The sequence below is a fragment of the Cibotium barometz genome, chromosome 1, assembly GCF_041138505.1.
Source record: "Cibotium barometz isolate CiBa-2024 chromosome 1, ASM4113850v1, whole genome shotgun sequence".
In the NCBI taxonomy this organism is placed as follows: Eukaryota; Viridiplantae; Streptophyta; class Polypodiopsida; order Cyatheales; family Cibotiaceae; genus Cibotium; species Cibotium barometz.
In genome coordinates this window covers 27245702-27317790 of record NC_141046.1, presented here as the reverse complement: position 1 = coordinate 27317790, position 72089 = coordinate 27245702, and the positions used below count along the sequence as shown (strand labels likewise).

The following is a 72089-nucleotide window of genomic DNA, read 5'->3' as shown; positions in this document are numbered from 1 at the left end:
TAAAGCCTTAATGTCACTTCTCCTCAAGGAGTCATAGGTTACTTCTCCTTCCACATGGTCGGAGCTTCTATGGAAGCTTGTAGAAAAGTTATTTGCTTTTAGAAGAGTTGATGCCACCCCTTAAAATAATTCTTTTAAAAGAGCTTCCACCTGCAAATGAAGCTATGAAAGCTTCAAAGAATAGAAGCTACGAAGGCTCCAAAGCTATGAAAGCTCTGATATCGTTGTTGGCTTAGAAGAACAAAGCTAAACATACACACATACAATGCTTAAAGAAAAGAACATGAGGGTGTAGAGTGTGAGGGATAATGACTGGCTCAAAGGGGAGAGAGATAAAGCTCTTTGCAGTACAAAGGAGAAATTACAAATGAGTAACAACCCTAAACAATGGATGTAGTTGCTTCCATGGGAATTCACAAGCCATATTTTATGGTCTCACGTGAGTGTAAGGGAGGGGGGGTTTTGGAAGGGGGGACTTGAGCTTATAAGTTAGGGGGTGAGGGGGATTTATGGTGGCGGGGGGGATAAGGGAGCAGGAGAGAATGAAAGTAGGGGTTTCGTTTCTTCTTGTAGTTTACAATATGTGATCTAGTGGTGTAGTTTGAAAACTTTATTAGTTTACTACTCTTTTAAGCTAATCACACATGGAACAATTTTTGGAGAGTACATGTAGGTCTTTTTGCTTCTAGCACTTAAACCCATGCTACTTACATGGGTTGCAACTTGTCACATGTATAACATCAATATTTGCTATTTGATTTTTAAACCTTAAATAGGCGTTACTTGAATTTCATGATTTTTTGGGACTCATATGTTTAGAAAGAGGTATAGTTTATTTTTTAGAGAAACTTAAATAGGGAGTTTTTATGAGTTTCATGCACGCAGGTGGTGTCCCCTTTATATGGAAAATGAATTCCTCGTCGAGGGTTGCGTATATACTAGCTAACCCTAAATGTCAGCACACTTAGATGGCCATGGGAGAAAACCGAGTGGGATAAAAGTGCCCATGGTATCAGTACATGGCTTCACTATAATACTACCATAAATATCTAACAGGGATCTAGGAAAATTTGATCAATGAGTGGTGTGGTCAAAGAAGAGGCTATGGGAGTTTCCAGGCAATGGGTCATATGATGGGCCAGGCTTATGCTCACCCACAACTGTCAGCCTTATGCCCACCACTAGATGTCTATGCAAAGCTCGTGTGTATACGTGTATGGTCATTGGGCCCATGTAGAAGCTCCTTCTGGTAAAAACTCCAACACATTTCTTTCTTCGACTTTATTTTTTTTCTTTCTTTGAATCTTTACCATGCATCCTATTTTTGTGCGGCACCCCTAGATGAAGAATCAGCATGTGACCACTATAGCGGGGCTGGGGACCTTGGTGTAGTAAAGGTCATTAAAATTCTTCATTCAAAACCATATCTCCATGGTGGTGAGTGGCATGGTTCTGTCAATATTTGGAAAGTTATAGACGTATGCTTTTCCTTACATGTGCAAAAACTTGCATCAGAACCACCTTCTTTTGATTAGCATGAACCTCACAATGCGGACTTCTTTGGATAAAACAATGCATTCTTGCCACATTTGGTGAGGTCGTTGAGGAGACTCTCATGTGACCTATGGCTGCATAATCCCTTGGATCAACAAAGTGCCAACCTCCTTTGGTGTGCCATGGTGTGCCATGGGTGGTTGATCTTCCACTAAGCAAACAAGCGATCCATGTGTTGATTGAAGAAAAAATTGAGCATATCAGAGGGCGTATCAAGAATACTAAGTAAACAAGTGATCTATTTGTCGATTTAGGCAAAAATCAACCATATCAAAGGTTGTATCAAGGCTATTAAGAAGTTGCCTTAGAATGTGAGATCTCACACATTGGGTGGGTATGTGAGGTGTTGTTTATGGATGGGTAAGGACATCCCTAGGTCCTTCCCATCATATTTACTGGCTTCTTCTTGGAAGTGGACCCTAATGGAATGATTCAATGATGGATGCAGTTGATGAGGTGGTTAAGTTGAGAGAGAAGCTCAAGAGACGAGGGGGTTGAAACTATGGATAAACTAGGTAATAAAGTGGAGGATGATGTACATGGATTAAAGAAGGATTATGGGTAGGGTATTGGTTTGGACTGGGCAGAGTAGTGGGTAGGATGGCTTCAAATTTGCTCATGGACAAGCTTTGTTTTTGCTCCTAGGGATTATATTTATTTCCCAAACTAAAAGAAGAGTGTGCATCATCATCTTGCGGATATCTTCTTCTGTAGAAGGATGAGTGCTACCTTCTAGAGTAGAATATTCAAGGTCATCTGCTGGCAAGCTTGTGGCTCTAGAAAAAGCAATAGGCCTCTTGTGCCTCATCAATGGAGATGTCTTGCAGGTAATACACATGGATGGTGTGAATGGTGGCATCTCTGGCGGTGAGGGCATGCTCGAGGTAAGTGTCTTCATGGCTACCACAGCTGAGTGAAGCAGATCATCATTAATGGAGTAGTTGAGGCTAGGTAGCTGGTGCCAAGAGTTTGAGGAAGTGGTCTTTGTTTGTAAAGAGTGTAGAATTAACAAACAAGTGGCACCACCTAGATGTTAGAACTTTCATCCCTAGTTTCTGCCCTTTATGGTGCCCATTTGGTCCCCTTTTGTATGGCCCTTGCTTGTGGGCTGGCCACCCCTTTTTTACTATTTTTCTAGGATTTTCCCCAGCCATTCTGGCATTTTTCCAGTCGGCAATGTCCAACAGCTCCAGTCGGCCTGTTTATGAGCTCCAGTCGGCCAGCACTTCCCCACTATAAATAGTGGGTACTGGCTCTCATTTCTTATTCAGTCTTGTACATATTTGCTCCCTCACTTATGAGACTAACACTATCTCTTGCTTGGGACTGTTTTGGTTCAGTATATTCAGCATAGTTTGCTCCATATCTCTCTCTCTCTTGCACTCTCTGTTCAGCACATTCTAGTGCCACTCTGCTTCCGCTCTGTGCACTCTTTCATGGTATCATCGCTCCCAGTTTAGCAACCTTTCTGCTGCCCCAGATTCAGCCTTGTTTTCAGCACCTCCTCTGCATTTTCTTCCAGATCCATAGCTTTTGCTATTGCGTTTTCTGGACAGCACTCTGCTGGTCGTTTTTTCTTTAGATTGGCTTCATCGATTCAGCCGTCTGGCTCTTGTTGATCAGCGTTTCATTGCCTACTTGGAGATTGGACTGCAGGCCTATTTTCTACAGGAGAGCACTTGTTCACTGCTGCGTTTTCCTCTCCAGTGGTCCTTTCCCTTTACAGAGGGGGCTTGTGGTGTTGCAGGCTTTGGTGGCACTCTTGGTACCTATGGAGGACACCTTTTCTTCAGAGTTTGTGCATTTCTTGAGATTGAGCCCAAGCCTTTGTGATGGCTGCTCCCACTTCTCTCTTCATATGTTTGCTGAGTCTGCCAAGTTGGATGGTTCCAACTACACCCTATGGAAGGTGAAGGTGAAATCAGCCTTGCGTGGCGTGGATCTCTGGGATTGGCTTGTTACACCAGCCAATGCCACCCCTCCCACCCTTGTGGTGTGACTCAGGCACAGATTGAATCGAATGATCGACGTGTTTTCTCCTTCCTGATGTTGAACTATCAGGATGCTGTTCTCTCTCATGTGCGTACAGCAGATGCTGCACATGAAGTTTGGAAGGCTTTTGCAGATCTCTATGAGATTAAGTCTCCGGGTCGGATTTTGACACATTGGAAAAGCAACTTATGAACTTATCAGTTTCTGCGTTTCCATCTTTATCTGCTTTCATCTCGAAGATGAAAGATCTCCAGGGATGAGCTTGCTGTTTGTGGCAAGGACATCTCCACAGAGGATATGGCTATTCGGCTGCTCTCCAAACTTCCAGAGAGGTTTGATGCATACTTTTAGTCTCTAGTTTCTTCTCCTCGTCCTGTTCCACTTACTTGGGAGGAAGTTCTCCCCTCCATTATGTAGATTGAGTCTTGCTTTGAGGATCGGACTGGCACCTCCGGCCGGTGGTCTTGATATGGAGCTTTGGCAGCACGAGATAAAGGGAAGACTCAACAAAAGAAAGGAAAAGGGGGTTCTGACAAGAACTCCAAGGATTCTGATAAGGATAAAGACAACAAATCTTTAAAGAATAAGGACATTGAATGTCATTATTGTGGCAAGAAGGGTCACAAGTCACCCCAATGTCACAATGAGGCCTTCGCTCTGACGACCCGGATGACTACCATTCGCACCGTTCTTGCACTTGCAGGACATCATAGATGGCCCATTTTCCAGATGGACGTCAAGTCGGCTTTCTTGAATGGAGAGCTTACACAGGAGGTTTATATTGATCAGCCGCCAAGATTTGTTGTTTCGGGCAAACAGGATCATGTGTACCGGCTGAAGAAGGCTTTATCTTGCACTATTTTCTTGGCTTTGAGATTTGGCAGACCTCGAAGGGCATTTTCTTCTCTCAGCAGAAGTACACTCAGGAGATTCTCAACAGATTTCAGATGATTGGGTGTAAACTAGTATCTTCTCCTATGGATATTGGTTAGAAGCTTTCTTCACTTGGTTCTCCAGGGACTGATCAGGGACAGTATCGGGTTCTCGTCGGTTGTTTAGTATGATTGACCTACTCTCGATTGGACATATGCTTCGCAATCAGTTTATTGAGTTCCTTCTCATCCAAACCCCGTCAGCAGCATTGGTGGTGTGCTCTCAGAGTTCTTCAGTACTTGCGTGGCACTCTAGATTTTGGCATCTTTTATGGCCAAGGACACAGGCTTGTTGGATGGTCTGACTCAGACTGGGCTGGAGATCCAGATACACGGCGTTCAACCACTGGTTATGTTTTTTCACTTGGGTCTAGAGCCATTTCTTGGAGCAGTAAAAAGCAGCCTACTGTGGCGCTTTCCTCTACCGAGGCGGAGTACCGTGTAATTTGTTATGCTGCATGTGAGGCGATATGGTTGTAGAGATTATTGGAGGAGCTCGACTGTCCTCCTACCGGATCTACTCTTCTTTGGTGTGACAATCAGAGTTGCATCGCCATCGCCAAGAACCCTGTGTTTCATGCTCGTACAAAACACATTGAGATTCAGTATCACTATGTTCGTGAACAGGTTCTTGCTGGAGATTTGCGTTTGGAGTATTGTCCTTCTGTGGAGAATGCTGCAGATTTGTTCACCAAGCCGGTTTCTCAGGCTTCCTTGGCTCCTCATCTTCGGATTCTCGGAGTTTGTTTAGCATCTGGTGCTGAGAGGGGGTGTTAGCACTTTCATCCCCAGTTTCTGCCCTTTATGGTGCCCATTTGGTCCCCTTTTGTATGGCCCTTGCTTGTGGGCTGGCCACCCCTTTTTTACTATTTTTCTAGGACTTTTCCCAACCATTCTGGCATTTTTCTAGTCGGTAATGCCCAACAGCTCGAGTCGGCCTGTTTGTGAGCTCCAGTCGGCCAGCACTTCCCCACTATAAATAGTGGGTGCTGGCCTCTCATTTCTTATTCAGCCTTGTACATATTTGCTCCCTCACTTATGAGACTAACACTGTCTCTTGCTTAGGACTGTTTTGGTTCAGTATATTCAGCATAGTTTGCTCCATATCTCTCTCTCTCTTGCACTCTCTGTTCAGCACATTCTAGTGCCACTCTACTTCCGCTCTGTGCACTCTTTCACTAGAGAGGTTGCAAAAAACAAGATGGGATTCAATGGATTACATAAATGTGGTGTGTCCAAGAAGGAGATAGCTTGGTGAAGAACAGTTTGGTTTCCAAGAAGAAGATAGCTTGGTTATAGAAGGAAAGAGTGCAGCAAGGGTTGGTTAAGCATCATGGTTCCAACAAGGAGATGGCTTGGTCGTAGAAGAAAAGAGGGTGGCAAGGGTTGGTTGATGCAGGGCTAAGCTCATGTGGAAGATGGGGATTGAGATTGGGTTGGATTAAAAGATATTATTGAATTGAAGTAAGTAAAGGGAAAGGGTATGGGTTGATGAGGGTAGGGTATCCACACAGGATAGACTATTTATTTTTGGTAAGGTGTTGAGGTCAATGGTGGCTCACGAGAAACATATCCAACTTCTTTTCATCATGCCCTTCCAAGGGGGTATGATCCAAGGCAATGGCTTCCAACTTATGGATTTTGGTGTGGTGCTTGGTTGATGAGGGTTTCTTAATGTTGGAGGAGCTCTTGTTGAATTTTGTGAGGGCTTTGGTTGCCTCTAGTCAGCAAACTAGTTAGCCACATGAACAGCGTGGGCCTCTTGGCTTACATTTCTTGACCTCATTAAGGAGTTGTTCGTTTGGGCTTCATGTTCCTGGATCGTCACAATCTTGGGCCTCTTGGCTTACATTTCTTGACCTCATTAAGGAGTTGTTCGTTTGGGCTTCATGTTCCTGGATTGTCACAATCTTGGCTACTTCCAGTTTTTGATATTGTGTGAGGGCTTTGATTGCCTCTGGTTAGCAAACTAGTAAGCCACATGAATAGCTTGGGCCTCTTGCCTTTATATTTCTTGACCACATTAAGCAGTTGGCCGTTTGGGCTTCATATGCATGGGCTGCCACAGTCTTGGCTGCTTCCAATTCTTGGTATTATAACCAAAGAGAATCCACATCTTGCTTGTGAGTTTTGTCTAGCTCCTCCTAGATGGCCTCGGAAGCAAAATGAGCTCGTTGTTCTACAAACTTCTATTTTTTCTTTCTTGAGCTCAGCTTCTAGCTTGGCATTCTTCTCATTTGCGACTTGAAGTAGTTATTTTTGGGAGTGGTTAAGCTTCCGATTCTCCTTAAGACTCATCCGCCACACTTAAGTTCATATTGTTGCTAGAGGATCTGCCTCTTGCATGTCCACCACATGGCAAATAAGCTTGATTCAGTGCGGTGAGTGTCAATTTTTGAAGTGATTGAAGGAGCTAGAAGAGTCATTAGTGGGCTACATCCTATGGGATGAGGTGGCCCCCCATGAGAGACCAATCTATGGCATCCTTGAGAGTTTTGTGGAGGTGGGCATGAGACGGTCTTGATGGTGGGAGGCTGACAAAAAAAGCGGATGTCATAGAGGTTGGGATGATGTGGGAGTGGATGATGGAATTGTGGAGGGAGAGGTTATAACCTACTCATGGCTTTCTTTTGGTGTTTCTTTGGTGGAAAACTTGGCATCATGGGCTCCAAGATCCTCTTTGTAATGTGGGTCCTATGTAAATATGTCATGAGGCTCCAAGCACCTCTTTGTAATGTGGGTCTTATATGTAAATATGTCATGAGGCTCAAAGTAGATAGGATCTTCCTCTTGAGTGGATTATGGAATGGGGATCCTCTTCAATGGATTAGGGGAATGGGGATTGTGGCTTCTGGAGGCAATTATTAGGCTTGGCACCCAAGGGTAGCTCTTCTTTGATTTGGATTGATGGGGTTACAAGATCACCACACATGGACCTGGTGAAACATCCATGGGCTCTTCAAACTTCTTGGTTTCTAGTGTCAGTACATAAGTTTAAGGTGGCCCATTGCCCTCTACTCCTACTACTTAAACTTTGGGGGTGGATTCAAAGGCATGGCTTTAGGTCTCCACACCAACTTGGATTTGATGTTTGAGGGTGTGTTTGTAGAGAGCTAGCTATTGGGGAATGTTTTTCTTTGACCATGGAACCCAAATGTAGGGGCTCCCTTCATAGAAGCCTTGAGCTTCTAGTAGCTTAACTTGGATTTTACATTTGAGGGTGTGCTTGTAGAGACCTGGGGCCTGGTTTTCTTTGCTTGTGGAACCCAAATATAGGGGTTCCCTTCATAGAAGCATTGAGCTTCCACTAGCTTTGTTGCCTACTTATTATTAGGTGTGGCATTGTTTGGGATTGTCGCTTGACTCTTTGGTTTGGGAGGTTGTGGTGCAAGCACAACGAGGTCTTTGGGATGCAAATAGAAGGGTTTCCCTCGTAAAATCCTTGAGCTTCTTATACTTTACCCAAGATCTAGTGGGGCTCAAATTGAGAGTACACCACCTTGCTTGAGGCTCTCCCACTTGGTAGATTTATGCCCATAGGTAGGCTTTGGATCAAATAGTGGTGGTGCTACCAGATCTTTGCTTTAGTGTTGTACCTACCTTGGCTATCCAAGGCACCCTTGGGTACCCACTCTTCTTAGTGACCTCCCCAAAGGTCTATTAAGGTTGACATTTGGGGGGTGGTCTTGATCTCTATCAGTGAGGCTTTTGGTCTCCTTTATGGGTTGAGGGGGGTAGGCGACACAATTTTCATTGTCAATCTCTTCTTTCTCTTTCTTTCCCTTTTGAATTTGATAGAGCATGTCCTCATTCAGTGAGAGGTCCACAGTAGCATTTTAGCTTGCTCCCATTGAATAAAGCATGCCCTCATTCGGTGAGAGCTCCACAATAGCGCATTTTAGCTTGCTACCGTTGAATAGCCTTCCATCTCAGCCTAATCTAGGGTCTCTATCTTTATTGCAACTTAAGGCGAGGTTTCTATGATTCAATAGGGGTCTTGGCTTCTATGATTCAATAGGGGTCTTCGCTTCTATACTTGAGTTTCTATTGGGGATCCCAAGCTCTACATAGACAACACTTGTGGTGATAATGGGAGGTGGATCTTCTCAAGTGCTAGCTAGAATCAACACAATTGCCTCTTCTCCAAGATGGTGGGTGAGCATCCAAGTTCCCCACCATGGCAAGAGAAAGGTAAGTTAGTTAGTCTTGTGCTAGTGAGTGTGGTGTATTTGGGCTTTCCATCGGCACCGTTATGCCAAGAAGCAAAGTTACTTTACCTTAGCATTTGATTAGACTCATGTAAAGCTAGTTTTTCTTATTACCGTTCGATGAAAGATCTGATGTTAAGATTTGCTTGTGTTGTTACATTTGGTGACAGATTTGATGCGGGGTTTGATTTACTTGAAAGGAGGATAAGAAAGGCTTTTTTGTTAAATTTGTCGTAGTTATTATGCTTTTTGCTTAATTATTGTTGGTACTAGTTAGTGTGTGTATTAGTTAATTTGTTATAGTTATTATGCTTTTTTCTTAATTATTATTAGTATTAGTTAGTGTGTGTATGATTTTACTTGAGATTTTGCATATTAATCGTGTGTGTGAGAGTGAGTAGGATTTTAATCATTAGTTTTTTAGTTTTGTCAATGTATTAGTGCATTAGGTTGTGCATTAGACTTAGGATATTCGCTATTAGGTAGTGCATTCAACCATTAAAAACACGAAGAAAAATGATAAAGGGAGGGAGGAAGAGAGAGAGTGTTAGGGATGTTGGTTTTTAACTAAGAAAGAGAAAGAGTAACCTGTGTGTCGAACTGAGGAGTATATAGGAAGGAGCATCAGGCATAAAAAGGCATCGTTTTCATTGCTTCTTGCAGGTATGTGTGAATTGAATTTTCATTAGAACATAAGCAGCAACATTAGTATAAATGTAGAGCAAAAAGGGTTATGTATTTGCGTAAGCTCACTCATGTGCTCTCTCTCTCTCTCTCTCTCTCTCTCTCTCTCTCTCTCTCTCTCTCTCTCTCTCTCTCTCTCTCTCTCTCTCTCTCATTAAGTTTGAAATCAAGTTTAACATGGCTTAATTAGTATTTAAGATGAGATGAAGGTTGCATTATGCGCTTCTCTATCTGTAAACTAGTCATAGAATACCTTTAATGCGAAAGTGGTGCTTCTCTGACAACAACGCCAGCTGCTTTAACATGCTCTAGCTACTACTATTGACACATGGAGTCTTATCTCCACCATACAACTCACCTCATAATCTCACAATTTGATCGCCTCATGACCCAATCTCATGACTCCACCTCACACCTCTAACCTCACGACCCGCCCTCACAGATAACCTCGTAATGTCACGACCTTATGATTCCACCTCATGCTTTCAACCTCACGACCTGACCTCACAAATTACCTCATGATCTCTAACCACCTCACAAATCGCCTCATGATCTGTGGCCACCTCAAAGATTGCCTCATGATCTCTAACCACCTCACAATATCTGATCACCTATGTTAACCCATTCCTAGGGTTAACAAGATCTACCACCATTATCTTCCATCAAGGGGTCATGATAGATACACCAAAGGATCATACATTCAAGATATGAAGCAACAGTGTCCAAAGCTACAACTTGGATGGGCACCCGTAATGGTGTGATGTATTCAGGGTGATTCCGGCTTTCAAGAGCATGTGGTAGCAAGTTAGGAAAGTCCTAAGTGATTTACTTCATGGATATATTATGAGAGTAGTCATTGTAATAGCATTAGGCCTCTTATGAGCCTAAAGCGCCCAGCTGGCCACAGTTTAAGTGCGTGTGAACACTTATAGCCATGTATATAAATTAATATCTCTCATAATACAACACACTCTCCCATTGTGCAATGGAGTCTTGCTCTTGCTAATCTCTCTCCCTAATGCATGCTAGCGAGTGTGTGTGAGTGAAGTGAGGTGAGAGGAGGGACAAGTACCCATAGTGCAACGCGGGCGGTGTGACAACGCTTGCGGGAGGCGCGGTGGAATTGCTTCTCAACCAGTTATAGAGATTGGAGACCTCAAGGGTTATGAGCTCGGCCATTGGAAAGATCCTCACACGACAGTTGCGTTTCAACATGTAATCTCTTATTGGATGTGTTTCAAGGAGGGTTAGGGTGAGCCATAACATTTTTGGCGCCGCTGTCGTCGGGGAGCCATCCCTTGGCTTTTTCCATCATTTTTCCTCTAATCTATGCATTACTCATTGACCATTATCTTGATTAATGGTTCCTATGAAAAAGATGTGGATTTGATGGTGATTTGTGTGTGATTTGGTGTAGAATAGCTCTCTTTTTTGTTTTTGTAAAGAATGCTTTTTGCTTAATTTTTAGCTTAATTTATTGTTGTTATTGTGGTTTTTCATGTTCTTAGGGCTTGCACATATGTTGTATTAGGCTTAGCTTACATCCATTGCATCAAACAATGCAATATAATGCAATTTTTAGTGAATGTTATGTCGCTTTAGTGTTAAACATAGAACTAAAATCATTAATTTTAGCTTAATTGTGTGTTTTTTGTTGGAATTGTTTGCTTTAGAGTGTTAGCAAGCATTAGGAGTAGCTTAATCTTTCAAAAAATTTCTTAAAACCATAAAAAAATCCTTGAATTTGACTAATTTCTCTTAATGGTCTGGTTTTTATCATTAACAGTGATTCATCTTATTCAAAGGACTTAAAAATTAGAAAATGTGTTAATTGGGGTCTAAATTGATTATGTGAGTAGTTGAAATTAGTGTTTTTGAATGCCACAAAAAAAATCAAAAAATAAAAATAAAAAAATACCGTGAACCATTTATGCACACGCCGTGAACCATTTATGCACTTTCATGGCCTAAATGGTTCACGCCGTGAACCATTTATGCACTTTCATGGCCTAAGATTTCAGGCCCTAGGAGTTCCCGTGCGCCACAAAAGAAAAATCGAAAAAAATAGTTCACGTCGTGAACCATTTCTGTACTTTTACGTCCTAAGGTTTCATGCCCTAGGAGTCCATGCGCGCAAAAAATAAAAAATAAAAATAAAAAAAAGGTTCAGGCCGTAAACCATTTTTGCACTTTCACGACCTAAGGTTTCACACCCTAGGAGTCCGGGCATGCCAAAAAAAAAACCGAATTTAGCTTTTTCCTGAAGTCCGCGGAGTTCACAGCGTGAAATACTTCGTTCACGCCTAGAAAAAAAATCGAATTTAATTTTTCCATGAAGTCCGGTTCTCACGGCGTGAAACCCTAAGGTTTCATGGCATGAAACACTTCGTTCACATGCACCAAAAAACTAGTAAATTAAAAATTTAATTTAATTTTTCTGTGAAGTCCATCCGGTTCATGGCGTGAAATGCTAAGGTTTCATGGCATGAAATCCTTTGTTCACGCACAAAAGAATAAATAAATCAAATCAAATTTAATTTTTTCGTGAAGTCCGATTCATGGCGTGAAACCCTTCGTTCACGCCCCGAAAAAAAATCAAAATTGATAAAATTCGTGAAGTCCGTCCGCTTCACGCCATGAACTGCACCCTGCTAGTTCACGATGTGGAAGAGGGTCCGTCAGCCAAAAAAAAAGTGAATTTAATTTTTCCGTGAAGTCCGTTTCATGGCATGAAACACTTCGTTCACGCGCACAAAAAAAAAATTGAATCTAATTTTTCCGTGAATTCCAGTTCACGGTGTGAAACCCTTCGTTCTCGCGCCAAAAAAATCAAATCGAATTTAATTTTTTCGTGAAGTCCAGTTCACGGCGTGAAACCCTAAGGTTTCATGGCGTTCATGGCATGAAACCCTTCGTTCACGCCTCGAAAAAAAATCAAAATTGATAAAATTCGTGAAGTCTGTGGACTTCACGCTATGAACTGCACCCTGCTAGTTCACAACGTGAGTCCCTCGGCCCTAAAAAAAGACTCTAGAAAATACCCCTGTTTGGAGACTCATATCTCCTAAACCGTGAATCCGATGAAGGCGCTCTAGGGCTCATCGGAAAGCTGACATCGAGCTCTTCAACTTTGGTCATCGTCCGAAGTCAAAATCGATCGTTTTGGCCTCCGACTAGCATCCTCAAAATTCAACCCAGAAATCAAGGCAACAAAGCCCGAAAAGCACAAAAATCGTTAAAAAACAGCGCGAAAACGACGTCGAACCATATTTTGGCTACTTTTTGAGGGTCTAAACGACAAAATCACAGATGACTCAAGGAAATAAAGTTATAGTACTCCAAAAATACTACAACTCTCTCATGCAGAGTTTTTCAAAATTCTTTTTGAAACACCCTCAAAAACGTGCTACGAAACAGGGAAAAAATTATTAGAAAATATTTCATCTTGAGACAATGATGGAAAATAGGTTTTAGGACCTCCTCTTCCATTTTGGAAGTTACTAGCATGCACTTTTTTTGAAAAAAAATATATCTGTTGTTCATGTGCGTATAGCACCTAAGCTAATTAGGGTAAACGGACACTCGTTTGACCCAACGAAGAGAACGCCAGGCCTCTTGAGATTATAACGGGCTGTGAGAAAATATAAAAAGTAAAAAAAAAGTGTGCTTGCTCATTAAGGAGCATTTAGGCAATCACACATGGCAACGACGATAGAGGGATTGCCATGGACAAGGACTGAACCCAATGGCTGACATCTTCGAGCCATTGAGATCTATGCCACAAATGTACCTCCCAATACCATTGGCCATGCCTATAACAACAGTGTCATCGGGTTTTAAACCCCCTGTCACTTCAATCCCACTGGTGGGCTTTGGTCCCTTACATAACATCTCCACAAATCCTATAGGTACTAACCCTTTCCTGGATGTCCACACCTTGGACATACTGACTGGTATAGGAAGGGGAGTAGCCTAAGGACTCCGTGAGTCTCTCCCAACAAGAGCACTCATATATGGCCTCAGTGGCTCATACAGAAATGCGACCGTACAAATTTTTAAAATTATGGGCAAATACGACGAAACAATAGACCCTGTTCAATTCATTCAAATGTTTGAACAGAGATGTGAAGCCTTTGGAAATCCTAACTACCCCACCAAGGTATATGCGTTGAACCTATGCTTAGAGGGCACGGCTAGTCGATGGTTCATCACATTAATGCTAGTGATCAAGACCAACTTCAGAACCTTGAAAATAACCTTTATCCACGGCTTTTTCAAACAAGGTGATCGATGGAGTGCAGCAAAAGAACTCTATTCAATTGAGTGTCAACCAAATGAATCCATTAGAGACTCTATCCTTCGGATAAAACTCTTGGACTCACAATGTGAGTCATGGCAAAAATTAAACGATTTTTAATTGAAGAGATGTTTCATGATGGACTTAAAGAAAAACAGCTTACACAACTTGATCATTATATCCAACCTGGAAACATTCGATCAATGTTGTAAACAAGCAGTACATTTAGATGACAACATGATACTAGAAGATGATCATGCTACTAATTGTTCCTCATCTAAACCAGGTGAAGCAATGGCAAAAGAAAGATTGATCTTGGAATTATCATTCCCTGAATTCTATGCAGCCTTGCTTAAAAGCTTTCAATCAACATCTCTGAGAGAAGATGAGCTCCTTCAAAACCAACCATCCTTAATGCCTCTACAAGTAAGGAACGAAATGCCTTGTGTTAAGTGCAATCACTACGACCATCCCAATCCCCATTGTGCGTACCTATTTTTCTATACTACATATATTGTAAAACCTTTGATCATGATACTAAAAAGTGTCCCACTTCATCCACAATTGACTCAAAACCTCCATCTCCCGTGCACCAAAATAGAAATAGTCCAAAGGGTAGAAACTGCTCAAGAAGCAGTTAATCGAACACTTCGGTGTTTCTATTGTCGTGGACCTCACGAGGTGGTAAACTACAGAGTTTGGAATACTTCCATGCTCATAATCACTGACACTTTACGACCCATGTGTGAACGATGTGGCATTGATCACATGTTCCAAGATTGCCCAAGATGAGTTGCTTCAATGTAACTTGCCTCACAAAATACAACTCTTAACATCTTAAGCGTATAAAACGGGCAATTGTTTCTGACTCTTCACTCAGTGCACCTCATAGACCAATCAAGAAACTAGAACCCACCCAACCACCCCAAATGGAAAATCATGTTCATATGACATATGCAAAACGCAAAAAGCAAGCTCAGGAGAGCATGCTTAGCTTGGTTGAGTGTCTTGTAAGATCACCGATTGTGATTAAGCCTCATAATGCCAATCCTAAAAAAGCAACAAAAATACAAAGCCCAGAGGAGTACCGCTTCCCCTTTCAAGAGGAAGATATACTCTCTACAGAAGAGTCATTTGAGACAGATTGCATGAATTATGCGGTTGAGAAAGCACGTAAAGAATTCCATAATTCCCTCACAAAATTAAAGCAGTCTCTCAAAACCTCATTTGGAGGAATTAACTTCTCTCATGATGGTGAAGCCAGCATAACATCAGCACTTGCACCTTTAAGGGCTCAACATGAATTATACCAAAATATAAAGAGCTCCATAGAACAGAACTGTGAGGATTCGCAAGTTTCCAAACAGACCTGATTTAGAATTGTCAAAGGACCAAGTGTGCCAATGTACACATTGGCTACTCTTGAAAAAGCTGAGAGCCAAAAAGATGATGAAAGTGAATGGGAATATAAAACCGAAATAGGATCTGAAGTTGAAACAAAAAGTGAAACATCCATGGTTCCTTTTGAATATTCTATCATGATATGGTTAAATTTCCCTAAAGGCAATGATGTTAAGCGCAAACACGCATTGATTAGTCCTCGAACTAGTCATAACATCATGACAATAGACACTTGGGTGTCATTGTAACAACCTAAACTTATCCCTACAGATAATGGTCTTGCAAGAGAAGCCTATGGACAAAGCATTGAAGTTCCAGGTTACTTTAGCTATGATAAACAATCGGTGGAGATGTGGAATTTACATTCCATGTTACCCTAGATTCCCTTGAGTATGATGTCATCCTTGGTGGAACTTGGATATGTGACTCGTATTCAATAGATGAATCCATGCAAACAGTCACCTTGAACACTCCTGCAGGCAGTGTACAATTGCTATTACTGGCGGGAGGAAGAGACCTCGGAGGAGCTGGAACTTCCAACATATCTTACTGAAAAGATCCTTAGGATTCTGGTTGGTTTGAAACTTTCCAATAAAATCACCACAGCTCAAGCACAGCTTTATCTAACACGAGATCACAATCTCATGACCCTTGAGTTATGGGATTTGTTAGGTCAACCAATACTCACAGCTTATCTTGAAAGAATTCCCTCTATACAAGACTTGAACATGCCATGTTTGGGGTACTTTGAACATACAATGTATATTGAAACTAACCCCCTTACTTGCAAGTTTTTTTGTGGTTGAGTACGTGTTGGATGTAGATTTGATCTTGGGGCATAAATGGACTATTGCTGCCCAAGCACCACTGTGCTTTGCTAGCGATAGAGTTATCGTGATGGTCAATGACAAAAAGTTGACAATACCATACTACAAGGAAGAGGATCCAACTTTAATGGATTTCTATGATGCTGAATGTAAAAGGTTACAAGCCTCTTCTATAGAAGCTCCTCTACACAATGACCTACCATCTGCGTCAACGACCGACTCCGATAAAGCATCTACTCCTTCAATCCCATCCTCACCAATGAAGTTAGATGCCAATACCTTACAATCAACAGCTATTCCTGAAGAAGTTCCCACAGTGCAAATATCTATCTCTAACAAGGAACTCAAAGGAAAAGCCCTGGAGCCTATGCCTCTTCATCGACAAACCCCACTAAAGGAGACAACCGCATGCTTGAAAGCCTCATCATTAACAGCCACTCCACAAGAGACTCTAGCCTCATCATCGCCATTCAATAATACCCATGAGTCTCAAACCTATAGCCTCAGTGCCAACCAAAGTCAAGGAGGGCCCCAAACCTTCCACATCAACCCAAAAGAAAACTCCACCTAGACAACCAAAATCGAGGTATCTTAATAGAATCAAGATGTGGGTGGAGCAGCAAAGACTTGTAGCTCAAGTCTACTATGAAGGTGCCAATCAAATTTGGGTTCCTCTACAGTCAAAGCCTCTTCCTCAATGCAACACTCAGAGGTCAAGGAAAAAGAGAAGTACTCCACAACATCGTCCACAAAAGCCTATGCAGGTTCCTCAAAGAACTCCACCAAGTCATCAAGTATGGACACCAAAAAGATTACTGCAAGCACAAGACTACTATCAAAGTACTAACGAAGCTTGGATTCCCCAACGCATCACAAAGTCCCCTAAGCCTGTTCAAAGAAACAAAGCTCAGCACCAAAGGCATCAGCCCCACCAAATATAATGTTCATCAAAGATGGGTGCCTATGTATGTGCTTCAACAACAAGGATACTATGATGGTAATCCCATCATATAGTTGCCAAAATCGAACAACGTGAAGAAAACCTCATCACTGACTTCAACCCCAATAGCTTCACCTAAAGTGTGACAAGAACAGAGGCCTAAGCAACACTAAGAAAGTCACTCAACCACTCTCGTACATTTAGCACCTACACAAGAGCTTGTGTGTTCAAGCAATCCAAATGGTAACCAACCAGCAGTCTTATCTATTGCCTCGACAACATTTGGGCCAAAAATTTAAGAATCAATTCCCATATCTGCAAACGGAGACTTATGAGCGCATCAAAGAGAAACTCACAATGCTATTTTCACCCCTCTGGATATGAAGCATAAGTGCACAAGAACCTGTTGCTCCCACGTCATTCCCTAGCTGACCCATAAAATCATTTCGAATCAAAAACCAACGGGGCCAAAACATGCAATCTCACAGGTCAAACCCTGCAATCTCACAGGGTCAAAACCTGCAACTTCACGGGGTCAAAACCTACACTTTCATGGGTTTAAACTGTTTCATGGGATTACCTTTCACGGGTTTAAACTGTTTCATGGGATTACCTTTCACGGGTTTAGGCCATTTCACGGAATAACCCTTCACAGCCTTAAAACCTGCACTTTCACGGGATTAACCTTCACGGGTTTAGGCCATTTCACAAAATAACCCTTTCACGGCCTAAAAACCTGCACTTTCACGAAAACACCATTTCACGGGATTAACTTTCACGGGTTTAGGCCATTTCACGGAATAACCCATTCACGGCCTAAAAACCTGCACTTTCATGAAAACACCATTTCATGGGATTAACTTTCATGGGTTTAGGCCATTTCACGGAATAACTCTTCATGGCCTAAAAACCTGCACTTTCATGAGTTTAGGCCATTTCAAGGAATAACCCTTCACGGCCTAAAAACTTGCACTTTCACGGAGACAGCATTTCACGGCCTTTCCCGGGTTTAGGCCATTTCACGAAATAACCCTTCACGGCGGCCAAAAAAAACCCAGCAATCTCACGAGTTCAAGTCTTTCATGGATTAATAGTCTCATGGTTTAAGAACCTGCACTTTCATGATTTAAGCTATATCACGGTTTAAGCCATCTCACACATTAACACTTTCCTAACGATCTTCAATAGCCATTATATAATTGTTAAGCTTATAGGTTACTATTCTTTTGGCTAAATTAATGTAACAACTACTCCATGAGTGCATATCTATACTCATGCACTAGATAACATTTGCACCAAAGCCTCACCACCCATCAATAACTTCCAGGTACATCTATGGGATGGGGGGGCCATGGTGGATGAAAGCGTGGTCAATGGTACAACCCATCGCCTGGAAATTTCCTTCAAATTCCAAACCTCTCCAAATAATGGTACCATCTTCACAAATCAATGATCTTCAATCCTTAGTGAAGATATCTATATTAAGCTTGCAAGTCGACGTAATTCTTTCAATCCTCACACCAACAAGTGGCTACTTCAACACAGAGCAGTTCAATAAGAGTTTATATGACTCAATTCTTGTACTTCATGTCTATATGCTTTTCATAAGAGAACTTAAATATACATAAAACATAAAAAGCACATGGACAGAAGAAAGCAAGAATAGGTCCTACTCAACAACATTTGACAAGAATCCTGCCACACAAAGAGACATCATCGAAGGCCAATTTCTTCAAATGACGAATGTCGCTTCAGTGAATCAAATGAGGAATTGAGAATCACCATCTCATTCTGATGATTATGTCTACATTCCTCCGGATCCTTCCCTCTCTTCTCTCCCATTATTAACATCTTTTAGCATCCCCACTAACACAAGCCACATGTAACCTTGCTTATGATTGCCAAAAAAAAAATGTGAGCAACAAACCCTTTTTAAAAAAACTCACACAAATATAAAAATGCAATCATTCGCAAAAAAAACGCCACCCCTACCCCATTAGGAATTCCCAATAAACCACTGACCTTTTCATTCACTAACTAGCTTTTCTTATTCCTTTCGGAGGAACTAAGACCATTGAGCGTCAATCAACATCAAAGCCATCGACAAAGCTTGTTCATTCTCCCCACACAAAGTCTTCAACACGATCACGAGAGGACGCGATCGCCATTAGGAAGGGGAGGATGTTAACCCATTCATAGGATTAACAAGATCTAACACCATTATCTTACATCAAGGAGTCATGATATATACACCAAAGGGTCATACATTCAAGATATGAAGCAATAGTGTCCAAAGCTACAACTTGGGTGGGCGCCCGTAATGGTGTGATGGAGGATTTAGGGCGATTTCCACTTCAAGAGCATGTGGTAGCAAGTTAGGATGTACTTCATAGATATATTATGAGAGTAGTCATTGTAATAGCATTAGGCCTCTTATGAGCCTAAAGTTTCCAACCAGCCACCACCACAGTGTAAGTGAGTGTGAACACTTATGGCCATGTATATAAGTGAATATCTCTCATAATACAACACTCTCCCATTGTGCAATAGAGTCTTGCTCTTGCTAATCCTTTTGCTAATCTATCTCCCTAATGCATGCTAGTGAGTGTGTGTGAGTGACGTGAGGTGAGGGTTATGAGCTTAGCCATTGGAAAGATCCTCACACGACAGTTGCGGTTCACCAGGTAATCTCTTATTGGATGTGTTTTAAGGAGGGTTAGGGTGAGCCTTAACAACCTCATGATCTCACCTCACAACTTGACCTCATGGCTCATGTCATGCCTCTGACCTTATGATCTCACTTCATGACCCGTCCCCACAACCCAACTTCATGCCTCCCACATCACAACCCGACCTCATGATTCCACCTCGATCACATGCGTCTCACCTCGCGGATCACATCAAGTATGCTCGCATACTACATGAAGGACCTACATAAACCCTACTTTAGGTTCTTCATCTCTCTCTCTCTCTCCACATTATCTACATCATGATGTGATGCGATCGTTTTAAGCATTTCACTTTGTGTGCCTGCTTTCTCTCTTGTCAATTATATCCCACTCCCATTATTGAGCTCATCAGGTTCATTACCTACTACTACCATGCTAGCACCATGCTCGCTCTAGTCAACCTCTCTAGACCATCTAGCTAGCTCTAATGAGCTGACCTATAATGACTATGCCCAACACCATAAGTGGGCAAAACATACCCAAGCATTGGTCTGCATAAGTGGGGGATGCTCTCTGGATATTTATCCATATGAGTTAGAAAATTTATCCAAAATAAGTTTGAATACTGGTAAGGAGTGCCTATTTGTTAATAGTGCAAGAAATATTTGCATGCATGAACTATAGTACTCATCTGCATGCTTGCAACCGTGAAAAATGAAATCTCAACAATGTAAGTAAATCACACATGAATAGGTATACTCTGAACATCACACAGATAGAACACAATGTGTAGATAGATTGGATCTATTAAGTGACAGACAATAGTTAGCTCTTAGGATACACAGTCTAGCTTCCCTTTCCTACTCACGCAACATCAAAAAATTATATACATAAGTCGTGACCTTTCCTTTTCTACTCCTGATACATAGTCTAGCTTCCCTTTCCTACTTAGACAACATCATAAAGTTATATACATAAGTCATGACCTTCTCCTTATAAGACCTGACTCATTAATAACATAGCAACATGTTATTGCCACAATACATAGTATAATTCTCCTTCTCTGATTCCTCTCTTTCTTTCTCTATCTCTCTCCTATGCACTACCTATTGTCCATCTATGTTGGGACTCCCTATTTACAAAAGGTCGTTATAGTGAAAGACTATCGGCTCATAAGAGTACGTTACATGCAAGGCCACTACAAGTTTATAGTGGGAAATCAGCATCACAAAAACAAGAACCGCCAGCCTTGGGTATGGTATTTATTCTAGCTAGGATGTGGAGCCAATTCTCATCTTCACTCGCTCGAGAAGATCTTTAGCTTTAAAGTTGAGTTCCATGGATGATAAATCATCAAATTGGGCTTTTTCAAAAAGATAAACCTTTCTAGCTTCCTTTTTTTCACTTACTGTCAGTTGGTGATAGAATTTATCCACTATAAGATATGCCTCTACGGGATGCTTGGTAACTGGGTGGTGAATCCAATTTCTGAGATGATTGACCTTCATGGTCACTTCTTTTTTGCACAAATAGATATGGTCAATTCCCTAGTCAAGGATCATTCTAAGTTGTCTCATAAATGGTCATTCTAGGATCACATCGTATGTCATAGGCTTTTTGAAGTCCATGATAGCAAAGACTTGATCAAAGGTTAACCAACACGAGCCCAACTTGTTGATCCTAAGCACGCCCATGGGCAAGGTAAGATTTCCATCAGCTGGCTTAATTTCGAGGTTAGTGGTGGAGGCAAGGATTGGTGATCCCCAACTCTCCCGCTATCTTTTTATAGCTATGCTGACTCCTACACCACCATCTAGGATAGCTGTGGATGTTGCGGTTCCTAGTCTCAATGGTTGGGTAGCATTGAACTGTTGGCTCTTAAAACATTTACCCAACTTATTTATATGCACATTCTTATAGACCTTTCTAGGATTGTCTATCTCATTGCTCTTCTCAGATTCTTTGTTAGATTCATTTTCAAGATTTGAAACAAATATTGCATCCATAAATTCTCTCATATCTAGCCAAAGATCAGGATATCTTGCTAGAAACTCTTCTAAGGTGATTTGATTGGGGCAAAAAGAATAACACTCATCCCTAGCATGTCTTTCTGTCTTTTACGATGGCCAAAGACAGGTGCTCTAATTGAAGTGACTGCACTTTCTAAGCCCAAATAGAAGGGAAGGGTTTTTTTAAGAATTAGGTCCAAATTCTTATGGTCTCATGGATGGTAGGAGAAGTATAAGTCTTACCTTATTTCTGGCACACTTCCTTCCTTAGATCCTTTAGTAGTTGGATCAAGGGTTGTTCTGAGCATAGATTTATAGGAATCTGGCTAAATCGGCCCTCAACATCCCTCTAGTCGGTGGATCTAGGTTTCTTTCCCCAATTCTTATTCTTGGGCAACCTTAAACTTGGTTATTTCATCAATGGGATTGGGGTACTGAGTCAATATCTTTGGAAGATTCAATGGTTCAATCCACTCTTCCGGCTACAACTATTTGGGCCATATCTAGAATCTTGTCTCTAGGTTCTCCCTCCCATGAAGAAGAAGCCTCCGTTTCCTTGTCATCACTCTCAATGATTACATTGCTTTATTTTTAGCCCTAGAAGTCTAATCAAACCGAGGGTTTTGTCCTTTAGATCTCTTTGTGGAAGAGTGCACAATTTCATCACTCTCTATATCCATTGAATCTTGGACTTAGTTCGAGCTCATGTGAGCTCCATTGTATTCGTCAAGATTGGTGAGCTCTTTTCCCTTAAAACACTTAGCATATTCAATTGATTGTGGGTCCCTAGTGGATAATGTGAGTTATCTCATAGTTAAAACACCACCTTAACAAAGCAAAGATGCTTTAAGGAAATCTTGGATAATGTGAGTTATCTCGTAGTTAAAACACCACCTTAACAAAGCAAAGATGCTTTAAGTAGGGGCACTCCCTTTTGAGGTGTGCTCATCGGACAAGTGTAACAAGGGGTTGGCAAGAGGCTATAGAATTCATCTCTCAAGCCCTATAGCTCATTGGTTCCCCACAACCATAAGCTGCAACAAGTGTCATCTTGTAAATTGAATCCAAAGTGTTGTCCCGAATCTCACAAATTCTACATCAAGTTATGAAAATGGTATAGAATAGGAATGATATTTTGATGGTATTTCCAGAGGCTCAGGCTATGGCACAAATGTGTTAGTGACATCTTCAATGAGAGGTCCAACTTCCATATGCCTTATGGGTGCCACACCATAGATGATAGGTTGAGGTTCCAAAATGGGAGGAGGTGTGTCAAGTAATTTAAGGATTCCTCTTGGTAGAGGATTGATAGAAGTAGGGGGCATAGTGTCTCCATTACCCACCCCTGCGAAGTGGGGGGCACAAGAGATTGGGTGACTATTAGCAAAGTGGGAGCATGCATACTGTTATGTGCACATTATATGTGCATATACTAGGAGGCTAACCCACATTAGGCTTGTGAGCATGGGTTAGGACTAACCTTAAGTGTTAAGGTGGGTTAGGACTAACCTTAAGGGTTAAGGTTAGGGTTAGGCATCCAAGGGTCACACATGGGAAATGGAGAGTCAAGAGTCACTTGAGGGCCCTCCTATATAATAGGGGCATGAGGCACACTCAAGGGATGTTCTCTTGTGTAGAGGATTGTATCTACATTCTTGCCATTTCACTATAGAGCTGAGTGCTGTTGTATTGGAGTTATACCTCTTGGTGGTATGGGACACTAAGGTTAAGGTATGTGGTACTCCATTATATTTCATGTGAGCAACCCTTGGGCTCCGGGGTGGTTGGGTGTGGTAGAGTTTATGCCTGATTTATGCATGTTTATGCATGTTGATTATCTAGAGAGATCTTAGGGTTTTAACAGTGGTATATCAGAGTTATGTGGCCCGATGTCATCAATGTCAGATAAACAAGGTTGAACGCCTTAAATCTGCTGGGTTATTACATCCTTTGGATATTCCGTCTAGAAAGTGGAAAAGTATTTCCATGGATTTCATTATGGGACTTCCACATACCAGCAGGGGTCACGATGCCATTTGGGTAGTCGTGGATAGATTGACAAAGATGGCTAGGTTTTTACCCACAAAAACAATAGTTTAAGCTTCGGAATTGGCGTACCAATTTGTCGAGCAACTGTTTAGACTATATGGTCTACCTTCTGATATTGTGAGCGATCGGGACTCTAAGTTCACGGCTAATTTTTGGCAGGAAGTTTTCAAGAAATTGGAAACAACTTTAAGTATGAGTTCCTCTGATCATCCGCAGTCTGATGGGCAAACAGAGCAGGTGAATCACATTATAGAGGATATATTTCATGCATATGTCTCTAGAAAACCATCAAATTGGGTGAAGTATCTTCCACTGATGGAATTTGCCTATAACAATTCTAAACATACGGCTACAGGTTTTAGTCCGTTCATGCTTATGTATGGGTATCAACCTAGGGCACCTATTGATATAGGTCTTAAGGACATTGAGCTTGATGCATCGAGGGATTTCTTGCGTGATATGCAGGAAATGCTGATTGAAGCTTGGGATTCTATCAGGAGTGCTTAGGATAGAGTACGGTTTTATGATGCTGATAGAGGATGCTCATCTCGGTCTTTTGAACCAGGAGCATTGGTTTATTTAAAAGTTTCTAAAGACTCTCAGACTTTATCAACGGGAAAGTGCTCGAAATTATCTCCTAGATATTGTGGTTCATTTCGAGTTATACGTCAAATTGGCACGGTTGCGTATGAACTAAAACTACCTCCACATGTTAGAGTTCATCCAATCTTTCATGTCAGTAGATTGAAAGAGAAACTGGGAGGTCAGGATAACACAGTTACTCCTCAAGAACTCGTTGAAGTCAAAAATTTATCTTATATTCCATAGGAACCTGAAAAGGTACTTGAATTCAGGGAAAGGAAACTTCATAGTCGACTAATCCCTGAGGTTAAAATTTTGTGGAAAGATAGGGAAATAGAGGATTCGACTTGGGAGTCGGTTGAGAATGTTCTGCGTAGATTTCCTTCTTTTCATTGCAAGAGTGCAATGTTTTGAGAGAGGGGAAGTATGTTATGTGCACATTATATGTGCATATACTAGGAGGCTAACCCACATTAGGCTTGTAAGCATGGGAGCATGGGAACAAGCTCTAGTGGAGCATGGGTTAGGACTAACCTTAAGGGTTAAGGTTAGGGTCAGGCATCCAAGGGTCACATATGGGAAATGGAGAGTCAAGAGTCACTTGAGGGCCCTCCTTTATAATAGGGGCATGGGGCACACTCAAGGGATGTTCTCTTGTGTAGAGGATTGTATCTACATTCTTGCCATTTCACTATAGAGTTGAGTGCTATTGTATTGGAGTTATACCTCTTGGTGGTATGGGACACTAAGGTTAAGGTATGTGGTACTCCATTATATTTCATGTGTGCAACCCTTGGGCTTGGGGGTGGTTGGGTGGTGGTAGAGTTTATGCCTGATTTATGCATGTTTATGCCTGTTGATTATCTAAAGAGATCTTAGGGTTTTAACACATACTACGATTTGCTGGATTGTATCGATAATTCTAGTTATATATATTCTACTATAGCCATACCACAAGACTCTTTGTCCTCTTTTGTACGGACACTCAAATTTCTAGTGTGATTGCCTCGATAATAGGGGCACCAAGTTCCCTCTCTCCTTAGGGCAAGCTTTAGGGTCCCCAGGGAGTACTTTAAGGTTTTCCTCCATCTTTTTGAGCACAACAGCCATGTCTTGTAAACCCTCAAGAAACAATGAGATTAAACCAGGTTGGCTTGGTTTCTCATCAATTAAGCAACATGAATAGTAATATCTAGATAGGCTACCTAAATCAAAGAAAGGGTTCCTTTAGGAGATGAAGGGTAAGAAATTGTTCAATTCTAGTTCTGCTACTAGAAGTGGGAGCTCGAGAGGCAATCTCGCTACTACTATCACTATCCTTGTATAGAGGATTCTCAGTGACTCTACTCACACTAACACCTTGCCGAACTGCAATCTGCATAGTTGGGATCATCTAATAGTAAAAGCTAGTGTCAGCATAGATGGTCTATTGTCAATTGTGGCTAGTTAAGGAGTAAAGGGGTTAGTTTTGGCAATTTCAAGTCACAGAAGTGTCAACTCCTATCAAGGTATGAGGGCTTTGGATTTACCTATAAAAATTCACTTCTCTATTCATCCCTTCAGTTTCAAACCATATCAAGGTATGAGGGCTTTGGATTTACCTATAAAAATTCACTTCTCTATTCATCCCTTCAGTTTCAAACCATCATTTTTCAAGTCTTTTCATAATAAATTTATGATTTTACTTTTATGTTTGTGCATGTTTGCCTAGTGCAAGTTGTGTGATCTAACCATGTGGATGGAGAGGTGAATCATGAGGTGGGATTGCTTGGATCGTGAGGTGTTCGGAGAGGTAGATCATGAGGTGATCGGAGAGGTGGATTGTGAGGCGATCGGAGAGGTGGATCATGAGGTGTTTGGAGAGGTGGATTATGAGGTAATCGGAAAGATGGATCGAGGCAATTGAGGTGGGATCATGAAGTGATTGTATTCTCACCTACCTCAGTGCCTTACACATGACAAGGACGCCATGGGGTTTGTAAAGGTCCCATGCCATGTATCGAGGCAATTGAGGTGGGATCATGAAGTGATTGTATTCTCACCTACCTCAGTGCCTTACACATGACAAGGCCGCCATGGGGTTTGTAAAGGTCCCATGCCATGTATTGCTTGAGAAGTTTTCCCACGTCAATAATGGAAATGGATAATATTCTAAACACTGATGATGAAGAGATTCTAAACACCATCATCTAAACACCATCTAGAAGTGTAAGTGATGAAGAGCCCCCCCTCCCTCTAAGGAGAAAAGCCTCACATTACACTCAAGACAAACAAAATCCGATTTGGGCTCCCATAAGGTTACATCCATATTGATGTTCCTTTGGACATTGCCATAGGAAGGAAAATGAGGATACCTAGTAGACATTAGACAACATCCTTAGGGATGAAGGTAGATGTGACCCCATGTCCTTCTTTGTCTTCCTCCGTGCAGCATAAGAGGATTCTGAACTTCCTACAAATCACAGACAAGAACAAAATACATAAACATAAATGGAGAATGTTAAAGTGATATAAAAAAACAGTGTGTTTGCTCAAAGAGTGCGCCTTTCTTTTTATGCCTTTGAGATTCTCCATTCTTGCATAGCCCTTAGGGGAAGGGACAGCACGAGGGTTTATGTTCTCCTTGACTTCACTATTATTACAATGAGATGAGTCATAAAGGATTTCTCTTGTAAAGGTGGCTTTTAAGTAAAGATCAAGAAGCCCCTCCAGAATGAGTAGTTACACAACCTTCGACATGTATTACTTTTCTTAGTGACATCCTTATTCGAGCAATGGCAAGAGGTGACAAGACAAAATGCAACTTGTGAAACTTGAAATATATAGACGACGTTAACAAAAAATGGAAAACAAAAGGAGCCTTACCAACGAGGGAAGGAAGAACACAAGTAGGCGCAACAATCACAACGGTGTAGTAGGGCCAAAGGCCACACACTACCGATGCCGTGGCCACACCTCAAAGACAGAAAGGCACCAACACTTGCATGCGAGGAGAAGAATGAAAGCATAAGTGGTTTTTTTATTTAAATAATCGCACGAGCGACATGGGGTGGCAAAAACACATTTTCAAAACCTACTTCAAAAATAAACCTTGACACAAACCTTGCAAAAGCAAAAATTAGAATATGCTGAACAAATTAAGTAATAAACCCAAAAGTAACATTTTTACGCGGCCAAGAACTACAGGGTTTAAGCCTTAAGGTGAACACTAGAAGTGTGCGCTTACCGCAGCCATGGAGGTGGAGGTGGATGTGGAGGAGAGGCAAATACAAGTCCGTTTTGTGACGAAGCTGCCAGCAGAGCTGCGAGTGCCCAACACGCCTTTTTCAGTACCGGCCCACCTCACTCGTTATGGGCTCTCCGAAGTCATCAACGCTCTGCTCGGATTAGGTATGCTTTCTTTTGGTCAATTTTCTAACTGACTATCTGCATAACCGAGTCCATCATGTCCCGTTCTATTTGACATTTTTTCTTGGATGCATTACAGAACCCTAAATTGTTGTCATGGCCAGCCGTTTGTCCATGTGTGCGAGTTTATATATGTGTGTGTATAAACGTATCGTTTGTGTTATGTATGTATGTGTTTACATATGTATGTATATACATATATATTTATGTATCACTGCATGTAACTTAAAGAATTGTATCGTACCCATCCAAATCTCTTTTTGAGGGGGATAAACTCTATGGTTATTTATACAGAATGGAGCAATGAAAGTATGTATGTATGTATGTGTGGGTGTCTACTCATGCAAACCCTGAAGGTGAACTATTTGTTGTTGTTTCGATGTATGATATATGTTTGTATGTCTAGGTGTGTGTGTGTGTATATGTGCATGTATGTGTGTATGCCTGTGTATACATGTAGGTTAAAATTTCTTGAACGTATGCATTGTGACTCTTTCGTAAAAGTGGCTCAATTGCTTATTTGAACCCACACTGCTGGCTGTGCCCTTGTGGTGATGGTGGAAAAGTCGGAGTGTCTCGAATTTGTCGTGGGGGGTGGGGGTGGGGGGGGGGCAGAAATGAAATCGAGGAGTATGGATTTTTTGTAATGTGTAGGGTTTCCACTCGTATAAAATTTCCATGCAAATTATTATCAACTGGTTGATGTGTAGAAGGTTGAAGTTGTGCATTTAGAAGTTGCAAAGACAGATATATCATGCACCATTTCATAATCTGGATTTCCCAGCTTTGATGTTTCTTTCACTTGGTGCTTTGGCTCTTGGTGCAGAGAAACCGCGACCTTTTGATTTCCTTGTGGACAGCGAGTTGCTAAGAACATCCCTTGAACAACTTTTACTCACCAAAAAGCTCTCTGCTGTATGAAATGATATTGTTCTCTTCATGGCTTGTAACAGTAGGAGTAGTGTTTGTTACGGCTCACAGAATGTTCTAGGTGATGTGGATGTATTTGTCAACTTGTCTGTTCTGATGCTTTGTTCCCATATGAACCAGGAATCCATACTCAGTATAGAGTATGCGTATGCTGTAGGGCCTCCAGAACACCAGAAACCCCGGGAACACAAGGACTGGGTTAGTGCAGTTGCTGGCTCCCATCCCAGGTTAGACATGAATTTATCTGACAAGCACTTGTTAATGTTTCTCAGAAAGGCTAAGTAGGGATATGCTCTGCATTGTTTGCAGGCTTCACGTTGATTCATGGCTTGGAGTATTAATACCCTAAACTCCACAGAAATGTTTGTAAATTAGTTTCCATCTTGGCACAAACTTGGCTGCATGCTTCTTCTCCTACTTGGCTGGTTTGCGTGTGCTTTTTTGATCCTATTGTTACTTGACCAATAGGCCAGTGCATGCTATTATTCTACTCTTGGGGCATTCCCATTTACATTATCATAGCTTCTCTAGTCCCTCTCTCCATTGGGGCTCAAAACTTGAGTCGTTTTTTACTGCTAAACTGTAAGCCAAGCTATGCCACATGCATCTAACTGGTAGGGATATGGGGGAATCACATTGCCTTGCCATACTACCTCTTTCCTCTATTCATGGAGCATAAGGATGTCCAGTTGACCCAGCACTTAACGTATCTTCTAACGGCTTGCTTGGTAGGCACCATTCAAAGCTGTTTGTGCACTGGTTTGAGTAGTCAGTTGCAGGTTTGGGTAATCAGTATCAGCAAAGCTAATGATACTGTTTGTACTTGTTGCAACTGGCTTTTGCAGCTTCATCTCCACAGGGTCCTATGACACTTTTGTCAGGTGTTTTTACTACATTTATTAAATCTTATTGTGCTTTGAATTGATCTGATTGGAAGTGGAGCTCTTACTGTGCCTGTACCTACAACTACCTAGGATTTGGGATGCCGATGGATCAGCTGTGCAGTCGTTGGAAGGTCACACAGATGCAATTACTTCTCTTGCAACAGGCATTACAGAAGCCCCTTACTTAACTGTCTTGTGTTTGGCAAAAAAGAATCTCTCTCAGGAGAAAGATTGACATTCTGTGGAAAAGGCAACATAGCTACTGACTCTCTGAATCCTACCTTTTGTTTCATGTCCCTCAGCTTTGCCGGGAAGTGATAGCTGGAAGCTAATTTCTGGCTCAAAAGACCGGACTGTTCGAGTGTGGCAGGTCTCTCAACTTGTGCTTAACCTGATTTATGTGATGGAGGATTATATTAACAGCTAACATTGCTGCCAATACATCCATTGTCTGCAGATGAATGATTCTCCTCCTGTAATACTCATCATTGGCTTCATCTCCCTCGTTTGCAGCTGTCTACAATCAGGTCAAAGGACTCTTTGGATTGTGGGTTGTCGCCCAACAAGCCAGTAACAGTACTGAGAGGGCATAGCTTATCAGTTCAATGTGTTACTTCAAATCTTTCTGGCAATGTTGTAAGGCTTTCTTGATTTTCAACGTTCAAAAACTTTTTCTATGCTTTGTAATGCAATTTTCTTATGGATAGAAATTCAGAGAATCAGTACACACTCGTGAAAGAAGAGAATACAATCAGGGTGGGGGCTGTATTGGTGAAGCTGGAGAAGCAGTTTTTGGGTGAGTTGCAGCATCCACAAGACCTGCCTTGTACAAATGTATCTCTAAGTTATGTTCATCTAACCATGTGGGACTTTAATCCTCACAGCCTGGTGCTGCAAGACAACTGAGGGCTTTGCTATCCCTCCTGCCGAATCCATCCATTCTACAAGGACCAACTCCTTCCAGACTCTTTACACGTCTGAGAGTGCCATGCAGGAGAAGCGGCCAGCTTTTTCTGCATGTCTGGCACGTGGCCCCTTCCTGACCAGAGGTGTGGGTGGTGTCACTTGGCTTTATAGCCACTAGAATCTCTCCCTGGCCGCCTTGGCCGGCGGGGGGTCTATGTGCCACTCCTGTGCCTGAAATCCACATGGGGACAAATAGTAAAAGCGAGCAAACCACAGCCCTCATCCACTCCATGGATTGCCAATAGAATATCGCGCCTAGTAAACACGCCTAGCCATAGTGGGGGGGTCGGGTCTGGGATAGGTGTCAGTCACTCCTGAGGAATAGCAGAGTCGATGTCAATGCATAGCCTGTCTCTACCCCGGATCCCTACCAGAACTCTCTTGAACTTCCGGGGGTAACTGCCTGTGTGCAAGCCAATCTCCAAGGGACCTGGCAGGTCCTATGCTCAATGCACCCCATGATACATGAGGTTGGGCCCCTAACATATGGCCACTGGGTAAACGGATCAGGGGGGTTCAAACTTCAGATTAGTGGCTATCAAAGACGCTCCTTGGAGGCTACCAGAGCTAGTTGCCTCAGGGTCAGCCTGGAAGATCGAAGTAAACTGGCTGTAAAGCTGTCCTCAAAAGCTGGGCTAAATCCGCGGGCCCGCATCTCCATGAAGATCCATCTGGTACTCTACGGCCAAGGGTCCCCTAGACTCGGGGTGTGGATTGAGATCCTGGCCAAGAGGAAGTCCTTCCAAGGCTCACCACCGGGAAGGAGTCCTCTAACAATCAGCTTGCCCAACAGGGCATGACTTTGAATAGCAGGGTCAATGAAGCCTAGGCCCCCTCTACGTCGTGGCTGAATGATCACTCTCCAGGGCCACCTTGGCCCTGGCAGGCCTTCTGTCACTGCCGGCCTATAAGAAGTCCACCCTACGTGACCAATACATGCTTGGGAGAAGGCCCAACAAGAAGTAATGTACCACATGGTGGCAAGAAGGACCTGGTTTGCCACCACCACTCTACCAGCTAGGGAGAGCCTCGTAGAACTCCAGTACAAAAGCTTCTTCCGAATGCTTAGAAGAAGAGGGGTGAGTTGTTGCTTCGGAGAGAGATCGATGCCCACATGACATTCAAGATAGCGAACTAGAGTGCCCCTCGGGATCCACTGGAAAGCCTCAACTGGGTGCCAAGTTGGGATGGGTGCAGAACTTACCTAGAAACTATTAGAATACGCAGCGGAGATGATAACCAAATCTGGGAACACGAGCAAACAGTGCAGAAAAATAGCAATGGAGAGAGAGGCGTATAACTCTACTATATACACAAAAGAAGAATCCCGAATAATGATACAAAAGTGGCAAGGGCTGTGGGGCCATTTTATATGGCGCCCAAGTGGCAATCGGCCTGCTCCAAAGTAGCCGACAGGACCATACACCCCACGACTAGCAGAAAGCACCAGTTGGCCAGCTATCCCAAGTTGGCGAGCAACTGAAATAGGTCCACGACATGTCCAAGACAGGCGGCCACCTCCAACATAAACAAATGCAGTCGGCCAGCATCATCAGAGGTCCACTTGCCACCATAGGTCTGCCCCCCAAGCCACAGAAAAAATGGGAAAAATATGGGGAAAAATACGGGGAGTGAGGAAAAATGAGAACAACACCTACAAGGGCGGGCACACCCACAACAAAGGCCCTGGTGTCTCAGTAAGGACAGGAGATGACTTCTAACACCCCCTCTCAGCTCCTGGCTGTGAAACCAACCATAGGGAGCTGGGGTGCCACCTGAGCAAATCCTGAGATAGCGACTTCGTGAAGAGGTCCACCGAACTGTCCTCTGTCGAACAGAACTCTAGCAAGATGTCATCAGCAACGATCTGTTCACGAACAAAGTGCTTCTGGATGATCGTGGGTTCCTCCAGTGGAAGCCGAATCCTGCCATGCAACCTCTGCAACCTTACCACCTCACAAGTAGCATCACAAGTAGCCCGGTACTCTGCCTCTGTCGACGACAAGGCAAAAGATGACTGCCTCTTATTGCTCCATAAAACTGCTCCTAGGCCTGAAGTATATCTCCTCGTGTCTGGATCTCCTCCCCAATCTGAGTCACTCCAACCGTGGAGTCGGACTCCATCCATCAATCCCCCTCTTGTGTAAAAGAGACCAAGATCCTTCGCATGCTGCAGAAACCACAAGATACTCAATCTTGCCTCCCAAAGAGTCATCTGCAAACACGAGCTCAACAGCCTCATCAGGAAGCTCCTGTCCAATCTGGTATCCATCAACCAAATCAATGAACCATTTTGCTTCCGAGTCAAAGAGACATCACTCTGCTCACAAGGATCAACACCTGTTACGGTGGAAAGCCAAGTCCTGGAAACCTGTTGAAGACCACGCAAGGCCTTCTGAAACCTGTCAACCACCCCCCTGCAGAGATCCTGTAAATCTGAACGAGAAGGAGTCATGTGCCTGGAAGCACCACTGTCTAGAATCTACTCCCGAGTATCCGTAGCGGCGAGTCCTCCAACCTCCTCCTTGCTTGAAGAAAATGAAACATCGGTGTCCATGACCTCCAAGTGCACAAAAGCATGAGGAATCTTCACCCTTCTCGGTCTTCCGCTTGGGACACTGCCTCCAATAGTGGCCTTTCTCACCACAATCATTACAGGTTCTCTCTGACTTTAGTTTCTCGCGATCAGCGTCAGACTTCTTCTCAGAAGACTTCCCATTGCTTGTGTTACAGTCTTTCGACCGTTGGCCAGTTAAGGCCTCCAATCCTCCGCCCTGTGGAGGGTTCGTGGAATCGTTCCTCCTGGTCCAAGATCATGGGCACAAGCTCCTCCCACGTGATGGTGCTGAGCCTGCCACCCACTGGTAATCAAAGACGAGTAAAATGCTGAGTACTGAGAGGGCAAATGCGACATCAACGTTATGGCCATGTCTTCTGACGATATCTCCTTCCGAGCCTGAAGCTCTTCTTGCTGAAGAGCCTACAGCTTGTTAATATGCTTTCGCATCGTCGACGACTTTGCAGGGCTCATAACCCGCATCTGTACTTCCAAGGAAATCCTCTTCATGGGCGATACCCTGGTATAAAGAGAAGCCAAATGCTGCCATAAACCTCTGGCGAGCGTCATATGCTTTACATGATTGATTACCTGCGGTGTGCAATTGAGGAAGATAAATGAACGGACGCTGGCGTTGACACGATCCCACAACTGTGCCTGTGCCTCCCAGTCCTTTCGGGTTGACAGTAACTCCCCTTCCTCTAGTTCCGGCTGTGGAACCCCAACAACGATGAAATCAGCAAGGTCGTAAGACTCCAGAACAACAGATTCCATCATAACCTTCCATATGCTGTAGTTGTTCTCGTCCAACTGACGGTCCATCGGGAACGTGGGGAGTGTTGGGATCTTCACATGCCTCTCAGCCATCTCTAACAAATTTGCAATTGTGGGGATGTAATCTAAAAAAGGGTGGGTGGGTGGCAACAAAGAAGAACTTACATCTGCAAATGGCTGTCCAGCAAATCAGCCCGCCGTCCTCTTGCTTCTCCTCTTCCCGAACAATCCCGAACAGTCCACCAATCAGCAACACAACAGTCCCCCTCTTGCTCACACAAATCCCAAGAACTATCAAGAGCCTAGGGCTCTGATACCATGTCAGAAAACGCAGCGGAGATGATAACCAAATCTGGGAACACAAGAGCAAACACGGTGCAGAAGAACAGCAATGGAGAGAGAGGTGTATAACTCTACTATATATACACAAGAAGAATCCCGAATAATGATACAAAAGTGGCAAGGGCTGTGGGGCGATTTTATATGGCTCCCAAGTGGTAGTCGGCCTGCTCCAAAGGCAGCCGACATGACCATATACCCCACGACCAGCAGAATGCCCAAGTCGGCCAGCTATCCCAAGTCGGCCAGCAACTGAAAAAGGTCCACGACCTGTCCAAGACAGTCGGCCACCTCCAGCATAAACAAATGCAGTTGGCCAGCATCAGAGGTCCACTTGCCACCACAGGTCTGTCCCCCAAGCCACAAAAAAATGGAAAAAATCCGGGGAGTGAGGAAAAATGAGAACAACACCTACAAGGACGGGCACACCCACAATAGAGGCCCTGGTATCTCAGTAAAGACGAGATGACTTCTAACAGAAACCACACGACAGTTGATCTGCGTTGCGCGACAAAAGATCTTGATCGGCTTAGCAAATCTCTGGAGATTCCCTACATCTCCTGATAGATAAGCTACTATATCATTTGCAAACTCTCAGTCCAGTAGCTCCTCCTGAGTACAGAAGAGGAGACGCAATTCTTGGAGCCCCGTCTCTTGGGTAGAGAGAAAACTGCTTATGGCCTTGGTGACGAATAAGAAAAGGTAAGGTGCCAGAGGATAGTCCTGCCAGACTGAGCGAGAAAGGGGGAATTTGTCGCCACGGGCTCCTTGAATGAGAACTTGACTATGAGAGGCTGATTAAGGTCCTGAAACACCATGGATCCGCTTTATGGGAAACCCCATCCAGCTCATCGTGTCCTCTAGAAAGCTCCAATCCACCCTATCATAAGATTTCTCAAAGTCTAGGAGAAGCACTATGAGGTCGTGTTGTCGCATCTTGGCCGAAGCTGTCACCTCTCGGAAGGTGAAGATGTTGTCCAGAATACTCCGATCATGAAAAAAAAATGTCTAGTGTCATGGATGAAGTCAGGAAGGAAACGCTAAAGTCTTTGGCTGATGGCCTTGGCCAAGATCTTGTAGGCGGTCTCAAAAAGGGTGATGGGTGTGCACTGCTAGATCTCCAATCTGTCACCACTCTCCTTAGGAATCAAGTGTATTAAACCCTTTGAAAGCCTCTCTGGCATGACACCTATGGTCATACATTGACTAATATTATTTTGGATATAGGCGATGATTGAGTGGCGGATTATGTGTTAATTGCGAGTGGAACATGTGTTGGACCACTATGAGATATTTTGGAAGACATGTAAGCACTCTTTATGGTTTCATATTTTGGCATTAATATTTTTGTAAGACTAAGGCCTCAAACCCTTGTATATATCAATTAGTATTTTATACTTTTGGTAGGCCCAAGACCTTATAATTATAGCTAGCTTTATTTTTGTAGAGCTTTTACACTCAAAAACTCTAAAGCACTTGAACTTTGTTTTTGGGTTGTCTTTTTGAAAGGCAAGCTTTCTAGTACATATAAATATGGGTGAGTGGTCCAAGGCCCACGCTCATCCAAGGGAGATTCAACCCAATCTTGTGTCGACAATGATCTCTTTCCTTTTTTCTAGTTCTCTTGTTTATTTAATAAGGTTTATTCTTTTAATTTGTGCAAGTCTATGCTATGCTCTGATTTTTGTGCTTGAGAATTAGAATTTCGTCTCCAAGTGTCTTAAAGGTCATGATAGAATCCATGCCCCAAATAAATGGGCAAGACTAAATAAGTCTCCATAATACCAATATCAAAATCACATCCTAAATAAATGAGCGAGATAAAACAGTTTCATTAATCCAGATATCATAGTCATGTTCCAAATTAATGGACGAGACAGAACAATCCAATAAGTCCATGTCATAATCATGTCCCAAATAAGTCGGCGAGAGAAAACAATCCCAAAAGTTGAGATATCGTAATCATGTCCTAAATAAATAGGCGAGAGAAAACAATCCCATAAGTCGAGGTATCATAATTAGGTCCTATAAATTGGCGAGACAAAATAGTCCCATAAGTCTAGATATCAGTATGCTATACTAGGCGTAGACAAAAGTCCCCTGCCAACAAGGCTTTAGTCCACATGACCCTTGGCGTAGACATAAGTCCCTTGCCAACCATGCGTCAGTCCATATGACCCTTGGCGTAGATATAAGTCCGTTGCCATTCAGGCCTCATGTCCACTCTTACCATTTGCACTTTGTGTTGGTACTCTGACTACACAACTTGGGAGGAGAGGTGGGGTCAAGTCCACTCCCACTTACACTCCGTGTTGGTACTCTGACCACACATTTTGGAGGAGAGGTGGGCTGAAGTTCACTCTTACCACTTACACTTGGTGTCGGTACTCTGACCACACAGCTTGGAGCAGAGGTGGGCTCAAGTGTGCAACATAAGATACGAATCACTCACAGGTATAGATATCCTGGTGCTCCATTAACATTTTTGCTACACGTAGTTTATAGGCATTTCGGTCACCAATACCTTTAAAGGCACTTCAGCCGCCAATAGAAATAACCATGTATACCTGTCACCATTTGGCTACCCGAATGGTTCACTCTTGCTTTCACACTATGTACATATTGGATTAGTGTCCATGGCTTATGGAATATGCCTATGCAGGTGATTGACACGTGTCATGCTGTATAGTTGGATATGATATTCCGCTGGGACTTGATGTTATCATGCCCGGAATATCTGGAGGACTTGGCTTTCCGCTGGGACTTGTGCCTTTGTGTACATGCCCGGAAACGCCTGGAGGATTGGCTTTCCACTGGGTTTGGTATTGCGTATACTTGCCTGGAAACGCCTGGTCTTATATGGTTTCATGAATGGAAATTGCTCATGCCAATGCTGCATTGCATAGCATCTTTATGTGCTTGCTTGCAATTGAAATTGCGTGCTGTTTTCATGCTTGCTTGACCAATGTGTAGTTCCGGATAAGGGGACGCCCGCCCGTGAACCGTGCGTGTGAAACTGTGCGCTGACATGGTTGTGTGGCATGTGAACAGGTGGTAAGTATTACCCAATCTAGGCTCAAATAGCCCTTAGGACTTAGCCAATATTTATAAGTGAGTGAGTTCCCACTTCATTAAAGTTTGGGCGCCCAAAAGTCACTTATAAATTATGACCTCTTTCAAGTTCACACTCACTGAAGTCCCGAGGCGGACAAGACTCAATGTCCAGGACCTGATCCTCCCCTTTTACTCATAAATGGGCATCTCCCCATGTCCCTTCACCTGATTGGACCCCAATTCACTTACTTATTAAGAGAAATTCGTGTTTTCTCTTCATGAGGATTTTTGGAGGCTGAAAACTCTGTTTTTTCACCATTTCTCTCCATTTCCAAGCTCTCCATAGCCATACCCAACTTGCTAGGGTGTTTTCCAAGCTTCCAAGAGTGTTTCCAAGTGCTAATCACTCTCCTACTCACTCCCAATGATTGAAATTCAGCAAAACAGCTCTCATTTTTGCTGTAATTTCTGGTCTTTTTGCTGAAAACCCTAATTTTAGCCTTCCTTTCTCAAGTTGAACCATAGGGGAAGCTTTCCCAAGGTTCCCTTCATCCTCTTGAAGACTTTTGTCGCGAAGGATTGCGGCAAATCGAAGATATCAACACTTCTAAAGCTTCCAACGCGAAGGCTTCCGCTTGCAACAACTTCTATGAAGATTGGTAAGGTAATTGGACAATGTATTGTCATTACTTACTCAGTAGAAGGGCAGGACTCCTTGTTTAGCCGCCTGTGTAGTATTTCTCTTGTCCTATGTGCTCTTGAAGATGTTGCTACCTTGCTTGGTAGAACATAGAGCCAATGGTAGAGAATATGGGCACTGAAGTCGGGCCGGGCATCAAGGCAGCTCCTACCATGAATTGGCCGACAGCAGCCCACGACTAGTGAACATGGACAAATACATAATCCCCCAATAAAGGCAAGTACGCACAACACATGAGATGCACAAAATTCTAACACCCCCTCTGTAGTTCATAGTGTGTAAAAGTTGGAAGAAGAAAATTGATGAAGAAGATGCGACCATGGACACCCCAGTACCGGTCGGATATTGAATACACCGCGGAAGATGCACGTGCCAACCTGTCTCTTCAAAACACAATGCCACCTTGAACAGCCAAGAAATCTGCTTGGCTCTGAATTTCCACACCAGTGTGCAATGAACTCCATTCACCCCAACAGTGGAGTGTGAACACATCATGTCCCAAAACCTTGAACAATGAACTTGGAACACATGCAGTCCATAGCTTTTGCTACACCAAGCAATGAATCTGGAACACAACCGATCCATAGCTATCAAAATTAACCTTTACTTGCCAAATTTTCTATGCTTGGAATTCTGATTCACGGTTCCCATGCACCAGAAATGAGGAGCTACTAACACTCCCCTCTCCCACCCTAAAGCCTCCTCTGGCTGGAAGCACACGGGGGGAAACCATCTATATAACTAGAGAAGAACACGATCCCGGTCCTCCCATGCCGGAAGCACCCTAGGAGCCCTAGACGAGTCACTAGAAATATCTCAATCATTGTCTTGTTGAAAGAGTGCACAGAGCGGAAGCAAGATGAGCACTAGAGTGTGCTGATCTGAGAAGAGAGAGAGAGAGAGAGAGAGAGAGAGAGAGAGAGAGAGAGAGAAATGAAATGAAATGATATATTAACGTCTTCAAAAGGCCAAAATGACCTATGAGACCAAAAAGGTTACAACAATTGGTGGATCTGATACAATGTCTGTGTAAGAAAAGCTAAAAAACAACTAACTGAAAATGAAATAACTGTGAGGAAAAGTACGGTACTAGGAGTTCCTAATGGATAACATCTGGGAGGAAAACTCTAGCAACAAAGGTAAGCATCATACACATCACTATCCAAAGATGTCTCTCATCGGTCGATGGCGGATATCCTCAATGTCCTCCATCGTGAGTACTAGCTAATAAGCTGAATATATAGCAATGAAAGCAATCCCGAGCAAGAGACATAATAGTCTCATAAGTGAAGGATACAAAAGGTGAGAGTTGGTCAACACATGAATCACACCTCCAACTAAACAATGAATGAAAAGGGGAGAGGCTAGCCCACCTATATATAGGTCATATGGGGTTGGCCAATTGGAGCAAAAGACAACCTGGCCAACTGGACATGAAGAGCTGGCCGACTAGAAATGCATACTCGACCAGGGAAAAATACCAAGAAAATGGGGAAAAATAAGGGTGGCCAGCCCACAACCAAGGGCCATAAAAGGGATCAAATATGGGCACAATACATGGGCAGAATATGGGGATGAATATGCTAACCCCCCCTCTTAGCACCAGATACTGAACAAACTCCGAGAAGCCGAAGATGAGGGAGCCAAGGAAGCTTGAGACACCGGCTTGGTGAACAAATCTGCTGCATTCTTTGTTGAAGGACAATACTCCAAATACAAATCTCCAGTAAGAACCCGTTCATGAACATAGTGATACTCAATCTCAATGTGTTTCGTACAAACATGAAACACATGGTTCTTGGCGATGGCGATGGCGATGCAACTATGATTGTCACACCAAAGAAGAGTAGATCCGGTAGGAGGAAAGCCAAGTTCTCCCAATAATCTCCGCAACCAAATCACCGCACAGGAGCACAACAAACTGCACGATACTTCGCCTCTGTGGAGGAAAGCGCCACAATAGGCTGCTTTTTATTGCTCCATGAAATGGCTCTCGACCTAAGTGAAAAAACACAACCAGTGGTCGAATGCCGAGTACCCGGATCTCCAGTCCAATCTGAATTAGACCATCCAAGAAGAGTGCACCCTTGGCCATAGAAGATGCCAAAGTCCAAAGTACCACTGTAACATGCGGAAGCTTTGGGGGAGATCGGTAACTTCAATGCTTAGAAATCAGCACACGTTTCACGACGAAAATAACGCACAAAACTGAATATAGATGTGCAGAAAAATAGAGAGAGAGAGAGAGGGAGAAGAGGGCACAGTGTTGGGTCCTGAATACCCTCTGTAGGGCCCCCACCACGGATGGTGTAATTGCTTTTATGAGAATGATGCAAAATCTGAAATAAAAGACTGAACCTAAACCTTCTTGGCTGAGATAGATCTCTGTCCTTGACCTTCAATCCTTCACCCTTGCTTTAGCTTCTCCCTTGGCTGTCGTGGCCCTTGAGTTAGCTTCAGCACCTTGTGAATTATGAGATAAATGAACTGAATTATGCCTTGGGTATTATTACCCCTTCATGATGTTGGTCGGTTGGTTTATCAGGGGTCGGTTTACTGAAAAAGACCCACAACCTGTTTAATAAGCATGAAATGCTTATTTTGTTTATCGTGTTCTTACCTACAATGCTTTATTGGCGTGGCCGCCTTGTGGGCTGCTGTCAAGGCCTGTGCAGCACATACGGGTAGTCATGGTCCTTGGAATTATAAGGTAAAGACCATCATGTCTAGTATAATTTTGAGGAGTTCCCGATCGTAGACTGAGTAATTCTTTTCTGCGGGTAGTAACTTACGAGACATGTAAACTATTGGATGACCATTCTGTTGTAATACACCTCCAATTGCGATGTTACTCGCATCAGTGAACACATGGAACGGCTCGTCCCATGAGGCAAGTGCTAAACAAGGCGCTTCTGATAAAGCCACCTTGAGGTTCTTGAATGCCTCCAACGCTCGTGGAGTCATTCGAATCTATTGCCTTTTAGTCTTGACACCTTTTAGCAGATCTGTGAGATCCGTCGAGAGGTCAGAAAACTTGTCTATGTGAGTGGAGTATGCCTGGCATATACCCACAAAGGATCTGATGTCATAAGTAGTTTGTGGCACTTCCCAATCGACAATCTCGGCCACCTTGGCCGGATCAAGTCGAATGCCTTCTGCAATATTATATATCCAAGGTAATGAACCGCGAACAAATAAAATTCCGACTTCTTCTCATTGGCGTAGAGCTCGTTGCTTTCCAGCAACTTCAGGACTTTCTCCTCATCAATGTCATGTTGCTCAACCGTAGCTGAAAGAAAATACTAGTATGTCGTCTAAAAATATGAACACACACTTTCGAATCAATTCTCGGAACACCCGCATCATCATGCGGTTGAATGTGGTTGGGGCGTTCGTCAAGCCAAAAGGCATGACCACAAATTCATAGTGGGCCCGTTCCGTACGGAAGGCTGTCTTGGGAATGTCCCCCTCAACAATCCTCACCTGGTGGTACCCACTCTTCAAATCGAGTTTCATAAACACCTTAGCCCCATTCAGCCTCTCGAGAATATAATCTATTCGAGGCATCGAGAATCGACTCTTGATAGTCAGCTTATTGAGTGCACGATAATCGACACACAAATGAGAAGACCCATCTTTCTTCTTGACAAAAAGGATCGGTGCTGCAAATGGCGACACGATGGAGCGGATGGAGCCAGATTGCAACAATTCTTGGAGTTGGCGGTCCAACTCTGATTCCATTTCTTTGGAAAGGCGATATGGAAACTTGCTTGGGAGTTCCGAGCTTGGGAGGAGATCGATCTTGTGGTCTTTCGGTCTGGACGGGGGGAGCTGGGGAGGGAGATTGTCCCGAAGAAAAATCTTCTGAAACTTTTTATGGAGAGCCAAAGACTTCTTGGAAGCACTGGCTACCGTCTGGGCAGTGTAGATGTAAATCATCGCACAATGTGCGTCCTTCGTGATTGCTCGTTTAGCCTACAATTGGTTGATGAGCGGAAAGTTCGGGATTCCTGGCTTACACTTAATGCTCACTAGGGCGTTGGACACATTCCGGCTAATCTTGAAAGTGTGCTTGTTCCACTTGACATCAGGAAGGAATTTCGCACAAACTCTCTGTCCCGAATAACTAACTTAGCACCAAGAGCTTCATACTTGACGCTCGTCATCATGTGCTAAAACCCTCAACTTGCTTGTCCATCGAAGTCAAGACGAAACGGGCACGTCAAGCGGCTTGTGCTGTCGCTATCAAACAAGACGACGACTCTCTGGTCACTAATGTAACCAAAGGTCTTGAGGACTTCATTGCGCTCATACTCCTGGTTATGGGCGCCCTTCTGCTTATCTTCGAGCTCCCGGCTAATGATTGCTCCAACCAAAGCATTGGGATTCGAAGAACTAGGGACGACCACTTGGGTCTGTGTGGGAGCTGGGCTCACCATTGAATCCGTGGAGGCTGAGGTGGCGGTCTTTGGAGCGGTAGTCTTCTTAGGACACTCCCGAGAAGTGTGTCCTTTTGTATGACAAAAGAAACGCCTACCCTCCTTGTACTGAGCAATCTCCTCAGCACTCAACTTGCCACCAGTCTTGCCTGTCTCCGCTTTCTGGTCTGGAGTAAGCTTGGGCGCATTGGTTGAGTTCTTGAAGCCAGAGGCTCCCGTGCTCTGTCCCTGGGAAGACCCTGTCTGGTTCTCGCCTTTTTTCCCCGAGGTGGTAGCCTTGGGAGTAGCTGACTGGGAAGTCTTGGGCTTTCCGCCATTGGTCTTTATTTCTGCACTCTATGCAAGCGAGAGTGCGTCTTCGAAGGTGGCTGGCCTAAACATACGCACCTCCCACTGGATTTGCATGTCAAGGCCTTACTAGAATTGCCCTTTCTTGTCTGTATCAGATAAGCCTAACTGCAAACATACGCACCTCCCACTGGATTTGCATGTCAAGGCCTTACAAGAATTGCCCTTTCTTGGTCTTTATTTCTGCACTCTATGCAAGCGAGAGTGCGTCTTCGAAGGTGGCTGGCCTAAACATACGCACCTCCCACTGGATTTGCATGTCAAGGCCTTACAAGAATTGCCCTTTCTTGTCTGTATCAGATAAGCCTAACTGCAAACATAAGTTCAAAATTTTATTGGCAAACTGAAGGACTGGTTGCGCATTCTGACGCGCTCCCCTAAACTCGTCTTCAAGTTGCTCAAGGTAATGGGGTGGAAGAAACCGTTGCTTAAGGTCGTGGACAAACTCGTCCCAAACATAAGCTACCATACCTAATCTGGTGTGGGCATGAGCCCACTGGGTCCACCAAGGAATGGCCTCACCTTCCAAGTACCAACTAGCTAAGATCACCATGTTAGTATCATTTTTTCTATCTGCGGCAAAGTAAGCTTCAAATTGATGCAACCATGAATAAAGAGTTGTGGGGTCGAGTTTACCATTATACTTACTGAAATTCATTTTCTTGGGAAAATGATTTGAGGAAGCTGTTGGTGTCAGTCTTGCGTCCAAAGCCGCAAGGTATCGCTCATGTTCCCCGCGTCGCATGGCGTCGTCGTCACGTTGTCGGATCTCCAATGCACGCATCTGCAACTCAAGCATCGAACTCGGTTGCGGTCATGACCCTTCGAAAGGGTCCCTGTGTAGAGAATCTAGAATTTGAGAAACGAAGGGAGAGGGAGGAGGAGACGGAAAACGCAGAGCTGGAGAACGGGTGCGCTCTTCCAGAGCCGGTATTTGCGCCTTCTGCTCTTTTAGCTTGGTACTCTGGCCTTATCACGAACAATAGTAATATCGTGACGAGAGAAGATCACCTCTGCACCCTGAGCTGTAAGAGCACTCACTGACAAAAGGGTAAATTCCAAATCTGGAATGTACAGAACGTCAGAGAAGTACCTCTTGTCCTTGGAGGAGCAGAAGATGGGGATGGTGCCACGTTCATGAACTGGCACGGAAGAAGAATCACCCAAAGTGATATTACCTGTCCTGGTAGTAAAGTCCTCGAACCAATCCCGATGAGGAGGCAACTAGTAAAGAGAAGAGAGGAATCAAGATGGTAACTTCATGAGTTCTCGCCTTGGAAAACAGAAAGGAGATTCACGTCATGCAGTGCTAGAATGGGAGAAAAAAGGACCAGTTCACATTCAACCTGTAGTTCACTCCCCATAATCCTCATAGTTCTATGGGTCCATGCGATCATTGACCTTTGGAGGAGTCGTCATTTGGGAAAGAGAAGAGAGGAATCAAGAAGGTAACTTCATGGTTTCACGCCTTGGAAAACTGAAAGGAATCTCCTGTCATGTAGCGCCTAAAAAGGAGAATAGAGGACCTGTTCACATATGAAAGCATCATAAGTCTCCTAATCTTTATAGCCAATGCGATAGAGAAGGATTCTGGTCTCAGGAGAAAGCAAGCATTGCACTGGAAAAGCAAGTTTGCTTTTTGTGTACTCTCTTATTTGCGAAAATAGCTAAAATACGAGTTTGGCCTACATACACCCGCACTTTTATGCATGCTTCCCGCAAACTAATAATGGCACTTGTGCTAGTGCTTGCTTTTTCAAAAGCATGCCTTTTCCTTCTACAAATAGAGAAAAATCTGTAATTGCACAAAAGCCAAATGTTAGCTTTTTGCAGGTGTATGCTTTTTCATGAGTGTTAAAACTAACACTTATAATTTCCCAAAGCTACGCTTTTCTTTCCAATGTGGTTTCAAAAAACAAACATCTATGTACTTCATAGGTCTGCTATCAGAAAATTTAACATTAAGTCCCCAAAATAAGCACTTTCCAAGCTTTTCCTATGCACCTAGCACTTTTCAGGAAATTGCTTTTCTCCACACCCTCAAGCTGGTGGCCCCATGCTGACCTTGCATCAGCCTTGGATGAGGGATATTCCCTGTCAAAGTCTACCACCCATCTGATGGACTGACGTTTTTCTATAAACAGCCTCAGGATGATGTTCCATTTTTTTTTTTGGATAAAGTTGAGGATTTGTCTTGGCTGCTGCTTCACGAAGGCTGAAGAAGTGGAGGTTCTGTTTCAGGTCTGCTCAGGGTCGTGGGATTGCTCATTAAAGCTCTGGAAAATCCCAGAAGATTTGAGTACGGAGGACAACATTGTCTACAACAAAAAGAGGAAGCTGGATGAGTCTTCAAAATCTGCTGAGGTTCAGGAGATTGAGGTGGAACACCTAGCTTTTTGGAAGGCGATTGTAGTTGAAGTCATGGTTATTTAATGTCTTTTAAATCAATTATTGAATCAGGTTAGTCCAAGCACCACTCTGGAGGGACACACACAATGCGTCTCAGAAGTCATTTGGGGCGAAAGAGATGCAATTGTGTCGGCTTCGTGGGATCAGTCCATTCGGAGTTGGGATGCAGAGACCAGCATTAATACAGAAACCTTGGTAAGGGAGTGAAATGGTTCATTGTATGCAGGTCAAAACTAAGAGGCCTTCATATTCTTTGCTGGAAACCTATTGTTTGGACCTTCACAGATAGGTACCAAAGCATTGCACTGCCTTAGTCTGGGAGGGGAAAACATGGCATTGTTTGCAGCTGGTGGAGCAGACCCAGTTTTGAGGATCTGGGATCCTCGCATGCCAGGTAACAATTCCTTTAGTTTTGTTTTTCCTGGGAATTGAAAAGTTTTTGACCTGTGGACTTTCGTTACAGGCACTAATACTCCTGTCCTTCAGCTCTCGTCCCACAAGGCTTGGATTACTGCATGTAAATGGTATGTGCATTGTAGTTGAATGCGGTTGATAGTTGAATTTTTCCTTCTATTCTCACTTTCATTTCTTTTTTTTATTACAGGCATCAACAATCGAGATACCATATATTGTCAGCTTCCCATGATGGCTCAGTCAAGCTATGGGATATAAGAAGCAAGGTATTTGTGTTGATTCAATACCCGGTGTTGTCATTCTGAAGGAAGCATATGTTACTTGCACGATCCAATATGCTTTGTACTGCATCCCCTCGTCATTGCCTCATTTGTTGAATGCATGTATACACTGGTAGGAGTCTAAGGTGCATAGTGAAATCATTGTGCCCCAAGCTCCTCATACATGCACAGCACCTTCGACATATTCCTCCAACGCAATCCTGGGAGTGCACACTAGCCTCCTGCTGATTTGATTTTCTTGAAAACCATGAGAACTCTTTTATGGAGAAGGGGGCCCTTGAAGAGGCCTCAATGGCTTTCAAGTAGTGTCCCCTCCGTTCAAGCAAAGACCATTTCCGGGCAGGTAAACTCCTTTTTGGTGATAACTTGCACAGCGCTCTCTTTAATAGATTCCTCCACACTGTATGCAGAGAAGCTAGTGCTGGAAGTGAACTCTGATCCAAATTACTCTGCCGCCTTCATCCTTTTTAAAACCATGAGAATTCTTCCGTGAAGGAGGATGAAGAGGAAGGCACCCAATAAATCCCTCTCCTATGGAAGTCTCCCTAGTAGATTCTGCTCCCACTGTGTGTTTCGGGGCAAGGCCATTCCCATGCAAGTGGATTCCATGTTTGTGTTTGTGTCTAGAAGACTCCCTTGGAGATAGTGTCTCGAGAAGCCTATTTGCTACATCTTAAAGCCCAAGGCCAGGTTAACGGGTGTAATGGTTGGGTTAGCTTAACCTTGGCGTGGAGATGGGGAATCTAAAGGGGAGGTCTAGTGTGAATTAGAGGCAATGGCTAATTATAATTTCTAATTTATAAAAGTACTCAGTTCAAGGGGAGCGCATCCTAGTCTTGGACACATGGCCTAGCATAGTCTACTCCGTGTGTCGATATGTGAGGGGTGTGTCTTGCTGATATGGGATTCCAGGGCTTACTGCACGTGTGAGCTACGTCTCTAGACCTCCAGCTTGGGGGTAAGCTTGAGGGGTTCTATGGTTGGGCGGTGAGCAGCTTCGTCATGTTCCTCAATAAGAAATCTAACCATAGGTGATGTTGCAAGTTTTGGGACCTTAACACTAGTAACAAAGCAAAGACGTGTTGGTTGATTGTTGCAGAGCTTACGGTACAGGCAGCAGATGTCAGGCTGTACAGTTTGTACAGCTGTACGAATGGCTTTACAATGTAGAGACATTAGTACAGGTGGATAAAATCAATGTAGAAACATTAGTACAGGTGGATAAATGGCTGTACAGGGCAGTGAGCAGGTCATGGAGTCGTGGACAGGTGTGGATGCCTACGTTTGGCTGAGAAAAAGTGGGTGGACAAGAATTGCAGCTTTTTGGTTGGTGATCTCCTGAAGTCGATGATGGCCCTGATGAGCTTGACAATGGTGAAGAGATGATGTGCTTGTACCCAACATGTGCTTTTTTATCATCCAGCCATTGTTGTGTTTGAGCCAGCCCTTTTACCATTTAAAACTTGCTTTTCCCCTCTGTTGTTCTCTCTAGGGTCTTGTGTCAATCTGATTTCCACGTGTTAGGTGGCTATTTGTGACTTTTTAGAGCTTCTTTTACGAGTTGATTCTTGTAAGATCGTCCAAGAAGATAACCTAAATCACAGACTAAACACAAGGTTAGTACTAACCAAATAGAAAGGGTGAAGGCAAGCTCACCACCCAACCACGGTTCGCATCTGCAGACCTCCCTGGAGCTAGGGGAAAAAGCTCACTCCCACAAATCCATGCCAAATCAGCCCTTGCATCCCATACCACTAGAGCTTGCTTGTACAGGCCCTTGGCAAGACTATCTATGACCCACCATGTCCACGGCAGGAGGATGACTATGCGTGGTCCAGGTACAGACCAACTATGAGTATTAATGATAATCAATCATACCTCACTTATATAGTGCCTACTACTGCTATAAATAACACCATCCAATCATAAATAGCCAGTATTCATGGATTTATTAATTATGAGCCTTAGCCACCTGTATCGGCCTGCTTCCTCTTATCTCTGGGCTCTCTTGTTGGGTGATAAGCCTTTATATGTGTTATTGTGTGTGTATGCACGTGAACCACCTCTTATGAGGTTATAAGATAAGTGTGCCATGTGGCAACACATGTGTATGTGAGATTGTGTTGAGTCATAAGATAAGGTTTTATACCTACAAATGTTAAAGAGGCATTGTACATACCGATCATTATCAATCAATCAATCATATTGAGTCGTGCAATCATTGTCTTACTCTAGCTTGGTTCTCTCTTTCTCTGTCTCTCTCTACCCATAGTCACCATGGAGTTCCACCCACCGTAGCAGCGCTAGCCTACACCTTAGGGCCTGATCCTACAATTGATATTAGAGCACTCGCCTGTGCTCGAGAGTTTGTCGAATCTCGTGCCCGTATTACTCTCTTCACTGGTCCTGCGCCACCCCTCCGCCGCCAGTTTGTGCCGCCCGTATAGCGGCCCCCATGATAGGGTGCTGGCGGGGCTGAGCTTAGCGCCACCACTCAGCTGGTTGGGTGGACTGGGGGGCAAAGACCTCGGCTGAGCCGCCACCTTACCAGGCAGCGTTGGGCGCCTGGACCCCTTGCCGGTTTCACTCCCCACTCTGAATTTCTCCCTCATCTGGTCCAGCCCATCTTTTTTCGCCCTCAGAGGCCTCGCAATCGGGCACTGTCCGCTCTTCTGCTTTCGCTACTGTCTTCTCTCTCCGCGCTGCCAGAGGTACGAGGCCATCTCCTCTCTGCGGCGCACATGCGAGTCCAGCTCCCGGTAGGTCTTCGCGTCATCAGCGGCTTGTCCAAGCCTCTCCACCGTGGGCTGCCTGCCTCCATCTACTCCGAATAGCTGCCCGCACCATCATCGCCTTCCACCCACACCTGCACTGTAACAGCGCGGGCACCCAAGTAGTACCGATCCTAGCTTGGATACACTTGCAAGCAAATGAGAAATTTCACATTGAAGAAAAGTTGACCTCTCTCAACACATCACTTGGGCCGAAACAGGCCGCCCCCCCTTAGGAAAAGCTTCATTCCAAGGAGTATTTCTTTGGTACAAGTATGAGGGTGCTCTTGCACCAAATTTCCAGTACATACATGAACACAATGACAAACAACAGGAGACAGCTTATCCAAACCACACCACAAGGATAAACTGTCCTCTGCTAGAATGCCTCCAACAAAAAGGAAGTCTACACTTCCTTCCCTTTTAATCTTCCAAATCCCTTTCCCTTTTTGGAAGGACTTCTCTGGATATGTTGGTCACGGTGTTCAGCTTTAGAATCTCTCTGAGTAAAAGTCCACCTTCAGCTTGGATATTGGACTATGTTCATACTTGGGCCAGCTGGATGGTGACCAATAACCATGTGAAGGTTCTTGGAAGACTCCAATACAGAATCTGCCTGCAGATAATGCTCCGTCCAAGAGCTGCTGTATAGCGCCCAGCCCGTATGTGATCCAGATATGCTCTAGTACAAGTGGTACAGCAGAAAGATGCAGCCGTACAAGATGGTACACTAGGTAGCAGTTGTAGAAGAGTTTTATAGCAAAATACCTTGGTACAAGGGAGAGTTGTACAGCAGGCACCACATACACAACTGGGACGATGACTAGGAACAGCCATGCTGCAGGTACAAGGTCGCTCAGCAGGATCAGGTAGATCAACTGGGATCAGCTGTGCTGTAGCCTGTAGGTACAAGGTATATGGCCGGCTATTTGCAGCAGTTACTTCCGTTGGGAAGAGCGATTCAGCCAGCACGATGACTCCTGGAAAAGAGTTGCACATATAACCTTCATTTGATCATGGCAAAATGAGAGGAAGAAACACAGCCGTTGGGAAAAACGCCACACAGCTCACTTCCGTTCGATCATGGCGAAAGGGAGACCGTGACAACCTGCTTTCTGGATTCAGGGTGGTCGATTCTTGGAAGGTCCACGTAAATGGAATTCTCTTCTCTGGAGACGTGTGGCAGCTTCTATTCGATTCCATCTCTACAGGAGTCTTTGTTGCCAAATAAACACACATGTGATGCCCAACCTCAATAATATTGTCCACCTTCAAAAATTGGTCACCATCAAAATGTACCCTTTTGTGTAACATGCGGAAGCTTCGGAGAAGATCGGTAACTTCAATGCTCAGAAATCAGCACTCTTTTCGAGACGGAATTAACGCACAAAACTGAATGAAGATGTGCAGAAAATAGAGAGAGAGAGAGAGAGAGGGAGAGAAGAGAGGACACAGTATTGGGTCCCAAATACCCTCTGTAGGGCCCCCACCACGGATGGTGTATTTGCTTTATTAGAATGATGTAAATCTGAAAAGAAAATACAGAAATCTTGACCTTTCTTGGTTGAGAAATCTCTGCCATTGACCTGCAGTCCTTCACCCCTTTGCGTTAGCAAGCCCTTGGCTGTCTTGGCCCCTTGGATTGCTTGAGCACTTGGTGAAATATGAGATAACACAACTGAATTATGGCTCACCTATTTATACGACTTCCCAACAGTAGTCGGCCAGCATCATATCCAGGCGGCCAGCACTGATTTCTGTCCACGACTGAAAATCAGCATTAAATGCTGAATAAATCATAGAAAATGCTGCGCATCACTTCATGGCAGGCTGGGCATCATGCGCCTGAATCTCTAGGGCTGGGCACTGAATTTACAAGCACATTGGGGGCTGGGCAGCCTGTATGGGCTGCTCCATACTTGCCCTACAGCCATATAAATGCTTCATGTACTGTCGGCTGTCCCTGGCATGCCCCTGGGGCTGTCCTACAGCCTCTCCATGGCTGGTGGGTTGAGCCAGGGCCTTCCTGGCCCTCATGGGGGTGGTTTCACACCATCCCCATGCCCACCCTAAGACTTGGGGTAGCCCTATGGGCTGGCCTCTTTTCCTATAATCAAACCCTACCTATCTACACAATGATCTGGCATCCGGTGCCATACCAGATACACAATATCACTGACATCATTCCAGAGGGAGACTCACAGCGCGGACTGGCACCCGGATGGGAAAAGGTCCGAAGCTCCCGAAAAACAACTTTGGGCATTGCTTGCCCACCTGCTTCAACCTTTGCTTCATAATCCGAAGATAAACCCAATCCCCTTCTGAAAACTTCATATCCCTTCGGTCTTTATTGGCCTGTCGAGTGTAGGCCTCTTGCGCCGCCAACCTGTCTTTAACTACCTCTAAAATCTCCTGGTAAGACTCTGTCACTCTGTTCGCTTCAGATACTGAAGACAAGGTTCTGGTCAACAATGATTGGAAAGGTCTTCCAAATGCTGCCTCATATGGAGTCTTGCCAATAGCTGAAGAAAAAGAATCATTCAAAACAGCTTGAACTAAAGGCAAATAAGATTCCCACTTACCTTGCGGATCGTGGACATAACACTTCAGCACATCAAAGGCCAACTGATTGTATATTTGTGTCTGGCCGTCCGTCTGTGGGTGGAATGCACTGGAAAAATTCAATTTAGTACCAAAGTTATCAAACAATGCCCTCCAAAAATGACTGGTAAACTTGGCATCTCGGTCTGACACTATGGTCCTAGGAATCCGTCAATCGGGTACCAATGCCGAATGAACAACTGGGCAACATCCTCGGTGGTCACATTGGCCCTGCAAGGAATAAGCATAACAAATTTGCTAAATCTATCAACAATAGTTAAGCACTGCGTATTACGCTCACTCGGACTGGGAGGCAGATTCGTGACAAGTCCATGGAAATATCTTGGAAAGGACTCTCAGGAATTGGCAAGGGCTGTAACAACCCTATCTTCTTTCCACGAGGAGCTTTCACCTTTTGACAAATATCACAGCGTTGTACATATGTAAACACATCTCGTCTCATCTTTGGCCAATAATATTGCCGTTCCAATTTCTCCAGAGTCGAATTCATGTCCTATGACCACCAGTAATGGCATCATGGAGAAGAGCTACCCTGAACGACTTCATGACACGTAGTTGGCCTTTGTAGAAAAGCCAACCATCGCGTATCAGAAAGTGGCATGGTCCTGTGGCTTCCAATGCCTGTTTCCATTGTGTACCGAATTCCTCGGAATCCGCGTACGTGTGCTTCATGTCATCTAGTCCTGTACCAATAAGATCGAGTCTAGTGGTCTGAATCGAAGTCACTTGTCCCTTCTTGCTCAAAGCATCGGCCACTGGATTGGCCTTTCCTGGAAGGTACTCAATCATACCACCGAATTGTCGGAACATCTGACTCCAGTGGTGTTGTCGATCACTCCACTGTGCACTTGGCATTGTCTGAATCCAGCGTAATGCATGATGGTCAGTGCGAACCTCAAAGTCACGTCTATATAGAAAATGTTTCCAATATTTCAAGGCCGTATAACTGCTAGGAGTTCACGATCATAGATTGAGTAATTTTTTTCTGCGGGTAGTAACTACGAGACATGTAAGCTACTGGATGACCATTATGTTGTAACACACCGCCAATTGCGATGTTACTCGCATTGGTGATCACGTGAAATGGTTTGTCCCATGAGGCAAGTGCTAAACAAGGCGCTTCTAATAAAGCCATCTTGAGGTTCTTGAATGCCTCCAATGCTCGTGGAGTCATTCAAATCCGTTGCCTTCTTGTCTTCACTCCCTTTAGCAGATCGGTGAGATCTGCCGAGAGGTCAGAAAACTTGTCTATGTGGGTGTAGTATGCTTGGCATATACCCACGAAGGATCTGATGTCATAGGCTGTCTGAGGTATTTTCCAATTGACAATCTCGGCCACTTTAGCTGGATCAAGTCGAATGCCTTCGGCACTAATTATGTATCCCAAGTAATGCACCTGGAACAAATAAAATTCCGACTTCTTTTCATTGACGTAGAGCTCGTTGCTTTCCAGCAACTTAAGGACTTTCTCCACATCAATGTCATGCTGCTCAACCGTAACTGAAAATACCAGTATGTCGTCCAAAAATATGAACACACACTTTCCAATCAAGTCCCGGAAAACACGCATCATCATGCGGTTAAATGTAGCTGTGGTATTTGTCAAGTTTCGAGAATACCTTTGCTCCATTCAGCCTCTCGAGAATATAATCAGTTCGAGGCATCAGGAATCTGCTCTTGATAGTCAGGTTGTTGAGTGCACGATAATCGACACACAATCGAGAAGACCCATCTTTCTTCTTGACAAATAAGATCGGTGTTGCAAATGGCGACACGTTGGGGCGGATGAAGCCAGATTGCAACAAAAAGTTGTTCGCAACTTTAAGCTTCAAGCCATATATTCAAGATATAATCATGTCCCATCGAGTGGGCGAGACGAGACAGTCTCAAAAATCCAATATAACTGAAGAATCCATGTCCTAAAGAAATTGGTGAGACTAAATAAGTCTCCATAATACCAATATCAAAATCATGTCCCAAAATAAATGGGCGAGAATTCCATGGAAGATATGCTAGACACAGGCACAAGGGCCAATTGTGTCTCAATGACCAATATCAATGAGATAATCATATGCCAATGAAAATCACCAACCAAGTGCTAAGACACTTAAATAAGTGTCATGCACAAGAAACTAGTGCCTCGCACAAAAACATGTGCTATGCACACAAACTGGTGCCATTCAAGAGCACAAACTGTCATGTGCATAGTGTGTATCTACCGTGTGCACTCGCACACAAGACTAGCTTCGAGGTTTGGGGAAGCTTGGAGCTAGGAAAGCTGATTGGTGAGCTGAGTTAGGGATAGACTAACGGGCGGGCACCCAAGTATGGACGGGCGGGCGTCCGATGACTGGCCAAGAGCCTATAAAAGGGTGGCCAAGGTTAGTCATTAGTCATATAGAGTCTCGCGAGATTTGTGAGAGCTCTATGGTCTGGAGCCTAGATCTAGTACTGGCGTGCACCTACTCTACGCAGTCGAGGCCGACAGCAATCTCGAGGCCCGCGAGGGTAGCTTCGCGGCGGTATGGGACGTCGCGAGGTAGAGATTGGTCGGTACGTCAACCTAGTTAGCTCAGCTCGTGGCTCAGTGGGGACAGCCAAGACTGTGGGCTTGACCACGGCTGTCATGGTTGGGAGGTGAGTTAGGCTTGCACCCCCTTCTTGTTTATTTGTTTGTTTGTAGGTTTGGAGTCTTGTACCAGGAGCGTTCTACGAGGAGATCCTTTGGGGTATTGACAGTGGTATCATAGCATGCCTCGTGAATGAGCAAGTCGTTAGGTAGAGAAGATGAGGTCGAAGAAAGGTATGTGTTCGAGAAGCTTGCTGTTTTGTTTATGCATGCTGCTGTTTTTTCAAATAGTATGTGCTTTTTCATCAAACAGTATGTGAAGGAGAAGGTGGTCTAGTAGGGTTGATTTGTTTTGCAAGGAGAAGGCTAGATTCGGTGCTTGTGCAGTCGCACGAACTGTTGAGAGAGAGAGAAAAAAGCATGTTTGCTTTTGGTTGAACGCGAGAGAGAGAGAGAGAGAGAGCGAGCGAGAGATGCGAAGAAGGTGATCGTTGGCAGTCGCGTGCTGGTCGTGGGCTACCGGCTGTTGGAGGCGCATGCATTAAGTCGGCTAGGCCTATGTAGGCAATGGGCAAGGCCTACGTAGGCAGGCGCCTAGGCCAGGCTGACAGGTCTACGCCGGCTTGTGGCCAGGCCTACGCAGGGCCATGCCTACGCAAGCAGGCTGGCACAGACAGCCACGCATGCACGAAGTGGCACCGGCAAGAAAGCATGGACGGCAGCCAGGTGGCCGATGACAGCAACGCAGGCGCCGGCAACGATAAATCCAGGAGGGAAGAGGGGGAAAAAAAAACCAGAAAGGCATTGAAATGCCGATTTAGGCTGTTTCGTTTTTTTTAGATTAAACTTTTTTTTAAAGAGTTTAAAGGCCCCTCTAAGGTTTAAAGGTGTGTTTTTTTATATAAAAGAAAGCAGAATATATATATATATATATAAAAACACAAAAGCAAAAGCTCAAGTTGCTTTTGGGGAAGGTTATATAAACCCCTTAAGTGGGCTTCTTGCCACAGATCTCTCAAGTTTTCAAGCTCTCAAGCTCTCAAGTTCTCTCGCACTTTTATTGTGCAAAGAATTTTGGCTCCCCTCTCTCCAGAGGGCATGTATACGTGGGGAGCCGCTGTATGGTCGACTTCGTCAGGGCCTGCTCTGGGATACGAGACGGAGGAGGACAGCCAGGCCATCAGATTCATTAGGGGTCAGCCTCGCCTTGTTTCTTCACCGGATTTCTCGTCCGCCGGCTGGACAGAGGAGAGGGATCTACAATGGGAGCTCCTCAGCAGCCTCACCATATCGTTCACCTGGAGAGCCCGTTGTTTCAGGGCCTTTGAGAGAAGACTGGAGCCACCAGCAGAGACTGTTCGGGCTATCTGGCAGGAGTTGATTCACACCCTACGAGGACAGTGTGACCGCATTCGGGGCGACTCGGATCGAGCGATCTTGCGGCGCCAGGCCTTCCACACCACTTGGCGCAGCGGCCCTTTCTATACTCTACACACGGGTACCCCCCGCTGGCACTACAGGCCACCTGTGTGGATTTTCCCCCCTCCTATTGTATGATATAGCCTCTCAGCTTTTTTTTGGGTACGTTTATTTGTACTTTTCTGCACCTAGGGAGAGTCTCCCTAGCTGCCTTGATTGGATCTCTGCTCTGCCTTCTTATGAGCAGGAGAGGGTTTTGTAGCCCAGTGGGCGTTTTTTTATATAACTAATGAAAGGATCTTTTCTCGGAAAAAAAAGATCACTAGAGATGGATTGAGCATTGACTATGACCGAGTTCAGAAGGTTCTGGACTAGCCTATACCGCGAACAGTGAAACAACTTCGTTCTTTTCTCGGTTTTGTTGTTTTTCTTCGAAAATCTGTGCGGGAGTACGCATGAACTTCTGGCTAGGGGGCATGGGAACTCTTTTCCCTGGTACTCGGGACAAAACCTAACCAAATTTCTAATTGGATCCCATCACTACAGTGGTTGGGCGGTTGGTTAATCCATGGGACTGGATGGAGTTAGGCTGGACTGATGGATCCATAAATCGGGACTCAATTTCTGTTTAGTTCGATAGATGAAGTAAATTTCGGACAAAAATTGTTCTATGGAAAAGAATCAACGGCTGTGCCTCTCAATGAGGAAAAAAGCGTCGCCTATCACTTGGAATAACGATTTGGATATGGCCTTCAGACTTTTGAAAGATAAAGTCAAGGAAGCACCTATCTTAGCATTACCAGATCCTAGTCGGCCTTATGTTCTTGAAACTGATGCCAGTGACTATGCCATCGGGGTTGCTCTATTTCAAGCTGGGCCTCTCATCAATCTTTTAAAATAGTGCCCTAGCTTGTTCATGGGCACTTTTGGCTATCCTTGGTTTAAGAGGTCAAGTAGTCACGTAGTGGCTTGGGGATACATACCAAGGACACATGCAAGATCCCATGGCCATGGAGTTGCAAGGCAGTTAGTTTGGCGTAGTGGTATGGGATGCTAGGTTGGGTTCATCTCAGTACCAAGAATGCTTGGGAATCAGACTTGCAACTTAAGGATGGTTCAAGACACTGAACCTATGGTTGGGTGGTGAGTTGATAGCCTCAATCTATCATGGTCATGCAATGCATATGATGTTGGGTATATTAAGCCTTGTTAGGGTTTTGATTCTAGGTTAGATAATCCTTGGGCACGGTAGCGACCGGTTGCTTTTGAAAGTAAAAAGCTAGACGATGCTCAATCTCGTTGGCCAACCCTTGAGAAGGAGCTTTATGCTGTGATTCATGCTCTCAGTTTGGAGACATTATTTATATGGCTCCAAGTTTGTGGTATTGACTGATCATCAGTCAATCAAGTATGTGTGTGATGCGGATGATTTGAGAGGAAGGAAAGCTCGTTGGGCTGAGTTAGTGCAAGATTTTGATTTTGAGATCCGTTATCGGAAATTGTCCATGAATAGTATTGCAGATGCGCTTAGTCGAATTAGAGAGGTGAATACTTTGTCGTTCACCAAGATTTCTACTGACTTATTTCAGTCATTGAGAGGGCTTTACAGGACTGATAATTATTTTGGTCCATTTTGGCAGAAGATCTAGGACGGGAGCTCATTGATTGACCAAGACTCGATGACTGAGCAGTCTACCATTCAGGCTGCAGGAGGCCAGTGGATGATTCGGAATGGTTTACTATTCCGTAATGACAAAATTTGTGTACCACAGATCCCGGACATTAGGTCCAAGATTCTTAAGGAGTGTCACGACGCCCCTTCTGCTGGATACCCTGGGGCACACAAGATGCTATCGTTAGTGGAACACACTTTTTATTGGCCAAAGATGAAAGGATATTTAGAAGATGCAAATAAAGCTGAACGCTTTAGACAGGCTGGGTTGTTGCATCCTTTGCAAATCCCAGGTAATAAATGGGAAAGTATTTCCATGGATTTTATTACCGGATTGCCAAGAACGCATCAAGGCCACGATTCTATTTGGGTTGTGGTAGATCGCTTGACAAAAATGACTAGATTTTTACCGACTCGGAAGACTATTACAGCTACGTAATTAGCACGGCGGTTTATCGAGCAGTCGTTTAGACTGTACGGGTTATCGCAGGACATAGTTAGTGATAGGGACTCTAAGTTTACGAGTGATTTTTTGAGAAGTTGGAAACAACTTTGAATTTGAGTTCCTCAGATCATCCTCATATGTATCCAAAAGACAGAGTTCATGGGAGGATTATCTTCCTTTGTTAGAATTTGCTTATAACAGTACTAAGCATACGAGTACAGGTTTTAGTCCTTTCATGCTTATGTATGGTTTTCAACCTAGATCACCTGTTACAGTAGGATTCTCAGGACTTTAGCATGACGCAGCACGTAATTTTTTTGCAAGATATGCAAGAAATGTTACAAGTTGCGAAGGAATCTATTAGAAGTGCTCAAGACTGAGACAGATTTTATTCTAATAGACATCGTTCACCTAGAGAGTTCTCTGAAGGAACGATGGTGTATTTGTGAGTTCCGAAAGATTCCGAGACTTTACGGACAGGTCGATCTTCGAAATTATTCCCTAGATACTGTGGACCATTTGTATTACACGACGGATTGGTTTAGTTGCATATGAATTGGATTGCCTTCTCATGTGAAAGTTCATCCTGTATTTCATGTCAGTAGACTTAAGGAAGTACTGGGTGGAACAAACCAGTTAGTTACTCCTAAAGAAATCATAGATGTCGAGGATATGACATTTGTTCCACACGAATCTAAAAAGATTCTTGGATTTCGTGAAAGAAGATTGCGTAATACGCTTATCACGGAATACAAGATCAAGTGGAAGGATCGTGTTGAGGAGGACGCTACATGGGAGACATTGACTACTCTTCAGAGAGATTACCATGGCTTTTTAGTGAGCTCAGGAGTGAGCTCTTAGAGGAAGGGGAGTATGTCATGTGCACAATGTGTATTTACCGTGTGCTACACGCACACAAGACTAGCTTCGAGGTTTGGGGAAGCTTGGAGCTAGGGAGGCTGATTGGCGAGCTGAGTTAGGGATAGACTAACGGGCGGGCACCCAAGTATGGAAGGGTGGGCGCCCAAGTATGGACGCCCGATGACCGGCCAAGAGCCTATAAAAGGGTGGCCAAGGTTAGTCATTAGTCATATAGAGTCTCGCGAGATTTGTGAGAGCTCTATGGTCTGGAGCCTGGATCTAGTGCAGACGTGCACCTGCTTTACGCAGCCGAGGCCGACAGCAATCTCGAGGCCCGCGAGGGTAGCTTCGCGGCAGTATGGGACGTCGCGAGGTAGAGATTGGTCGGTACGTCAACCTAGTTAGCTCAGCTCGTGGCTCGGTGGGGACAGCCAAGACTGTGGGCTTGCCCACGGCTGTCATGGTTGGGAGGTGAGTCAGGCCTGCACCCCCTTCTTGTTTATTTGTTTGTTTGCAGGTTTCGAGTCTTGTACCAAGAGCGTTCTACGAGGAGATTCTTTGGGGTTTTGACACAAACCATGGTGACAGAAAAGCTGGTTCTCCATAGTTCTAGCAATCCTTTCTCCCAATCCCAACAGTTCCCATGTTCTCCCATACAATCCCAACTTTGATCAACAAGCATGGTGTGGAAACAATGAAACACTCACTCCACAATTGCAATACGAATCCACGTGTATGGTGGAGTGTTCATTGAATTGCCCTCTCACAATCCCAACATGAATCCACATGCATGGTGAGATGAACAATGAACCTCTTGGCCTCTGTATGGGGAGATAGTGATTCTAATATGACATAAAGATAAATAAATCCATGTCCCAAATAAACGGGCGAGACAAAACAATCCCATAAGTCCAGATATCATAATCCATGTCCCAAGTAAATGGGCGAGACAAAATAAGACTCCTGCCAATAAGGCATCGGTCCACATGACCCTTGGCATAGATATAAGTTCTGTGCCAACCAGGCGTCATGTCCACTTTACCACTTGCACTCCGTGTTGTTACTCTGACCACACACCTTGGATGAGAGGTGGGCTCAAGCAACAAGATAAAACAATCACTCGCAGGCATGGATAGCCTGGTGTTCCATAAGCATTTCTGCTACACATAGTTTATAGGCATTTCGGCCACCAACTCACACTACTCTCTCAAGTGTCCATGTTCCCTTCCATCTGCTCTCTATTGTTCCACCCAGATATGGTAGAAACAATCTTTAAGAGAGCACGTAGGACAAGAGTACACAACACACGGCATGTTGTTCTCGACACTACCCTCTGAAGTGCCCATGTTCCTGGAAGAATAGACAATACAAGTTGCAAATTGATTCTGATTGCATCTTGGGATCTGCTACTCCACGAGCTTTATCATGTCAAAAGGGTGGTGTTTCTACCCTACACAACCCGCTTTCGAAATCTGCTCTTGAAGCTCCAACACAAATGATGTGGATAATTGATGAGTACTCAAGTGAGGGCCATGGCTGGCATGTTCCAACTACTCTATCGAAGATCGCATAGAGTTCGTGACAAAAGTCATTCAGCAGAGCTCTTAGAGGTAAACTATGCTTTGATGTCTCGTATCATGCAGGACAAAGAGTCCACTTCCATCAAGGAAGCCCTTGCACAGGATACTTGGACGAAAGCCATGCAGGTGGAACTGGATACCATAGAGAAGAATAAAACTTGGGAGTTGGTTCCAAGGCTGTCGAAATGATCTATCATTCGTGTCAAGTGGGTCTTTAAGACCAAGTCGTCAGATGGGTCGGTGGACAAACACAAAGCTAGACTTGTGGCTAAGGGTTATGCTCAGCGGCCAGGCATCGACTATGAGGATACCTTTGCACCGACAACGAGGATGATCATGATTCGGACCGTTCTTGCCCTTGCTTCTTCTCAGCGGTGGCCCGTGTTTCAGATGGATGTGAAATCTGCGTTCCTTAATGGTGACATGCAGGAGGATGTGTCTGTTGAGAAGCCTCTAGGCTTTGAGGTTCTAGGATCCAAGGGGATGGTTTACAGGCTGCGGAAGGCCTTGTATGGTCTTAAGCAAGCTCCCAGGGCTTGGAATCAGAAGATTGATTCCTTCTTTTTATGGATTGGATTTCAGAGATAGGTTGCAAATCCTAACTTATATCTCTTTCGGGAACGTGGCATGGTCACGTTGATCATCCTTTATGTGGATGACCTCATTCTCACTGGCGGTCATGTGGAGCATACTGCAGGGACGAAGGTTGCCTTGTCAAAGGAGTTTGAGATGACCGATTTAGGCTTACTCCACTTCTTCTTGGGATTGGAGATCTTGTGGACCCAGAGGGGGTTCTTTGTCTCTCAGCAGCGGTATGTCCATGAGTTGCTTGAGGCCTTTGGATGGAGAACTGCAAGCGTATCATGTTACCAATGGACCCGAACACAAAACTTACAGTTAACGATCCTTGTGAGCTAGTTGATGCCTCTCTGTACCGGAAGCTGGTTGGTTCATTGATCTGGTTGCTAAACACCAAATTGAACTTGAGCTTTCCTGTGGGACTGTTGAGCTTGTTTATTTAGACGCCGTTGAAGTCTCACTAGGACGTACGACTGTGGATCTTGGGGTATCCGCAGGGTATGAAGAATCTTGGACTCTTCTACGCCACTGGAGGTGAAACGAAGGACCGAGTTCAACTCCAAGGTTGGGGTGACTTAGATTGGGGAGGAGATCCAAACACGAGGAGATCTACATAAGGCTACAGTTTTACTCTCGGCTCAGGAGCTGTTTCATGGAGCAGCAAGAGGTAGCCAACTATTGCCTTGTCGTGTATAGAGGTAGAGTACCAGGCTGCTTGTGGTGCTACTTGCGAGGTTGTGTGGTTGCGAAAGTTGCTTGGCGAGATTGGGGTTGCTTTTGAGGCACTTTTTCGGAAAGAATTCTTACCTGAGAATGAGAAGGATCACAATTGGGATGCTTGGGACAATTGTAAGATGGAAGGTCTTACATTGATCCAATATATTTCCAAGTATCGCAAGATAATTCTCAAGCTCGAAGGTTTGGATGATTTCCAAAAAGAACGAGGTTTTCTGCGTGGTTTAGATAATGAATATAAAACTAAGGTTAAAACTCAATATCCTAAAACTTTGGAAGAGGCCATAAAAAATGCACAGATCTTGCATGATAATATTGAGAAGAAACGCTCGGCCAAGACACCTTGGGTTGGAGCATCCCACTTCTGTAGTTCTAAGGGGAACAAATGGAAGGGGGCCAAACAAGCTAATGATGCGGTTAAGAAGGCTAAGGGGCCAAGGAGTCCCTTATCTCCACAAGATTATGAGAGAGCTAAAAAGGAAAAATTATGTTTTATTTGCATGGCTGCTGATCATGATAAACAGAATTGTGCAAAGAACCGTGGCAAAGATGTCGATAAGGGCGGTAGTAAGGCGGTGCACACGGTGCAAGTCTTGCCACTTGAAGCTTCTCAGAAGTTTTCTGAAGTTAAAGTATGCCATACCGATGTCATGCATGAGTGTTGTGTAACCTCTACGATGCGGGTATCCTCTTTCGGGCCTTATAATTTGGTTCGGATGCATGGACACATCAACGGACAAAGAGTTCGTGTCATGAGTGACGATGGGGCTACACATAACTTTTTGAATTATCATTTGGGTAAAAAATTAAAATTCCCACGAAGCCCTAGTGATCATAAATACATGGTATCTCGTGCTAATGGGCATAATAAGCATGTACGGAACACAATGGTTAAGCCGGTACCTCTCACTATTCAGGGACATGAAATGCACTTAGATTTTCAGGTTATGCATATTACGAGAGCTGATGTTATTTTGGGTTGTGAATGGTTATTTCATTTAGGACCATCTTTTTCTTGTAGTTATTTAGATAATACTTTTGATTTTGAGGTCAATGGTAAACAAGCTCGTTTGCAAGGTGAACGTGATTTGTCCCCATCTCCACTCATTTGTTTTGCTGAAGTGGATTGCCTTGTACATGCTCATGAAATAGAAAATCTCGTTTTGTGTCACATGTCTCCTTCAGTTTTGTCTCATGATGATGCTAGTGGTAGTGATTTTAATTCCAGTTTGAATATTGAATCTCTCAATTTTGTCATATGTGAACAACATGTTAGTGCTATGCATAATAATGAACAAACTAAATTTTTTCCTAAGCTTTCTTAACAAGTTTCTAATTCTTTGCAAACTCTTTTGCATGAATTTCATGATGTGTTTCCAAGCGACTTGCCGTCTGGTTTGCTCCTTGAGTGCAATGTCCAGCATGCCATTGAAGTGCTCAAGGATGCAAAGCCAATGTGCAAGCCTTCGTATAGGCTTAGTACTAACGAAGCCAATGAGGTAGAGCATCAGCTTACTGACTACCTCGTTAGGGGCTTCATTAGGCTTAGCAATTCGCCATGGGCATCACCAATTTTATTGGTGAAGAAGAAAGATGGGTCTATGCGTTTATGCGTGGACTATCGTGGTTTGAATGCAATCACGATAAAGAATAAGTATCCATTACCGCGAGTTGATGAGCTTTTTGATCAATTGCAAGGTGCACGATACTCTAGCAAGATTGACTTACGGTCAGGCCATCATCAAGTTCGCATCCGTATGAAGGATGTGCCTAAGACAGCTTTTCGTACCAGATTTGGGCATTATGAGTTTTTAGTTATGCCGTTTGGTCTAAGTAATGCTTCAACTACGTTTATGACGCTTATGGATAGCGTCTTACGTTCGTATTTTGGTCGATTCCTTGTAGAATTTCTTGATGATATTTTGATCTTTAGTCACACAGAGGAAGACCATTTGCAACACTTAAGATTAGTGTTCAAATTGCTAAGTCAAAACGCACTTTATGCTAAAGAGAGCAAGTGCAAGTTTTTTGTCTCAGAGATCCATTATTTGAGTCACATAATTTCGGCAAAGGGAATTCACATGGATCTTGCGAAAGTAGAGGCAATTCTTAAGTGGCCTCATTCAACCAATTTGAAGGAATTACAGATATTCCTTGGGTTGGCAGGGTTCTATCATAAATTTCTTCGAGATTATGCTAATTTAGCGGTTCCCATGACGGACCAATTAAAGGCTAAGGGTCACAACTTTGTTTGGGGTGTTGACCAACAACAAAGTTTCGATCGCCTTTAGGTTGCCATAGCTACTGCACTTTTGTTGGCAATAGTAGATCCTAATCAACCATTTGTGGTTGAAATGGATGCTAGTGACCATGCAGTTGGTGTTGTGCTTCTTCAACAAGGAAGACTGGTAGCTTTTGAGAGCAAGAAGTTGGCTAGGCTCAGCAGAATTATTTTGCGTATGAGCGTGAGCTTTATGTTATCATTCATGCTCTAGGCAAGTGGAGACATTATCTCTGCGGTGTTAAGTTTGAGATTGTCTTTGATCATGAGAGTATCAAATGGTTGACAACTCAAACTGTTTTGAAAGGTCGTAAAGCTCGGTGGAAAGAAATCCTCCAAGAATTCGACTTTCAATTATGGTATTGCAAGGGCCGATGCAATGTCGTGTGTGATGCTTTAAGTCGCATGTCTCAAGTCAACTCATTGAGTTTTATGGAGTTGAAAAGTCAAGTTTTAGATTCACTCAAAGGCAAGTGCGAACATGATCCGTCATATGTAAAGGTGTGGACAGTTATTACACGAAGGGATTCCTCACACTCCGCAGTAGCGAGTGCACATGATATTTCCACATGCAGTTCTTCTCTTTCTAGGGATGAGCTTAATCATTGGAAGCATTTTTCCATCAATAATGGATACTTGTTACACAAAGGAAGCGTGTGTGTATCTTCGGACTTCGACACTAGGCGCCAAATACTTTGAGAGTCACGATAGTCTAAGTGCAGGTCATCGTGGAATTAGGAAGACCTATGCCTTAGTGAGAAGGCAATTTTACGATAGTCTAAGTGCAAGTCATCGTGGAATTAGGAAGACCTATGCCTTAGTGAGAAGGCAATTTTATTGGCCTGGACTTCGTCCAAGAATATGTTTTGCATTGTCAAAAATGCCAGGTCAATTCCGTGTTAAGATAGGCGGGCTATTACAACCATTAGAGATCTCTGATGGTGAGTGGGCTTTAGTCCTTTCATGCTTATGTATGGTTTTCAATCCCGATCTCCAGTAGCTGTGGGGTTAGCTACTGAAAGAATTCAAAAAGTATAAGATTTTCTGCAAGATCATCACGATATGCTGAAAATCGCTAAGGAAAATGTTAAACGGGCCCAAGATCGTTACAAGCATTATGCGGATGAAGACCGCAGAGTGGTCACATTTGAAGAAGGTGACCAAGTATTTCTCAAAGTTCCCTCGAGTTCGGAAACTTTGAAGACGGGCAAAGTGCCAAAGTTGTCGCCTAGGTATTGTGGACCTTTCATAATACTTAAGTGTGTAGGTGAAGTTGCCTACAAGTTAGCTCTGCCAAAACATTCCAAAGTTCACCCAGTTTTTCATGTTAGTTGTCTGTGGAAACGACTAGGCGAAGATGCCAATGTGGTGGATACAGGTGTTCTTGTAGGTTTAATTGAGCCTCCGGTATTACCACACGAGCCAGAGCGCATCTTGGATTATCAAGAGAAGCGAACTCATCATAGAATTAGACAACAGTGTCTAGTTAAGTGGAAGGATAGATCAGAAGAAGGTTCAACTTGGAAGGACGTTAGTTCTCTCAAGACCCTATGTCCTACCTTTGTTTTCGAGGATGAAAACTCTTCCAAAAGGTTGGAGTAGTGTCAGGACACAGGTAGGACTAGGTGGAAGTTGGGCGGTTCAGTGGAGTCCGGACATGTGTGGACGACCAGGGCTATTTTAGCTGGCCAGGGTTCCTATATCCGATGGCCGGGTGGAGAGTTGCCCTATTCTCTTCTAGCAAGCTCATGGAGATCTCATGGGGATCTCACAGTTAGTAAGCTATTTTCGTTGATGCACTCTTAAATCAACATGTGTACATTGTACTTGTAAACTTGAATTTTTGCAATGTGGCATGTGCTTGTATAAGCTTGATGTGACCAAGACCATTGTGGAGAGGAGGTGTCGATGGATGCATAGGCCTATTGATGGTATGGCCGCATCCATCCACCCTCTCTACAAAACACTAGATGTCTTCTTGGACCAATAGGTCCGGTCCAACGCAGACTTCTACATGCGTCGTGTACTTGATGATGACACCCAAATTAAGATGGACAAGGAGCTCATTGCCTACAACAACTTGATCGGGCAATCGTACACTCGTCCTACTTCTAGGAGATGAGAGGTCATGGTGAAGCCACTCTGATGGTGAGAGACGTATGGCTATTCCGCCCCATCTCTATAAGCTTTTGCCTTGAGGATCCTTGCCCAGGTGATGGTCATTTGCCATTGCCTCTTCTAATTCTTTAGTCCTATTATTAAAGTTTTAAAATTTGATTTTGTACTCTTAGGATTGCTCTTCGGGTGCATGTGAGAGGAATTGGACTACATACTTCCTCGTGCATATGAAGATTAGGAACAAGCTTAGCACATCCTAGTTAGAGTGCCTCGTAAATTGCTGCGCTAACTTGCGGATGGTGCGGAATCTTCAAGAGCTTCACAACCCTAAGCAAGTAGGCATCTCTAATAATCTAAAATTTTAATTTTAATGCTTTCTATTTAGTCTCTTGTAACCTAGAAGTTACAACTTAAAAGTTATTATTATATCAACTTGAATGTACGTAAATCCTGATGACATCGAACTTAGGAGCATTTAACTTAGGCAAGAGACAAAGGAAGATGCCATCCATAAAGAGCTAGAGGAGATAGATATGCGCGTCACCCTTACTCGAGGTCGTGAGTGCCTTGTTGCTAGTGGTTCCCATTGCACCACCACGAGCAAAGGAGGCATTTGTGTAGTGAGTCGAGACTGCTAGATTAGAAGAGGAGGAGCTCAACCACCCATCCAGACATATTGTCGAAAGGGCTCTGCTAGCTCTTCTACTTATGTTGTGGATGAGGACGCACCACCTTGTTAGGATGCAACCCTTGAGGATGTAGATGTTCGGAGCCATGAGTATGATGATGATGGCAATCTCATCTCAAATGGGGATTTTCATTTTGAATCTAGTGAGGAGCCTTCTCCTCTAGTGATGAGAGGAGGCTGCTAGTGGTAGATCTGATAGTTTGGACTCTGAGTGATGTATGGAGCCTAGTCCCTGGGCCATGAATCTTTTTGACGTGGCATGTATGAATCTTTTTGATGTGCCCTCTTCAATGATGAATCATGAATCTATTATCTACTCACTTTTTTGAGTATTCAATCATGCTTAATTGAAAGTTGACTCTCTCTCTCTCTCTCTCTCTCTCTCTCTCTCTCTCTCTCTCGCTCCGGAGAATTTATGGAGGAATTTGGGTTTCGAATTCCCAAAAACCACATGATTATATGGCCAAAGAGGATAGGCTGCGCCTAAAATCCACCTCGTACCAAGCGCCTCTGATGCCTCTAACAGCCCTGGTATAGCCAGCAGCTAAAACCAACCAACAGCAGGAGAGGGATGGTGACCACCAGTAGTAGAGCGCAATGATGATAGAGAAGATGATAGTAGGGCTAGATCGTAGTGTAGGACAACATGGTACAAAATGAGAGGGACATGCTTTATAAGTTTGGCCCCGGGCACTCTTTGAAGTATGAACTTATTAAGTTATAAAACCTTATATTGATATAAAACAAATGTTTAGGCAATACTTACCAACCTGTGCACATGCCATAAACCATGTCAGAAGACATGGCATTTGCACTGTTCACGGGTGGGCGTCCCTTGCTCATGATCTGGACATGCATAGCTGGTAGTAAAAACGAAAACAGTTGAAGTGAAAATAGTTTCAGGCACACAAGTTCAAACATGTGTGCATGTGCAACTTTGCCATGGAAAATCTTCCTTTTATGGAACTTGTAAAACACAGGCATTTCATGGCTCACCAGAAAGCACGAGTTAATGATCCAGGGCACTCTGGTCCATGCACTACTCTCAATATGGATGACACAAAGGATGCTTGGTCTCCCCCGTAAAGCAACACGAGACTAGGAGGACCACACTTGGGTGGCCAAATGATGATAGCCATTGTGAGAGAGACCTTGTAGATGCTTAAATTGGTGCAAGATGGTTAGAAATGTAAGATACGAGTAGAGAAGCATTGATAAGGTAAGGTATGTCAAGTGTGCTAATCTTTTTCTAGTTTGGATAATATAAATATAAAATATGGTAAATTGAAAAACATTTTGTACAGATAATGCCTGAAGCCTGCATGGGAAAGCATATGGGATGCATCGCTGAGGCATAGAGGGTGCTTAAGAAGGTTTAGGACAAATAGGGAACATCATTGAAAAACATTTTGTACAGATAATGCATGGGAAAGCATATGGGATGCATCGCTGAGGCATAGAGGGTGCCTAAGAAGGTTTAGGACAAATAGGGAACTTCAAAATTTATATAGAAGCTTTAGCTTTTTGTATGGTGCACTGTACGGCCCTATGGTACGCGTGTGGCACGCAAAGTTCCATATGGATAACAAAGTTGATCATGAGTATTTCCTGCAACTATGAATTGGTGAATTTGATGGTCATCATGACAATTGTTCAAGTTTTTTACTTGGTGAGCTATTCTCACCTCATGGATGTTATGCAGGTCATGTCTCCTATAGAATTTTCAATGAGGAAGGTGATATGGAGATTCTGTGAATCTTTTTGCCTTTTCGGGGGGAGATGATCTCTTTTTAGTTTTAGGAGTCTAGACAGGGCCAACCATTTCTTGATGCTTGGATTGCTGAGATTTTTAATTATTGAGCAGCTTGTCATTAAAAGAACTGTTGCGTGTGCTTCCTTTACAAAGAGTGCTTTATTTTATTTTTAGAGACTAGGATACAGTTTTTTTTTGGGATTTGTGTTGATGGTTTTTTTTTTGGCTTTCGTGATGTAGATCCCTTTACAGACAATAGAGGCTCAGAAAGACAAGGTATTTAATTTGTTTTTTTAGAACTCTTATCTTTAATGTCGTCATTTTCTTTTCAGATAAAGAATTCAAGGACTGGAACGCATAATAAGAATACAAATCGTGAAGGAATATTGCGTATAGTTTCAGATCTTTGAAAAAACAAATAAGAGGAACATGCTAGTATGCAGTTTAGAAGTTTGTGTTTGAGGGAAGGAAACTTTGTTAGCTCAGTACATCTAAATGTACTTCCTAGGAGCTGTATGTGCCCCTACATGTATGCTTCTTAGGAGCATAACAGGCTCCGCTTGGTCTTTTATGTCCGCTTAATGGCGAGATGCTTGCACCTACCTCCAAAGGTTGTATTATGAAAATGCTTGTATCTAATGAGAAACCATGTGAGGCTTCTCTGGTTGACCATCTCTTACATGTTTGAAGCTTCTCGGTGTGCCATCTTTTCTCTGTACTTGCAGGTGTTCGTGATTGTGAGCTCTCTCTCTCTCTCTCTCTCTCTCTCTCTCTCTCTCTCTCTCTCTCTCTCATCTGGGCAACCAACATACTCCTTTCATGTGAAATCTTAAGAAAAGCAGACTAGAATCTCGCTTCATGCATCACCTCTATGTCCCTTGTTGGTTTAGGGTAGCTTTGATACCAACCATAAGGGGATTGCTGTGACAGAATCCTTCCAAGATCTCCTAATCATAGGACAAGCACAGGTTTAGTATCCACATTAGGGTTTAGTATCCACATTAGGGTTTTGCAGGCTAGCTCATCACCCAACCATAGATCTTGTACACAGGATCTCCTTGAGCATAGGGGCTATGTGGAGCAATCTTATTGACGGAGTACATCGACTTAGAGGACCGACACGGTTTACACATAATGTTTACATAGTCACACTCCATCCCATCCACTTATTAGAGTCACACTCCAGCCCATTAGGCACCTACCTCATTGTCTAGTGCATTCTAGCTTCTATTAGAATGTAGCTTCCTAGCTTCGATTAGAATATAGCCTCCCCTCTTAGAGTTCTAGATTAGCCATCGAAGCTTCCTTCACAAGAGCACACGGGTGTGGGGTCATAGCCATTTATTGTATCACATTAGTAATTCACATTAGTATACACTCCACGTTGTGTCCTCTTACAGTCCCATTCTGCCTTGGCTTGGGCTATGTGGGTGTTGCGTCCTGTGTCTAGAGAAAGTTCTTGATGAACCATGGAACCTGGTCGATGCAGGATCTTGAGAAAGATCATCATGAGGTGATGTACATCATCATGTACCACACGATGGCAGGAAGAACATGGTTGGCCACTCCCACCTGGCTTGCCAAGAAGACTAACTGAGTGCTCTGGTGTAGAAGCTCTCTGCGGATGCTGAAGAGGAGGATCCCTGCACAAAGGAAATGTCGATGCCGAACTTGAAGCCAAGATCCACCTTGGGGTGTCTTAGGGGATCCATCGGAACCATTCACTGGCCGGGAGTCTGAGGTGGAGTGGCACTCACTTAGAAGCCAGACCATTTGTTTGAGTTGATCGATGCATCTTAGGGGGCTTAGGGGGAGGCAAAACTCCTACGACTGTGCTTCAAGAGACCTCAATGCAGCCCAAAGAAAGAGGCTTGAATGGTGCTCCAAATTGGCTGTGGGTGTCCCAAACCATTATTCTTGTAATTCACAGCAATGTTTTGCTCTCGAGGGTTATGAAATTCCTCCAAACTCAGCCTCAAAATCAAAACCGTTCTCTGAGAAAATTCAAAGTTTTGGGCATAAAAGGTCACAAAATTTCAGCAGTGGTGATTGTTTCAGGGAGCCCAAACGTGGGGCATAGCGTTCTCCATGATTGACACAAGCATTTGGTGCCGGGGGAAGCTTAAATGAGAGAGAGAGAGAGAGAGAGAGAGAGAGAGAGAGAGAGAGATTGAGATTGTAGCCTAGCCTGTGGACCACATATGATCCATATGATGGCATTGAAGTGCAAGGAGTGGGACTTGAACCCAAGTTATCTTAATTAAAAGCCTGATGTCTAAACAACTGCGCATGCATGCAAGCATGGAGAGAGAGAGAGAGAGAGAGAGAGAGATTTTCAAAAGACCCTAAGGATCTATGAGCTAAAGAGTAATGCAATAGCTCCATGAAAATACCGATCCATGGGAAAAGCTGAAAACAGAAAAAGAAACTAGCTACCTATACTATTAACATGTGTGTCGATGAAAAGGTAGGACAGGTAGCCATGTAGCTGGGTGGGAGGAGATTGTCGGACCATGAAAAATCGTTAAAAGTGCAAATAACAGGCTCAGTGGCTTTGGTTAAAAAAAAATGCAAGAAATCTGTGGAATGTGAATGATGGCTATTGAAAGTAAATGAACAAAAATAATAATTAAGCTCTCTTGTGCTCCAATGCACACATTTTTACATGATTATTGCCTTTCTTGCTTGATCAGGTCCTGTGCGCAGACTGGTGGAAGCATGACTGCATTGTTAGTGGGGGCACAGATAGCCAATTGCAAGTATTTTCTAAATTGCAAATAAGCTGAGAAAACGTTAATCAACCGGGCTGTTTTGATTTTAAGGCCATTCAAGGGAAGAGAAGGCATTTAATAGTGTTTTTTAAATTGAAGATTGGTGTCTAATGAGCAGAATCTTTGTTGTTAGACAAGGGAATTTTGTAGTATGGAAAGATGTTTCTAGACAAAGCGGCATAAAGCTGTGAAGATACAGGTACAGTTATCATGGTCAGGTTAAACAAGCTAGGAAGTAACATTCTTTACAGCCATCATGAGGGCGGTGACATTCTATCACTTGAAGCTGGCACAAATCTAAAGCTAATCAAATGGGGACGTGCGGATTTCCAAAGAAGCTTTGATGTACTGGTATTGTCTTTTTTTTTCTTTTTTTTCTTTTTTTTTTGGGGGGGGGGGGGGGGGGGGGGTGGAATTGAAACTCAGAAAAAGGATATTTTAGCATCTTCTTTTCCCCTGTTCCACGTTTCCTCTTAATAAGATCAGTAGGAAAGTAACGATTGATTGGATTATGATATGCCTGCGTCAAGATAGGTTACAGGTTGTGTATATGATGATTTCAAGCTTACTGCTGTAAGTCGGTTTCTGTGTCATTTTTGTCTTTTTGGTTGCAAGAGCTTCGTTTCTCTAGTCCCATGCCTTGTGATCTGAGAAAAGGGGAGTGAAGGAGGCCGGGGGTGTGTGGATGTGTGTTATGAACTGTTTGGACTAGTAGCAGCATATAGTAATAGGAATTAGTGATGTTTTTTTTTTAAATTCAAAATTTCTCGAATATATAGGTCAGTTCCTTGAACAAATCAAGTATAGATATTTAAAATTATGCAACATCGAAAACTAGGTCAATGTGATGAGCAGTACCCTCAAACAATCGTATATAGTTCAAGAAGCATGATTGTGAGGTGTTCACAAACTACTTTACAAACTTGCTCCTTTCCTAAAGAGGAATAGGTATAGATGTGGGGGGCTCTGGCCATCAATGCAAGAGGTGGATTATTTAAAATGGACCACCAATTCTTGAAGGAAGGGATGATAGTGAACGAACAATGGATGTGGCTTGAGGTTGTAATCCGGACTGCCTGGTTGAATGTGTAATCTGAGGCGAAATTGCAATGAGGTCTCTCCGTTGTAACCCTCCATACATTTGAACAAAAGGACGAAGAATAAATTTTGTATTGTGCTTTCTTCTTCCATTTACGAGGTATTCAATGAGGTGCATGTCAAATTTTGCAACCACCTAGAGACCATAGTTGTAATTGATCTAAGGATACTTGATTGAGCCACCACTATGGTGGATATTCTGTATCTCGTGTTGAGCTTAGCAATGTCACCAATGACCATGTTGTTGCAAGGAAGCGTGGCATCCATTGCTCGTGGAGTTGCCTCTCGATGGTGTTGGAGTATGTCTTGGATCTGCAATTTGATAAGTAGAAGGGTTGGATCCTTGGATGCAGGGGTGTTTGGCTCTTTGAAAGGATTGCACTCTCTCACTAGTGATCAAATGGGTGTATGGATCTTGCGAGTGGGTGGGGTGTAGTCCCCCCTTAATGTTCACTAACTAGGCCTCCTCAAACCCACCCA

The 72089-nt window shown here is 43.7% G+C and overlaps 1 protein-coding gene across 2 annotated transcripts; it reads left to right on the top strand.

The window, feature by feature from the left end:
• The first annotated feature begins 27315 nt into the window (after positions 1 to 27315).
• Positions 27316 to 70955, top strand: LOC147641809 (Transducin/WD40 repeat-like superfamily protein). 2 transcript variants are annotated; one of them, XM_086799909.1, is made up of 14 exons: positions 27316 to 27534; positions 28379 to 28467; positions 28603 to 28709; positions 29328 to 29363; positions 29457 to 29530; positions 29669 to 29736; positions 29880 to 30002; positions 44785 to 44922; positions 45004 to 45147; positions 45238 to 45346; positions 45416 to 45476; positions 45557 to 45632; positions 67981 to 68016; positions 70434 to 70955. In XM_086799909.1, exons 1-14 carry the CDS (start codon positions 27378 to 27380, stop codon positions 70524 to 70526), a joined length of 1311 nt encoding a protein of 436 aa, XP_086656035.1. In that variant the 5' UTR covers positions 27316 to 27377; the 3' UTR covers positions 70527 to 70955. The 2 variants fall into 2 exon arrangements, with proteins under 2 accessions (XP_086656035.1, XP_086656042.1); XM_086799916.1 differs by having other exon boundaries at positions 27317 to 27534; positions 44785 to 44907.
• Positions 70956 to 72089: the final 1134 nt, after the last annotated feature.

Bases quoted from the DNA above. Each gene is read 5' to 3' on its own strand.
- LOC147641809 (XM_086799909.1), top strand. From the start codon at position 27,378: ATGGAGGTGGAGGTGGATGTGGAGGAGAGGCAAATACAAGTCCGTTTT. The intron at 29,364-29,456 runs GTGTTTTTACTA...ACAACTACCTAG, and splicing joins TCCTATGACACTTTTGTCAG to GATTTGGGATGCCGATGGAT. The intron at 29,531-29,668 runs GCATTACAGAAG...CATGTCCCTCAG, and splicing joins AATTACTTCTCTTGCAACAG to CTTTGCCGGGAAGTGATAGC.